This window comes from Pimephales promelas, chromosome 6 (assembly GCF_988280905.1).
Source record: "Pimephales promelas chromosome 6, fPimPro1.hap1.1, whole genome shotgun sequence".
Taxonomy (NCBI): domain Eukaryota; kingdom Metazoa; phylum Chordata; class Actinopteri; order Cypriniformes; family Leuciscidae; genus Pimephales; species Pimephales promelas.
This window is the reverse complement of record NC_142774.1, coordinates 38,191,297-38,263,385: the sequence shown is the minus strand read 5'-3', so window position 1 is coordinate 38,263,385 and position 72,089 is coordinate 38,191,297. Positions and strand designations below refer to the sequence as shown.

Genomic DNA, 72,089 nt, shown 5'->3' with positions numbered 1-72,089 from the left:
AAACGTAAGGGGTACCACTGTCGTTTTTTTTTCGGGCCGAAGTTTTGAGTTTCGATATCTCCGCTCTGGAAGGGGCTAGAGCCTCAATTTTTGCACTCAGGTCTAAGTCTCATGGCCCTCTATCAGAATCCAGAGTTTTGGGAAGATTGGAGAAACTTAATTTTTCGCCCAAAAAAAAAAAAACGTAAGGGGTACCACTGTCGTTTTTTTTTTCGGGCCGAATTTTTGAGTTTCGATATCTCAGCTCTGGAAGGGGCTAGAGCCTCCATTTTTGCACTCAGGTCTAAGTCTCATGGCCCTCCATCAGAATCCAGAGTTTTGGGAAGATTGGAGAAACTTAATTTTTCGCCCCAAAAAAAAACGTAAGGGGTACCACTGTCGTTTTTTTTTTTCGGGACGAATTTTTGAGTTTCGATATCTCAGCTCTGGAAGGGGCTAGAGCCTCCATTTTTGCACTCAGGTCTAAGTCTCATGGCCCTCTATCAGAATCCAGAGTTTTGGGAAGATTGGAGAAACTTAATTTTTCGCCCAAAAAAAACTGTAAGGGGTACCACTGTCGTTTTTTTTTTTCGGGCCGAATTTTTGAGTTTCGATATCTCAGCTCTGGAAGGGGCTAGAGCCTCCATTTTTGCACTCAGGTCTAAGTCTCATGGCCCTGTATCAGAATCCAGAGTTTTGGGAAGATTGGAGAAACTTAATTTTTCGCCCCAAAAAAAAAAACGTAAGGGGTACCACGGTTGTTGTTTTTTCGGGCCGAATTTTTGAGATTCGATATCTCAGCTCTGGAAGGGGCTAGAGCCTCCATTTTTGCACTCAGGTCTAAGTCTCATGGCCCTCTATCAGAATCCAGTGTTTTGGGTAGATTGGAGAAACTTAATTTTTCGCCCCAAAAAAAAAAAAAAACCGTAAGGGGTACCACTGTCGTTTTTTTTTCGGGCCGAATTTTTGAGTTTCGGTATCTCAGCTCTGGGAAGGTCTAGAGCCTCCATTTTTGCACTCAGGTCTAAGTCTCATGGCCCTCTATCAGAATGCAGAGTTTTGAGAAGATCGGAGAAACTTAATTTTTCGCCGGTAAAAAAAAACGAAAGGGGTACCACTGTCGTTTTTTTTTTCGGGTCGAAAGTTTGAGTTTCGATATCTCAGCTCTGGGAAGGTCTAGAGCCTCCATTTTTGCACTCAGGTCTAAGTATCATGGCCCTCTATCAGAATTCAGAGTTTTGAGAAGATTGGAGAAACGTAATTTTTCGCCCCCCCCTAAAAAAAACGAAAGGGGTACCATTGTCGGTTTTTTTTCAGGTCGAAAGTTTGAGTTTCGATATCTCAGCTCTGGGAGGGTCTAGAGCCTCCATTTTTGCACTCAGGTCTAAGTCTCATGGCCCTCTATCAGAATCCAGAGTTTTGGGAAGATTGGAGAAACTTAATTTTTCGCACCAAAAAAAAAACCGTAAGGGGTACCACTGTCGTTTTTTTTTCGGGCCGAATTTTTGAGTTTCGATATCTCAGCTCTGGAAGGGGCTAGAGCCTCCATTTTTGCACTCAGGTCTAAGTCTCATGGCCCTCTATCAGAATCCAGTGTTTTGGGTAGATTGGAGAAACTTAATTTTTCGCCCAAAAAAAAAAAACGTAAGGGGTACCACTGTCGTTTTTTTTCGGGTCGAATTTTTGAGTTTCGGTATCTCAGCTCTGGGAAGGTCTAGAGCCTCCATTTTTGCACTCAGGTCTAAGTCTCATGGCCCTCTATCAGAATGCAGAGTTTTGAGAAGATCGGAGAAACTTAATTTTTCGCCGGTAAAAAAAAAACGAAAGGGGTACCACTGTCGTTTTTTTTTTCGGGTCGAAAGTTTGAGTTTCGATATCTCAGCTCTGGGAAGGTCTAGAGCCTCCATTTTTGCACTCAGGTCTAAGTATCATGGCCCTCTATCAGAATTCAGGGTTTTGAGAAGATCGGAGAAACGTAATTTTTCGCCCCCCCAAAAAAAACGAAAGGGGTACCATTGTCGTTTTTTTTTTCAGGTCGAAAGTTTGAGTTTCGATATCTCAGCTCTGGGAGGGTCTAGAGCCTCCATTTTTGCACTCAGGTCTAAGTCTCATTGCCCTCTGTCAGAATGCAGAGTTTTGAGAAGATCGGAGAAACTTAATTTTTCGCCAAAAAAAAAACGAAAGGGGTACCACTGTCGTTTTTTTTTTTTGGGTCGAAAGTTTGAGTTTCGATATCTCAGCTCTGGGAAGGTCTAGAGCCTCCATTTTTGGACTCAGGTCTAAGTCTCATGGCCCTCTTTCAGAATTCAGAGTTTTGAGAAGATCGGAGAAACTTAATTTTTCGCCCGAAAAAAAAAATGTAAAGGGTACCACTGTCGTTTTTTTTTCGGGTCAAAAGTTTGAGTTTCGATATCTCAGCTCTGGGAAGGTCTAGAGCCTCCATTTTTGCACTCAGGTCTAAGTCTCATGGCCCTCTATCAGAATGCAGAGTTTTTGAGAAGATCGGAGAAACGTAATTTTTCGCCTCCCAAAAAAAACGAAAGGGGTACCAGTGTCGTTTTTTTTTCGGGTCGAAAGGTTGAGTTTCGATATCTCAGCTCTGGGAGGGTCTAAAGCCTCCATTTTTGCACTCAGGTCTAAGTCTCATGGCCCTCCATCAGAATCCAGAGTTTTGGGAAGATTGGAGAAACTTAATTTTTCGCCCCAAAAAAAAAAAAAACGTAAGGGGTACCACTATCGTTTTTTTTCGGGCCGAATTTTTGAGTTTCGGTATCTCAGCTCTGGGAAGGTCTAGAGCCTCCATTTTTGCACTCAGGTCTAAGTCTCATGGCCCTCTATCAGAATGCAGAGTTTTGAGAAGATCGGAGAAACTTAATTTTTCGCCCCAAAAAAAAAACGAAAGGGGTACCACTGTCGTTTTTTTTTCGGGTCGAAAGTTTGAGTTTCGATATCTCAGCTCTGGGAAGGTCTAGAGCCTCCATTTTTGCACTCAGGTCTAAGTATCATGGCCCTCTATCAGAATTCAGAGTTTTGAGAAGATTGGAGAAACGTAATTTTTCGCCCCCCCAAAAAAAACGAAAGGGGTACCATTGTCGTTTTTTTTTCAGGTCGAAAGTTTGAGTTTCGATATCTCAGCTCTGGGAGGGTCTAGAGCCTCCATTTTTGCACTCAGGTCTAAGTCTCATGGCCCTCTATCAGAATCCAGAGTTTTGGGAAGATTGGAGAAACTTAATTTTTCGCACCAAAAAAAAAAACGTAAGGGGTACCACTGTCGTTTTTTTTTCGGGCCGAATTTTTGAGTTTCGATATCTCAGCTCTGGAAGGGGCTAGAGCCTCCATTTTTGCACTCAGGTCTAAGTCTCATGGCCCTCTATCAGAATCCAGAATTTTGGGAAGATTGGAGAAACTTAAATTTTCGCCCCCCCAAAAAAATGTAAGGGGTACCACTGTCGTTTTTTTTTTCGGGCCGAATTTTTGAGTTTCGATATCTCAGCTCTGGAAGGGGCTAGAGCCTCCATTTTTGCACTCAGGTCTAAGTCTCATGGCCCTCCATCAGAATCCAGAGTTTTGGGAAGATTGGAGAAACTTAATTTTTCGCCCAAAAAAAAAAAACGTAAGGGGTACCACTGTCGTTTTTTTTTTCGGGCAGAATTTTTGAGTTTCGATATCTCAGCTCTGGAAGGGGCTAGAGCCTCCATTTTTGCACTCAGGTCTAAGTCTCATGGCCCTCTATCAGAATCCAGTGTTTTGGGTAGATTGGAGAAACTTAATTTTTCGCCCAAAAAAAAAAAAACGTAAGGGGTACCACTGTCGTTTTTTTTCGGGTCGAATTTTTGAGTTTCGTTATCTCAGCTCTGGGAAGGTCTAGAGCCTCCATTTTTGCACTCAGGTCTAAGTCTCATGGCCCTCTATCAGAATGCAGAGTTTTGAGAAGATCGGAGAAACTTAATTTTTCGCCGGTAAAAAAAAAACGAAAGGGGTACCACTGTCGTTTTTTTTTTCGGGTCGAAAGTTTGAGTTTCGATATCTCAGCTCTGGGAAGGTCTAGAGCCTCCATTTTTGCACTCAGGTCTAAGTATCATGGCCCTCTATTAGAATTCAGGGTTTTGAGAAGATCGGAGAAACGTAATTTTTCGCCCCCCCAAAAAAAACGAAAGGGGTACCATTGTCGTTTTTTTTTCAGGTCGAAAGTTTGAGTTTCGATATCTCAGCTCTGGGAGGGTCTAGAGCCTCCATTTTTGCACTCAGGTCTAAGTCTCATGGCCCTCTGTCAGAATGCAGAGTTTTGAGAAGATCGGAGAAACTTAATTTTTCGCCCAAAAAAAAAACGAAAGGGGTACCACTGTCGTTTATTTTTTGGGTCGAAAGTTTGAGTTTCGATATCTCAGCTCTGGGAAGGTCTAGAGCCTCCATTTTTGCACTCAGGTCTAAGTCTCATGGCCCTCTATCAGAATTCAGAGTTTTGATAAGATCGGAGAAACTTAATTTTTCGCCCGAAAAAAAAAATGTAAGGGGTACCACTGTCGTTTTTTTTTCGGGTCAAAAGTTTGAGTTTCGATATCTCAGCTCTGGGAACGTCTAGATCCTCCATTTTTGCACTCAGGTCTAAGTCTCATGGCCCTCTATCAGAATGCAGAGTTTTGAGAAGATCGGAGAAACTTAATTTTTCGCCGGTAAAAAAAAAACGAAATGGGTACCACTGTCGTTTTTTTTTTCGGGTCGAAAGTTTGAGTTTCGATATCTCAGCTCTGGGAAGGTCTAGAGCCTCCATTTTTGCACTCAGGTCTAAGTCTCATGGCCCTCTATCAGAATTCAGAGTTTTGAGAAGATCGGAGAAATTTAATTTTTCGCCCGAAAAAAAAAACCGAAAGGGGTACCACTGTCGTTTTTTTTTTCGGGTCGAAAGTTTGAGTTTCGATATCTCAGCTCTGGGAGGGTCTAGAGCCTCCATTTTTGCACTCAGGTCTCAGTCTCATGGCCCTCTATCAGAATGCAGAGTTTTGAGAAGATCGGAGAAACTTAATTTTTCGCCCAAAAAAAAAAAAACGAAAGGGGTACCACTGTCGTTTTTTTTTCGGGTCGAAAGTTTGAGTTTCGATATCTCAGCTCTGGGAAGGTCTAGAGCCTCCATTTTTGCACTCAGGTCTAAGTCTCATGGCCCTCTATCAGAATGCAGAGTTTTTGAGAAGATCGGAGAAACGTAATTTTTCGCCTCCCAAAAAAAACGAAAGGGGTACCAGTGTCGTTTTTTTTTCGGGTCGAAAGGTTGAGTTTCGATATCTCAGCTCTGGGAGGGTCTAGAGCCTCCATTTTTGCACTCAGGTCTAAGTCTCATGGCCCTCTATCAGAATGCAGAGTTTTGAGAAGATCGGAGAAACTTAATTTTCCGCCCCAAAAAAAAAATGTAAGGGGTACCACTGTCGTTTTTTTTTTCGGGCCGAATTTTTGAGTTTCGATATCTCAGCTCTGGAAGGGGCTAGAGCCTCCATTTTTGCACACAGGTCTAAGTCTCATGGCCCTCTATCAGAATCCAGAGTTTTGGGAAGATTGGAGAAACGTAATTTTTCGCCCAAAAAAAACGTAAGGGGTACCACTGTCGTTTTTTTTTTTCGGGCCGAATTTTTGAGTTTCGATATCTCAGCTCTGGAAGGGGCTAGAGCCTCCATTTTTGCACTCAGGTCTAAGTCTCATGGCCCTCTATCAGAATCCAGAGTTTTGGGAAGATTGGAGAAACTTAATTTTTCGCCCAAAAAAAAAAAAACGTAAGGGGTACCACTGTCGTTTTTTTTTTCGGGCCGAATTTTTGAGTTTTGATATCTCAGCTCTGGAAGGGGCTAGAACCTCCATTTTTGCACTCAGGGGTAAGTCTCATGGCCCTCTATCAGAATCCAGAGTTTTGGGAAGATGGGAGAAACTTAATTTTTCGCCCAAAAAAAAAAAAACGTAAGGGGTACCACTGTCGTTTTTTTTTCGGGCCGAATTTTTGAGTTTCGATATCTCAGCTCTGGAAGGGGCTAGAGCCTCCATTTTTGCACTCAGGTCTAAGTCTCATGGCCCTCTATCAGAATCCAGTGTTTTGGGTAGATTGGAGAAACTTAATTTTTCGCCCAAAAAAAAAACGTAAGGGGTACCACTGTCGTTTTTTTTTTCGGGCCGAATTTTTGAGTTTCGGTATCTCAGCTCTGGGAAGGTCTAGAGCCTCCATTTTTGCACTCAGGTCTAAGTCTCATGGCCCTCTATCAGAATGCAGAGTTTTGAGAAGATCGGAGAAACTTAATTTTTCGCCGGTAAAAAAAAAACGAAAGGGGTACCACTGTCGTTTTTTTTTTCGGGTCGAAAGTTTGAGTTTCGATATCTCAGCTCTGGGAAGGTCTAGAGCCTCCATTTTTGCACTCAGGTCTAAGTATCATGGCCCTCTATCAGAATTCAGAGTTTTGAGAAGATCGGAGAAACGTAATTTTTCGCCCCCCCAAAAAAAACGAAAGGGGTACCATTGTCGTTTTTTTTTCAGGTCGAAAGTTTGAGTTTCGATATCTCAGCTCTGGGAGGGTCTAGAGCCTCCATTTTTGCACTCAGGTCTAAGTCTCATGGTCCTCTATCAGAATGCAGAGTTTTGAGAAGATCGGAGAAACTTAATTTTTCGCCCGAAAAAAAAAAACGAAAGGGGTACCACTGTCGTTTTTTTTTTCGGGTCGAAAGTTTGAGTTTGGATATCTCAGCCCTGCAAGGGTCTAGAGCCTCCATTTTTGCACTCAGGTCTAAGTCTCATGGCCCTCTGTCAGAATGCAGAGTTTTGGGAAGATTGGAGAAACTTAATTTTTCGCCCAAAAAAAAAAAACGTAAGGGGTACCACTGTCGTTTTTTTTTTCGGGCAGAATTTTTGAGTTTCGATATCTCAGCTCTGGAAGGGGCTAGAGCCTCCATTTTTGCACTCAGGTCTAAGTCTCATGGCCCTCTATCAGAATCCAGTGTTTTGGGTAGATTGGAGAAACTTAATTTTTCGCCCAAAAAAAAAAAAACGTAAGGGGTACCACTGTCGTTTTTTTTCGGGTCGAATTTTTGAGTTTCGTTATCTCAGCTCTGGGAAGGTCTAGAGCCTCCATTTTTGCACTCAGGTCTAAGTCTCATGGCCCTCTATCAGAATGCAGAGTTTTGAGAAGATCGGAGAAACTTAATTTTTCGCCGGTAAAAAAAAAACGAAAGGGGTACCACTGTCGTTTTTTTTTTCGGGTCGAAAGTTTGAGTTTCGATATCTCAGCTCTGGGAAGGTCTAGAGCCTCCATTTTTGCACTCAGGTCTAAGTATCATGGCCCTCTATTAGAATTCAGGGTTTTGAGAAGATCGGAGAAACGTAATTTTTCGCCCCCCCAAAAAAAACGAAAGGGGTACCATTGTCGTTTTTTTTTCAGGTCGAAAGTTTGAGTTTCGATATCTCAGCTCTGGGAGGGTCTAGAGCCTCCATTTTTGCACTCAGGTCTAAGTCTCATGGCCCTCTGTCAGAATGCAGAGTTTTGAGAAGATCGGAGAAACTTAATTTTTCGCCCAAAAAAAAAACGAAAGGGGTACCACTGTCGTTTATTTTTTGGGTCGAAAGTTTGAGTTTCGATATCTCAGCTCTGGGAAGGTCTAGAGCCTCCATTTTTGCACTCAGGTCTAAGTCTCATGGCCCTCTATCAGAATTCAGAGTTTTGATAAGATCGGAGAAACTTAATTTTTCGCCCGAAAAAAAAAATGTAAGGGGTACCACTGTCGTTTTTTTTTCGGGTCAAAAGTTTGAGTTTCGATATCTCAGCTCTGGGAACGTCTAGATCCTCCATTTTTGCACTCAGGTCTAAGTCTCATGGCCCTCTATCAGAATGCAGAGTTTTGAGAAGATCGGAGAAACTTAATTTTTCGCCGGTAAAAAAAAAACGAAATGGGTACCACTGTCGTTTTTTTTTTCGGGTCGAAAGTTTGAGTTTCGATATCTCAGCTCTGGGAAGGTCTAGAGCCTCCATTTTTGCACTCAGGTCTAAGTCTCATGGCCCTCTATCAGAATTCAGAGTTTTGAGAAGATCGGAGAAATTTAATTTTTCGCCCGAAAAAAAAACCGAAAGGGGTACCACTGTCGTTTTTTTTTTCGGGTCGAAAGTTTGAGTTTCGATATCTCAGCTCTGGGAGGGTCTAGAGCCTCCATTTTTGCACTCAGGTCTCAGTCTCATGGCCCTCTATCAGAATGCAGAGTTTTGAGAAGATCGGAGAAACTTAATTTTTCGCCCAAAAAAAAAAAAAACGAAAGGGGTACCACTGTCGTTTTTTTTTCGGGTCGAAAGTTTGAGTTTCGATATCTCAGCTCTGGGAAGGTCTAGAGCCTCCATTTTTGCACTCAGGTCTAAGTCTCATGGCCCTCTATCAGAATGCAGAGTTTTTGAGAAGATCGGAGAAACGTAATTTTTCGCCTCCCAAAAAAAACGAAAGGGGTACCAGTGTCGTTTTTTTTTCGGGTCGAAAGGTTGAGTTTCGATATCTCAGCTCTGGGAGGGTCTAGAGCCTCCATTTTTGCACTCAGGTCTAAGTCTCATGGCCCTCTATCAGAATGCAGAGTTTTGAGAAGATCGGAGAAACTTAATTTTCCGCCCCAAAAAAAAAATGTAAGGGGTACCACTGTCGTTTTTTTTTTCGGGCCGAATTTTTGAGTTTCGATATCTCAGCTCTGGAAGGGGCTAGAGCCTCCATTTTTGCACACAGGTCTAAGTCTCATGGCCCTCTATCAGAATCCAGAGTTTTGGGAAGATTGGAGAAACGTAATTTTTCGCCCAAAAAAAACGTAAGGGGTACCACTGTCGTTTTTTTTTTTCGGGCCGAATTTTTGAGTTTCGATATCTCAGCTCTGGAAGGGGCTAGAGCCTCCATTTTTGCACTCAGGTCTAAGTCTCATGGCCCTCTATCAGAATCCAGAGTTTTGGGAAGATTGGAGAAACTTAATTTTTCGCCCAAAAAAAAAAAACGTAAGGGGTACCACTGTCGTTTTTTTTTTCGGGCCGAATTTTTGAGTTTTGATATCTCAGCTCTGGAAGGGGCTAGAACCTCCATTTTTGCACTCAGGGGTAAGTCTCATGGCCCTCTATCAGAATCCAGAGTTTTGGGAAGATTGGAGAAACTTAATTTTTCGCCCAAAAAAAAAAAACGTAAGGGGTACCACTGTCGTTTTTTTTTCGGGCCGAATTTTTGAGTTTCGATATCTCAGCTCTGGAAGGGGCTAGAGCCTCCATTTTTGCACTCAGGTCTAAGTCTCATGGCCCTCTATCAGAATCCAGTGTTTTGGGTAGATTGGAGAAACTTAATTTTTCGCCCAAAAAAAAAACGTAAGGGGTACCACTGTCGTTTTTTTTTTCGGGCCGAATTTTTGAGTTTCGGTATCTCAGCTCTGGGAAGGTCTAGAGCCTCCATTTTTGCACTCAGGTCTAAGTCTCATGGCCCTCTATCAGAATGCAGAGTTTTGAGAAGATCGGAGAAACTTAATTTTTCGCCGGTAAAAAAAAAACGAAAGGGGTACCACTGTCGTTTTTTTTTTCGGGTCGAAAGTTTGAGTTTCGATATCTCAGCTCTGGGAAGGTCTAGAGCCTCCATTTTTGCACTCAGGTCTAAGTATCATGGCCCTCTATCAGAATTCAGAGTTTTGAGAAGATCGGAGAAACGTAATTTTTCGCCCCCCCAAAAAAAACGAAAGGGGTACCATTGTCGTTTTTTTTTCAGGTCGAAAGTTTGAGTTTCGATATCTCAGCTCTGGGAGGGTCTAGAGCCTCCATTTTTGCACTCAGGTCTAAGTCTCATGGTCCTCTATCAGAATGCAGAGTTTTGAGAAGATCGGAGAAACTTAATTTTTCGCCCGAAAAAAAAAAACGAAAGGGGTACCACTGTCGTTTTTTTTTTCGGGTCGAAAGTTTGAGTTTGGATATCTCAGCCCTGCAAGGGTCTAGAGCCTCCATTTTTGCACTCAGGTCTAAGTCTCATGGCCCTCTGTCAGAATGCAGAGTTTTGAGAAGATCGGAGAAACTTAATTTTTCGCCCCCAAAAAAAAACGAAAGGGGTACCACTGTCGTTTTTTTTTTTCGGGTCGAAAGTTTGAGTTTCGATATCTCAGCTCTGGGAAGGTCTAGAGCCTCCATTTTTGCACTCAGGTTTAAGTCTCATGGCCCTCTATCAGAATTCAGAGTTTTGAGAAGATCGGAGAAACTTAATTTTTCGCCCGAAAAAAAAAATGTAAGGGGTACCACTGTCGTTTTTTTTTCGGGTCAAAAGTTTGAGTTTCGATATCTCAGCTCTGGGAAGGTCTAGATCCTCCATTTTTGCACTCAGGTCTAAGTCTCATGGCCCTCTATCAGAATGCAGAGTTTTGAGAAGATCGGAGAAACTTAATTTTTCGCCGGTAAAAAAAAAAAACGAAAGGGGTACCACTGTCGTTTTTTTTTTTCGGGTCGAAAGTTTGAGTTTCGATATCTCAGCTCTGGGAAGGTCTAGAGCCTCCATTTTTGCACTCAGGTCTAAGTCTCATGGCCCTCTATCAGAATGCAGAGTTTTGAGAAGATCGGAGAAATTTAATTTTTCGCCCGAAAAAAAACCCGAAAGGGGTACCACTGTCGTTTTTTTTTCGGGTCGAAAGTTTGAGTTTCTATATCTCAGCTCTGGGAGGGTCTAGAGCCTCCATTTTTGCACTCAGGTCTCAGTCTCATGGCCCTCTATCAGAATGCAGAGTTTTGAGAAGATCGGAGAAACTTAATTTTTCGCCCAAAAAAAAAAAACGAAAGGGGTACCACTGTCGTTTTTTTTTTCGGGTCGAAAGTTTGAGTTTCGATATCTCAGCTCTGGGAGGGTCTAGAGCCTCCATTTTTGCACTCAGGTCTAAGTCTCATGGCCCTCTATCAGAATGCAGAGTTTTGAGAAGATCGGAGAAACTTAATTTTTTGCCCAAAAAACAAAAACAAAAGGGGTACCACTGTCGGTTTTTTTTTCGGGTCGAAAGTTTGAGTTTCGATATCTCAGCTCTGGGAAGGTCTAGAGCCTCCATTTTTGCACTCAGGTCTAAGTCTCATGGCCCTCTATCAGAATGCAGAGTTTTTAAGAAAAACGGAGAAACGTAATTTTTCGCCTCCCAAAAAAAACGAAAGTGGTACCACTGTCGTTTTTTTTTTTCGGGTCGAAAGTTTGAGTTTCGATATCTCAGCTCTGGGAAGGTCTAGAGCCTCCATTTTTGCACTCAGGTCTAAGTCTCATGGCCCTCTATCAGAATTCAGAGTTTTGAGAAGATCGTAGAAACGTAATTTTTCGCCCGAAAAAAAAAACGAAAGGGGTACCACTGTCTTTTTTTTTTTGGGGTCGAAAGTTTGAGTTTCGATATCTCAGCTCTGGGAAGGTCTGGAGCCTCCATTTTTGCACTCAGGTCTTAGTCTCATGGCCCTCTATCAGAATGCAGAGTTTTAGGAAGATCGGAGAAACTTAATTTTTCGCCACTAAAAAAAAAACGAAAGGGGTACCACTGTCGTTTTTTTTTCGGGTCGAAAGTTTGAGTTTCGATATCTCAGCTCTGGGAGGATCTAGAACCTCCATTTTTGCACTCAGGTCTAAGTCTCATGGCCCTCTATCAGAATGCAGAGTTTTGAGAAGATCGGAGAAACTTAATTTTTCACCCGAAAAAAAAAAAACGAAAGGGGTACCACTGTCGTTTTTTTTTCGGGTCGAAAGTTTGAGTTTCGATATCTCAGCTCTGGGAAGGTCTAGAGCCTTCATTTTTGCACTCAGGTCTAAGTCTCATGGCCCTCTATCAGAATGCAGAGTTTTGAGAAGATCTAAGAAACTTAATTTTTCGCCCGAAAAAAACAAAACAAAAGGGGTACCACTGTCATTTTTTTTCGGGTCGAAAGTTTGAGTTTCGATAACTCAGCTCTGGGAAGGTCTAGAGCCTCCATTTTTGCACTCAGGTCTAAGTCTCATGGCCCTCTATCAGAATGCAGAGTTTTGAAAAGATCGGAGAAACTTCATTTTTCGCCCCAAAAAAAAAAAACGAAAGGGGTACCACTGTCGTTTTTTTTTTCCGGTCGAAAGTTTGAGTTTCGATATCTCAACTCTGGGAAGGTCTAGAGCCTCGATTTTGCACTCAGGTCTAAGTCTCATGGCCCTCTATCAGAATTCAGAGTTTTGAGAAGATCGGAGAAACCTAATTTTTCACCCGAAAAAAAAAAAAACGAAAGGGGTACCACTGTCGTTTTTTTTTTTTTTCGGGTCGAAAATTTGAGTTTCGATATCTCAGCTCTGGGAGGATCTAGAGCCTCCATTTTTGCACTCAGGTCTAAGTCTCATGGCCCTCTATCAGAATGCAGAGTTTTGAGAAGATCGAAGAAACTTAATTTTTCGCCCGAAAAAAAAAACGAAAGGGGTATCACTGTCGTTTTGTTTTCGGGTCGAAAGTTTGAGTTTCGATAACTCAGCTCTGGGAAGGTCTAGAGCCTCCATTTTTGCACTCAGGTCTAAGTCTCATGGCCCTCTATCGTAATTCAGAGTTTTGAGAAGATCTGAGAAACTTAGTTTTTCGCCCGAAAAAAAAACCCGAAAGGGGTACCACTGTCGTTTTTTTTTCGGTTCGAAAGTTTGAGTTTCGATATCTCAGCTCTGGGAGGGTCTAGAGCCTCCATTTTTGCACTCAGATCTAAGTCTCATGGCCCTCTATCAGAATGCAGAGTTTTGAGAAGATCGGAGAAACTTAATTTTTCGCCCGAAAAAAAAACAAAAAACGAAAGGGGTACCACTTTCGTTTTTTTTTTCGGGTCGAAAGTTTGAGTTTCGATATCTCAGCTCTGGGACGGTCTAGAGCCTCCATTTTTGCACTCAGGTCTAAGTCTCATGGCCCTCTATCAGAATGCAGAGTTTTGAGAAGATCGGAGAAACTTAATTTTTCACCCAAAAAACAAAAACAAAAGGGGTACCACTGTCGTTTTTTTTTCGGTTCGAAAGTTTGAGTTTCGATATCTCAGCTCTGGAAGGGTCTAGAGCCTCCATTTTTGCACTCAGGTCTAAGTCCCATGGCCCTCTATCAGAATCCAGAGTTTCAAATAGGTACCCAATAGGTAGTCTGTCCACTCAATAGTTTAAGTATTAGAATGGTTGTTTGTTGTTGCTGCTAAATAGTTTGGAGCATTCTTCATGCATTACTTTAATACTGATACACTAAAAAGATGATCCACTCCTGTTCATTTTATTATAATAATGTGTTTTCCTTGCATAATTTCTGCCATGCTGTCCTTATTTTTTCTGAAACATTTGCAATATGAACTTGCCTCCATACTCTTCCTGATGCATTCCATTGTGCTGCCTTTAATGTCTCATGAGCATTAAAAAATACTTAAAAAACAATCGAGTATAATAGTTTCTCAAAGATTCCATCCAAGAGTTTATTTGCATTTATTGACATGTTTCGTTTTTGCAAGGTTTATTTTAGAATCGCATTCCAAAAGATTTTGATTTGAAGTTTTATAAATACATTTTGTCTTGAGTTTTGTGAAATCAAAAAAAAAAGTGTATTTAACAGTAACGAATACTGTTGACAGTATAACATTGACAGTCAAATGCAACAAATAACATTCTATACAAGCAGACACTTCTAAGTGAAGGGATAGTAAAAAAAAAAATTAACATACAGTATCAATCTAAAAACAGTGCTGACTCTAAATAATCAATGAGCCATGTGGGGGGGAAAAAGATGAACAAATTTAGACTTGGTATTTGGTACCCCAGTGGTGCTCTAACATTCTTATAAAACAGTGCTTTTCTCCCCTACTACCGTATGTCTCACATTTGCCCATTTCAATTAATAAAGGTTGAAAATACTAGTAAGGTAGTTTTTTTTTTTTTTTTTTTTTTGTTGTAAATTGCCCTATCAATTCATAAAGGCTAAAATCCTTTAAAAATAATGTTTTAGTCTTTTGTCAATTTAATTGAATTAGAAATCTGTTCTTTCCCATTGCAGTTTTCGTATAAAGTAGACTGTATTAACCAACTACAAAGTGGAATTTGTATTAACTTGTATTATCCACACTAGCAAACACAAGTAAAAGCCAATCAATGAATGCATCACAACAGACATTGTGTAAAGCAGCAACTGAACAGATGTAAAATACAGGAGGCTTTAAAGGCAGTATGTGTTTAGTTCTCTTATGTCCTACGTGAAATATTGCGTAATGGGGGCAGGAAGTCATGGTGCAGTTCTGTCAGAAAGGTTTCACTCTTGGGTTTTGGGATTGGCCACAGCATCTGCAAGAAGCTCAGGTCGGAGACATTCGATTGGGCATTGAATGTTCTGGAAGAACAAAGGGGGAAATATGTTATACAATGAAAACCAGAACTATTTACATCTATAAATTGAACCTTGGCAATGCAGTGTTCATTGCACATTTAGCAAATACATAATGGGTACATTCCCAGCTTGAAAAACTAAAGATATTTTGTGTGGCCATTTGAAATGTTTGAATGAATTAAGGAAGATACCCACCATCCTGTGGCCGTTGTTTAAGCGGACAGGTTTCAGCAGCTCGGAGGTTATCTCAGCACCAGGCTTTCTGCAATTCTCACAGCGCCAACCCTAAGAGCAACATGTACACAATGCATTTAATCAGACTCAAGCGTATACATGTGAAACACCCTCTGTGAGCTCTCATTTCTCTTTGAAGGACCTTTTCTACTTGTTTTTAAAGGGGTGGTAAAATGCCATTTTCACAAGATGTAAAATAAATCTCTGATGTCCCCAGAGTGTGTTTGTGAAGTTTTAGCACAAAATACCCCACATGTATTTTTATATAGCATGTTGAATTTGTCACTTTTTTAGGGTTTGCAAAAGCGCACTGTTTTGTGTCTGGCCCTTTAAATGCAAATGAGCTGCTGCAGAGGGCGGGTTTCAAGAGCTCCTGTGTGTTAGCAGCTGCGATTACCTCACGCAGACACACTAAAATGTCAGAAACTGTTCTGCCTTTAATGTTAAAACAGAGTCAAAGATGGAGAGACACAATCCCGCCTGCAATCTATTGAATGGGGATTTGGGCCGTGTATTTTTTGGACATTTTAATTAAATCAGCTCAGCTCTGGAAGGGTCTAGAGCCTCCATTTTTGCACTCAGGTCCAAGTCCCATGGTCATCTATCAGAATCCAGAGTTTCAAGAGGATTGGAGAAACTTATTTTTTCGCACAAAAAAAACAAAACAAAAAACGAAAGGGGTCCCATTGTTGTTGTTGTTGTTGTTGTTTTTTCGGGTCGAAATTTTTAGTTGCTCTGATCTTCTTGAAACTTTGGATTCTGATATAGGGCCATGCGACTTAGATCTGAGTGCAAAAATGGAGGCTCTAGACCCTTCCAGATCTGAGATATTGGGATATTTATAATGGCATAAATGCTACGTGAGATCTCAATATCTCAGCGCTGGAAGGGTCTAGAGCCTCCATTTTTGCACTCAGGTCTAAGTCCCATGGCCCTCTATCAGAATCCAGAGTATCAAGAAGACCTGAGAAACTCATTTTTTCGCACAAAAAACGAAAGGGTGCTGTCGTTACTGTCGTTTTTTTTCGGGTCGAAATTTTGAGTTGCTCTGATCTTCTTGAAACTCTGGATTCTGATAGAGGGCCATGGGACTTAGATCTGAGTGCAAAAATGGAGGCTCTAGACCTTCCCAGAGCTGAGATATTGAGATCCCACGTAGCATTTATGCCATTATAAAAATAGTGGGTTCATGGACGGTGGAATTATGGGATGGCGCTTGGTGCTGTGGACTCAGGGACCCCAGCTGAGTGCAGTAAAATAGTTTTTATTATGAAAAACTTTGAGATTGAGACTTTGAGAAAAACTTTAATTAAAATGTCCAAAAAATACACTACCCAAATCCCCATTCAATAGATTGCAGGTAGGATTCTGTCCATTTGTAGCTTATTGCATGAAGGCCAGGGTTAGTACATTTCGAAAAATAGTGGGTTATTGGAAAAATAGTGGCCAGAGTGTGGGGGAGGGGGGTCTACGGCACTTTTGGTAAATATAGCGGGTTATTGGACAAATAGGAGTTCCGTGGGATAGGGGCGTGGCCCGGGAGTGTGGGCGTGGGTCTACGGCCCTTTTGGTAAATATAGTGGGTTATTGGACAAATAGTGGGTTTGTGGGACGGAGGCGTAGCCCGGGAGTGAGCGGGGTGGTCCTGTGACATTTGGTAAATAGAGTGGGTTATTGGACAAATAGTGGGTTCGTGGGACGGAGGCGTAGCCCGTGAGTGGGCGGGGGGGGTGGTCCTGTGACATTTGGTAAATATAGTGGGTTATTGGACAAATAGTGGGTTCATGGGACAGGGGCGTGGCCCGGGAGTGGCTGGGCGCTCTCTGGCGCCAACTAGAGGCATCCAAATAACCCCTATCCCATGCGAATCAAGTCCCGATCCGTTAAATCGAGGGTAGTCCTAAATGTCCCACTCCCCACCAAGTCTATAGGAGAGTGGGCATCCCACGAACTCCCACGATCCCTCGGGGCCATTATGCGACCAATGGCAGCTTATTAATATGGGCTTTTGTCTATGAACCCCTGGTTTGGACTAACTAAAGTTAGAAAAGTGAAATCATACTTTACCACCCCTTTAAATTTACTTTTTACAAGTTGTCCATGCATATGTGAATTAAATAGTTAATACCTGCTGTCCTCCATAGCATGTGCAAGTGCAGATTGCCCCCAAGTATTCCTTCTGCCATTGGTTTCCAACCTGGTACATCTTTCCGTCATCGTAACATATGGACTCATCTATAACGAAATTTAAGAATTTTTTATTCCACTGCTTGGAACTGAAGAAACTTGACTATGCAGTAGAAGAAGGACTTACGTGGTTCACACTTGAACTCTCCTTTACCATTGCCAAGGCAAGAGCAGCTCATCAAGTGACCGTTTTCTGCCCGTCGCTCCCACTTTTCACCAATGCGGTAGTTGTTTCCACTATCGTGACACCATTCTGTGTAAAAACAGGCATTCAGAGTGCTTTTGATGGACAGGATTCCCTTCAGGATAAAATTCACCATCGACCTTCAGGTTTGAAGTTACTCACTGGAAGAGTCACATCTGAAATGTCCACTTCCCAGGCCAAGACATCTGCACCAGAGTTTGAAGCCAGTCTCAGACATACGCTCCCATTCCTCTCCAACATCATGGTGAGTGGCGGTGAAGGTGTCATAACATGAGTCCTTGCTGGATGAAACATCTCCTGGTACTGTTGATTTGATAGGGAACACAATAAAGAAACATTTAAGGCATAAGCATCATAAGGCATAAACTTTCATCAATGTTCCTTCAAAGATCCTTTCTCGACCTGTGTTTCCAGCGGTGATGATTTCCTCCAAAATCTTGTGTTTGAGGGCTCCTTTCAAGGCCTCCACTATGACATTATAAGAGGCACCAGAGGTGAGACCAATCAGGGTGGCACTTGTGGACGTTTCCGGGAAACGCATCTGCAAAACAAGAAAAGGTCAATCTTAAGAGCAAATGTAAGGTGATGAAGAAATTTGGTAACTTATCCTGTTTTTACCTGGAACAACTTCTCATCTTGATGGGTAATGGGCTGACAAGACACCAGATAACCAGAACTCTGCTGGTAGGGCTGCCATGAGATGGTGGTCTGGGTCTGGGCCTCTTGCGGTCTTCCTGTCCTGTCCTCTGAAAAAACAAAAGGATGGCCATCGCCAGGCTTCTCATTAACCTGAATAATCTGAGGTACACGACTCCCATCGGGTCCCACCTTAGGGATGTATACTAGGGTCTCCCCAACTTGAGGCACATAAGGCTGGGGTCGGGGTTGGTTAGGTTGACGATGTTGAGGCTGGTAGCCTCTGTTGGGTTGACTGGGCTGATTATTGAATTCTGTGTACTCCACGTGCTGCCCGTGTGCATCAGGTGATTCATGCCCAGTGGGACCCACTACGTGAACTCTGTTGTCAGGCTCAGGCACATCCAGCTTGTCTGTGCCGCCATGGTGAGGCAGGCTAGGCAGATCAGAAGTCAGCTCTGGGCGGGAAAAAGGTGTTAAAAGCAAAGCAGCAGGTCAAGAGGCAGCCAGAGTTGCATCTACAGTCCAGTAAGGCATTGAAAGTCGAGCAATGACAGTACTTGCTGACATTTGACTTTAAAGGGGGAGTGGGTCCAAGTATTTTCTCAAACCAATGTTTTGCAATTAAACAGTGAGGAGGAAGTGCATATGATTATACCAACCAGTTGAGAGTCTAAATATCAAAACAAAGATACTTTGCATCAAGTTTGGTTTGGATATGGTGTAAGGCTAAGAAAATACAGTCCAAAGTATACACTTCTCCTCAGAGTGAAAATATTGGCCAAGTGAGATTAAATATTCAGTATGGACCAGCCCTTTAAACACAGATCAAGGTTTTTGATCATAGTAGTCCTCTGAGAGAACACTTTGCTTGAATCAACAAGGTAATAAGCTAGCAAGTGTGTCAAATAAGCAACATTAAATGCAATTTTTCCTTCATTTTGCATTTCAGTGCTAAATGCATTTCACCATTAAAAAGCTAAGCATTGCAACTAAGAAAAAATATGGCTTAGCCAAGTATCTTTTACTAGTAAAAGGCAAGCGAGTGCAATATCAAAGCTTTTATATATATAGCGTTGGCTATAGTTTAACAAAATGTGTTCTATTCGGCAACAAAGCATGATGGAGTACACCTTATGTATCAATTTGTGGATTGACAATTTACATTTATTCATTAAGCAGATGTTTTGATCCTTACAAATGAGGAAAATCAATGTTTTTATATGAGCAAACACTTACGAGTTGTGGCTGTGCCAACCAGTGGTGCACTTCTCTGGGTATTCATCAGGGCAATGATCTTAATGATGTATTCGGTGCCTGGTTTCAGACCTGTATTTAAAATGTCACAATATGGACACATTTTTAAGTTTTCTAACATCGATGTATACCACATGTGGGTGTAACGTGATGCATTCTGGGTCTTACCAGTGATGGTGGCATAGTTCTGGCCAGCGTTAAGACGTGGAAGCTCACGAAGCTGACCACCTGATTCTTCATAAGTGATGTAATATCCTGTAATTTGTGTTGGGGGGGCTTGCCAAGTAAATGTGATGGAATTGGGGGTCAGGGAGGTGAACTGAAGGTCGGTAGGAGGCTGAACAGCTGGCCGAGCTGTGATGATATAAAGTTGATAAAGATCATTCTGGGACTTCATGCATTAGCATTAATACGGTGTATTACTCTTCCCACATGGACAAATTTGCTTAGTTGTACCTGTGGTTACAGTCAATGTGAATGGAGGGGATCGACTATTTCCATTCAGAGTGTACATGTTGACCACATACAAGACACCTGGCTGCAAACCTGAAGTATGAATTCATATTATTTCGTTAAACAGCAATACTCCAAAACATGGTAAAAGAAGTTCTGAAATCATTCTTTATCTATTCTAAACCAACATTAAAATATTTACCATGTTAATGCTATAGATTTTGGACAATCCCATAATGGTAATATCATGGTATTCTTTGAAGTAACTTGCCAAAGAAGTTCATAATTCCAGGTTTAGTTTACTCATTGAGCTGACAGTGGTTAACCATCAATGTTGAAACTGATGGCCTATAAGGTGTAACTTGGATTATGTACATTAGCTTACCAGTGACAACGTAGGTTAGTGTGTTTTCAGGAACAGTTTGTCTGACGGTGGGGTATCCTCCATTTTTGGGTGTGGCTTCAATATAGAAACCTGTATTTGGCTCATTATTAACAATGCGCCATGTAAGAGTGAATGAGGTGTCTTTCACATCAGTGACACGGACTCTGCGAGGAGGGGTTATATCTGTGGAGCCAAAGAGATTATAGCTTCCATTTAATACAGGGTACCAATACTAAAAAAAAATCCCTCTATAATCCATATAATGGGAAACCCACTTACTGTCTGCAGTGGTGCATTCTCCAGTGAGAGGAGGACTACTGTCTGAACCCCTCAGTGCATAGACATGTACATCATAAGGGGTGGCCACCTGGAAGTAAACAGCAGATATTTAAGACTAAAGTGGATTAGTCATCATGATTGGTTAAACATGGCAAATGCTTTGACTCATTTTCTTATGACTTCTTATTTGTTACTGTAAAGCGTGAGAAGGTAGACATATTACCATAAGCCCGGGCACTAAGACTTGTGTAGAGTCAGGTGAAACATTCATTTCTTTGGGTGTGGGATACTGGTTCTTTGGGGTGACCACCACACGGTAGCCAGAAAGTCTGCCCCTGGGTGCCTGCCATGCCACAATAAAGGAAGATGGGCTGATATCGTGGAACTGGATATTGGTCGGAGCAGGAACAGCTGAGAAAGGTGTTAGGACAAAAATCAAGAAAGATCCCCTATAACACTCACTTACTAGCTTAAAAATCTAAGCTGGATTACAATATGCCATACCAGTGGGCTGAGTCTCCTCGTGGGTAGTGTGCTGAATACCCTCAAGGGTACGGACTGGGTAACGTCCTTTCATGGGAATGACTTTAACATTGTACTTGGTTCCTGGGCGCAGACCCTGAAGAACCACACTGTTATCACGACCACTTAGGGCTGGTTGGTACTCTCGTTCTCCCTCCTCTGGACTTGAGTACAGAACCCTATAGGAGGTCACTCCTGGAACCCGTGGAACATCCCATGTCACAAGCATGGAGGTGGAGTCCACATCAGAGAAGGTCAGGTCTCTTGGATGCTGCACATTGGCTAGAGATTGGAAAGGGAAGTGTTAAGAGTATAGGGTGGTTTAGCATAGTTGCCAGAGCTCAGCACTATTAACTAAAAGGATGCTGGTTCAAATCCCGCAAGAAACAAGTAATGAACCATTGACCCCTTGAGCAAGACACTTATCTTCAGGTTATTCCAGTAGACAAGTTATACCTGGACTGATTTCAAATGTTAAAAAGTTCAAGAAGATATAAAAAAAACCACAAACCTGTTGTAGCTTTCTGGACCACTGGGGTGCTCTCTCCTTCCCGGCTGATAGCAACCACATTAATTGTATACTCCACCGTGGGTACCAAGCCATTGATTGTCATTTCAGTACGCTCTAAAAAGGCAAAAACATAATAGTTATTACACCAAGTTCAAGTACTGAACTAATTCTTCTAAGTCAGCTTCAAGGTCATGAGAAGGAATAGGGTTAAAGAGCAAGTGAAGTCTCACCAGGGCCGACCACCTCAGAGAAAGTAGGACCTTGCCCACCCTTGGGCGTCCCTGTTACTCTATACCCTGTGATGGGACCTGTAGCTGGGCTCCATCGGACGGTCAAGGTATTGTCTTGAATATCAGAAACATCTAAATCTGATGGGGATGGAACACCTGAGAATGGAGAAAAGTAAAGACAATACAGTCACAAGAAAGTTGTGGTAAGCAAATAGTCAAAACCATACAAATAACTTGTATGGGAGCACTTACTTCCACCTGCAGTCCTGTGTGTGATGATGACTGGTGTGCTGGAGGCTGGGCTGTCACCTCGGCCTGTCACAGCATACAGCGTGATGGTGTAATCGGTGTCCGGCTTCAGGCCAGGGATGGTAGCAGTGGACTGTGTTCCTGGAACAGTGAACTCTCTGGGTGTATCTCTTTCCCCTGGGAATCAATGAGGAGGAATCAACTGCATTTAGTTCAAGTAACACAACCCCAAACACACTTTAAACCATTTGTCATACCTGTTTCTCCATGTGTGATCTTATAGTAGCGTACAGTGACTGCTGGGGCATCCCAGGAGATGGTGATGCTAGTGGGAGTGGAGGACGTCACAGCCAGGTCAGTGGGAGCGTCGGAGACTACAGGAAGAAACAAGAGTCACATCGATCTACCTCACAAAGATTATCAAAAACAAATATTCATTTCTAACTTCTCACCAGTTGCTTGCGTTCCAGTAAGTGGTAGACTCTCTGTATTGCCGCTGACAGCATAAATATAGACATTGTACTCTGTCTCAGGGGCTAGGTTCCCCAGAGTGAAGTAATTTCTTGTCGGGGAAAGTCTCTCATCTTTAGGGCGGCCATTCCTTGTTGGCTGATAGCGTAGGCGGTAACCTGTAATGACGGCACGTGGGGCCATCCAGTGCACGGTAAATGAGTTGGTGGAAACATCAGAGAAGTCCAGATTTGTCGGGGAATCCAGTTCTGTGAGAATGAGGAGAGAAGTGGTAGAACTGATGGACTTGATGTGGTAAGAAACCTAAATACCATTTCTTATTTCCAAATACATACTTGTTTTCTGAATACCAGTTACAGGCTCACTCTCTTTGTCATCATAGACGCACACTACTTTAACCAGATACTCTGTGTTTGGCAGCAAGTCTGAATCGAGAAAAAAACAGAATCAGTAGTTGAAACGTGTTTGGACTGTGAGACGCACAACATCCATCTTGTGATTTGTTTCCTAAAGGGTGAAATAAAGAAAGCATTGGTAAACTCTTACTCTGAAGGATGAAGCTATTGGTGCCACCTCCTACGTTGACTTCCTGAGTGTCATCGTCGTTGTTTGTGGGATGGTAGCGGATGACAAAACGACTAATTTCGGATGGCTGAACAGAAGGTGCGGTCCATGACACATGCATGAAGTCTGAGCTCACCTCAGGAAAGTACAGGTTTGTAGGGGCTAGAACAGCTAATCAAGAGGACATTGAGAAAGAATAAAGTCATAAACTAAGTCAAAAGTTTGTGAGCATGGATTGAAATATGTTTGCTAAAAAAAAACATATTATCTTTACTAAAAAAATGCTAACTTTTTCTTATTAACATGAAACAGTACAATAAAGACAAACAAAGATTCCCCACCTAGTGAATGCAAATGCAAAGATATTCCTATAACTTCATAAGTATATTATTGATTCAAAAAGGTACATTGAGTTTGCGAAATAGCAAATTGCTAACAATCTTGGTTAGCGAGGAAATTATGAAATTAAGTGGTCTGAGCGAATTATGGTCGGGGGAAGAGGGTCTCAGCCTCATATTCTCCATATTCTCCTTTCCTACTTCTTTTACTCCCACCCTCTGAAAAGTTATAAACCTATGTGGCATAATTCACCAGTCTGGGTTTGATGTGTGATCACTGAGGGCACGCTCTCCGCCTCATCTGTAATGGTGGACACACTGATTTCATAATTGATGCCTGGCTCCAGTCCATGAATAGTGTAATAGTTGACGGAGGAGTTCACCATGTCCTCTAAAATAGGAAAATTCTGTCCGGCTGTAACAACTGTTATATGGTATCCAGTAACCGCTGGGTAATTTAGTGGGGTCCATCTAATTCCGATCGTGGTATCCGTGAAATCAACAAAACTAAGATCACCCGCCTTGGGCACATCTTTAATCGGTTTATAAAGTTGCATTCATTGGGAAGGGAGAGAAAAGACAAGACACACAGAAGCAAGGACATTGAATAATTAATACAAGTAGCAAATTATTGTTCTCATGCCAACAATGCTAACAAATGCTAATAGCTAAATAATAATCAGAAGACATGCACACAATAATGATAAAATAAGCAGGCTTTTGATTTGAATTAGTCATACTTCAAAACATATGTCAAGCATACTACAAGAAAACCCTTTTCTAGCAACTATCAAATGCAATAGATATTTTCTAACATTTATAACCATACGTGAAACAGCCATGCTTGTTGAGAATTACACAATTATTTTCATGATGCACAAACAGATTAAACAATGCCAAGTAATTATTAGCTCTATATTAAAAGCAACAATCTTTGTGTATCTAAAAGGATCTGCAGCATTTAAAAAGAGAAGAAGGATTATATGGTGCAGTGGGCTGGAGACTGAACTTTTGGGTGAATACTGTCAGCAGGTTGGAGCCCTGTGAGGAGTAAGCCAAAACTTGAGCACTATAAATGGACCAATGCAGGTTTGGCTTCCACATATAACATGCCATCTGGTGAGATGTGCTTGTTGTTCCTATTCAGTGGTCATTGTTTGCATTAAAAGCAGCAAACGGCAAGCAAATACGCCAAACTGCTGTCAATGTGAACGTCTCTTTGCATCTCTTCTTGGCTGGGTGTCTTGAGTGGGTGAATTTATACATTTTCAGGTCCATGATAATCAGGTGATTCTCTGGATCAGTCATGGTGGTGTTGATCCAGCATAGCATGGCTTGAACTTACCTTTAATTATCTTATTAGTATACTGTTCCCAATAAATGAGGTCTTACCTTGCGTAATGGTGGTTGAGATAGGCTCACTCTCAAGGTGGTTTTTAACAGTGTAGACACTGACATTGTATTCAACTCCAGGACTCAGGTTGTCAAGAGTACATTCCGTTTCTTCCGCTTGAACAATCTCCTCTAGAGTAGTTCCACGCTGCCCATTGGTTGGTGCGCACGTCACTCTATAGCCAGTTATATCTGAGAGGATAAAGGGGATATTTCAAGTATTACAAATAGAAATGGACACTTACGAAATAGCATTGCGAAGGTACTACGATTGAGAGGCGGTAATACCATTTGGCATATTCATATACCATAGGGTTAGGTTAATTATGTACTGTATATTGGTTCTCTAAAGATGAAAGATAATTAAACAGACAAAGAATAGTGGGAGAAAGGATGATTCCCAAAGGAGAAGTATAATCATATAATTAAACCTAAATATTTGAAACCAGTCACATACACACACAGCCCACACAGATGGCCAAGGTCTAATAGCATGCTTCAAAGAAAGGGTGAACAAGGACAAGAAGTGGGTGTACAGTCAATATTTACCCGGACTGTTGGTTCTGCTCCATCTGACATTGAGGTTACCAGTGACAGGGTTAGACACCACATTCAGGTCAGTTGGTGGGGATAGGGCTATTGTGGCAGAGCAAAGAGGAATAAAGTTCAACATTAGAAAATCTACCTACTACTTTAAAGGGATAGTCCACTTTTTTTGGAAATAGGCTCATTTTACAACTCCCCCAGAAGAAAACAGTTGAGTTTTACCATTTTCGAATCAATTCAGCCGATTTTCTGATATTTAGAAGAATATCAGTAACCAGGCCGTTTCTGGTCTCATTGACTTCCATAGTAGGAAAAAATATATACTATGGTAGTCAATGAGACCAGAAACTGTCTGGTTTTTTGAATCCATTCAGCCGATTTTCTGATATTCAGAAGAATATCAGTAACCAGACAGTTTCTGGTCTCATTGACTACCATAGTATATATTTTTTCCTACTATGGAAGTCAATGAGACCAGAAACGGTCTGGTTACTGATATTCTTCTAAATATCAGAAAATCGGCTGAATTGATTCGAAAACGGTAAAACTCCACTGTTTAACTCTGAGGGAGTCTCTTGAATAGCATTTCATTTAATCCCTGTCAGAGGTCTAGTAATAAACCAACATGTACATTTTACTCTCTAACATTTAGAGCTTTCGGACAAAGTAGGATTGACTTGAGTTAGACTTATCAGTAACTTACATGTCACAACTGTATTTGTGATAGGGTTGCCACGCTTTCGGCCATTGAACAGGGGCTGCAAGCTGTAGGTATACTCCAATCCTGGAGTCAGACCGGAAAAGTAAATAGTTCCATCTCCTGAGGTCACATCTCTGGGAGCCTCGCCACCTTGGCTGGGCCTCACAGACATCTGAGAGAAGGACACATATTAAGACTATTTTAAGAAAGGAAGTCAAAGTTGAAGTTTTTTTTTCTCAACAAAATGCTAATGTGAAAACCAGCAAATTGTAAGTAAAGTGTTTATACCCTGTAGCTGAATCGTGCAACAGGGATCCAGGTAATGATGATGGCCGTGTCGGTGACGTCAGTGGTGAAACGAGGAGCATTGCCTGTTGGCTGAGCTGGAGAACAAAAAAAAGGAGGATGGTTAAAATGGACACTCCTTGGAGGGCACTTTTACTCTATTGTTTCACCTCAGAAGAAAAGGTTACGCACATGTTCTGAAGGCATCGGTGACTCCTTCGCTGAGTGTGCTCCCTTGCTCTGAGTGCAGAGTGACTCTGTACTCTGTGTCAGGCTGAAGGTTGGTGAGCTTGTATTGAGACTCGTGGCCAGGGATCTTCAGCTGTTTGGGGCTGGAGCTGCCGATGCTGATGAATAGACGATAACCTGTGACCTGAGCTTTGGGTACAGACCACATGACCAGAGCGCTGTCGTCAGTGATGTCATTGAAGCGCAGGTCGGCAGGGGCATCAGGCTCTGAGGGAGGAGAATGTTGAATTGATGTTTACATAAAAATCTTGGACCTATAGATGGTATGTATGACATATCCCCGTGATTTTGCCAAGTAAGACATGGTCCTGGATCAAAATATTTTGTAGATTCTGGATTAACATTCATGTCCCTAAATGTAGTCCTTACCCAATCCCTACCCCTAAACCTAACCAGAGGGTAATGAAAGGTGAATAACACTGATGTTTAAGTACTTCACCCTGGTTCAAAGCCCAAACTTGACCTCAAATCTTGTTGGATGTTGATCCAGGAACATGTGGCACTTGGTGAAACCACGTTCACCCACTTGAGATCATGACCAGCTCAAAAACAAATGTACAAATGTCACTTACTCGTAGATTTCTCCCCAATCAAAGGTTCACTCTCCACTCCTCCGACGACTGCATAAATATGGAAGCGGTAGATTGTGCCAGGGTGCAAGTGCGTGAGCTCGGCGCCCGCATTTTGGGTCACAGGAAGCTGAAGGGGTCTTTGGGCCCGGCCGTCTGTGCTTACAGGCGCAAAGGTCACGCGGTATCCCGAGACCTCATTAGGAGGACCAGTCCAGGTGATGGTGATCTTGACATCCGTAACTTCATTAAACTGCAGGTCTGTGGGAGCTTGGACCTCCTCTGTTAATGAGGTGGAAAGCAAAATTGCAATCTTTCAGTGCTATACTACAAGTAAAGGTATGAATGACCAGTAATGGAAACACAAGAGTAATTTGGGCAAGCTAGGATTACAGTACGAGTTTATATGTTTATAAATTGCTGGTCACCAACATGTTTTAATTGCTGGGACCAGCATGGGAAGGAGGAGTCATGGAGAACCAGCTATATCTGCTTAGTTTTGTTTGAGAACAGCATGACTATGCTGGTCCACCAGCTAGCATAACCAACCTGGACCAACATGGATTTTTGCTGGATTATTCAGCAAGGTAATCAACAGATTCTTGGAGTTTGAAAAAGTAAAAGAGTTCTCTATTGGCTTCAAAAGACTCATAAGGAAGTGTCTTTTGGGAAAACTGGCAAGACAAGTACAGAAAGACACTCAAAACTTCCCAGTCGATCCTTATAAAGTTGTTTTGGCTAAGCACTAAATCTCCCAGCTCAGGCATTTGCTATAGTCAGCTCTCAGCGTGAGGAGCCAGAGAACTGGCAGACATCTTTACACGTGAGTGAGAAACTTGAGCACTTTCACTAGCTTAGAGAAACTGAGTAAATAAAGTTGTTTGAATTAATAAAATACTAGGAGTGTGTGGGTGCCACAATCAGAGGTAAGAATACACGTGTTGAACTAACTGAAATTAAGAGGGGCAGCAGAAAGCTATAAAAACAAAAATAAACTGGGAGGTGCAGCCCACAACATGTCTAAACATGACCTCTGTCACTTTCTACTATATCTTAGGATCCCAAAAAAGGATATTCTCAACTCTTACCAGGCTGTTGCTCTCCTGTGGTGCTGACCTGTAGGACCAAAGGTTCACTCTCCAAGTTGTCTTCCACTGAGTAAATACTGATATTGTATGACAAGCCAGGTCGAAGGTCACCCAGTTTCACATTTGTTTGAGTCTTGGGGAGGATGAGCTCAGTACTGCTGCCCTCGATTGAGGGTCTGTACACCACACGATAGCCTGCGCACACAAATTACATGAAAACATGTTTGATGCCTATTCAATCCACAGACGTACTAAAAAGGCAAATTAAAGGTGTAGTTCACTTTAAAAAAAAAAAACTTTTGCTGATAATTTACTCGCCCCCATGTCATCCAAGATGTCCATGTCTTTCTTTCTTCAGTCGAAAAGAAATTAAGGTTTTTGATGAAAACATTCCAGGATTTTTCTCCATATAATGCACTTCAATGGGAATAAAACGGTTCAAGGTCCAAATGAGAGTTTCAGTGCAGCTTCAAAGGGCTTTAAACGACACCACACGATGAATAAGAGTCTTATCAAGCGAAACGATCGCTCATTTCAAAAATAAATAAAAAAGTTTAAGTTTTATAAGCACAAATGCTGAACCGTTTGGTGTCAATGAAGTCCATTATATGGAGAAAAATCCTGGAATGTTTTCATCAAAAACCTTAATTTCTTTTCGACTGAAGAAAGAAAGACGTCGACATCTTGGATCACATGGGGATGAATAAATAATCAGCAAAAGTTTTTTTTTTTTTTTTAAAGTAAACTACTCCTTTAAGAATACAATGAATATCTTAATATCTTAATTCACAAATGTTGGTGCACAAATTTACTCACCAGTTATAGGTGCTTGGGGTTTGGACCATCTTATCATGATGGATGTATCCTGGACATTTGAGACCTCATGGTTGGTTGGAGTGTCAGGTGCTGTTAATAGACAGTTAATTTTTTCACAATGAACTTCATGTGACAACCCATTCTTAGCATCAAAATTTTAGCAGAAAAATCAGAAAATAAACTTTGCTGTTTGCTCTGCAAATGCAATGTGAATAAAACCAAGGCTAAATAAAATATTTTTTTTTTTTAAATACCTGGTAAGAAATATTCATGGCTTTTAAAGTTAATTTTGAACCCTGTGCACAGTGATGATCATCTTACCAGTGGTCTGAGATGTTGACAGGATGCGATTTGTATCTCCTTCTGGACTGACTTCAAAAACTTGGACGTTGTACCTACGGCCAGGCAGAAGATCTTGGATGTTCACTGATGTAGTTGTTCTTGGGAGGTCTGTGTATTGGGGAAAAAAGAGTAATTCATTAACTAATTAAGTCAATTGAATTTTACAGTCACTAGAAAATCTGAGAATTATATTCATCAAGGGTGTAATCAGTTTGTTTAATTCCCAGTAATACACAGTTTTTCATCTAGTGGCATGTCTCCAACTATTACTCACCAATCACACGTGGCTGCGCTCCATCCTCTGACAGTTCATATTCCACTCTAAATCCAGACACTGTGTCGGATGCGGATACCCAGGAGATGACGAAGCTGCTGGAGGTGATTTCGGTCACGGACTCTGAGGTGTCCACCTCCGGCTGGGGCTGGGTGGTCTCACCCTCTGCTTTGGCCACTGCAAAAATGGGGAATGAAGTTTTCATGTTTTGTTTCAATAGGTTTTTGAAATTCCTATAAAGAAACAAAGAATTTAAGATGATAAAAAGTTAAAAATCTACATACGAGAGCCATACGTAGTGGTGAAGTCAAAGCGAGTGACCTCTCTAGGTCCATAGCGCAGAATGCTGATCAGCTGGCCCTCATAGGTCAAACCTGGTTTAAGGCCTGAAATGGTGTAGGAGTTGATGTTGCCAGGAATGGTTACCTCCTTCCAGGGTTTTTGTGTGTTTTTCTGCGAAAGAAAAATGTTACACGCTGAAAAAATCTAGAAATTAATATTTAGTTCAAATTTACACATTTACAAGGCTATACAAAAACAAGTTAAAACTGCGCAAAGGTGATTCTAATACACTGTAGTGGATTTTTTTTTTTTTTTTTGCATTTGAGCAAATAAAAGCGCAAAAAAAATAATTATTTGCTGTCGTCTACCGTTCACTGAAGTTCAAGTTGACCTTCTGAGAACCCCAGAAATGTGAAAAGGGTGCATTATTCTGCTTTATTTACAGGCCTTGAAACAGATCTGACAAATCTTGCAAAAAACAAAAAGAGCGGTGATTCACATTAGGAGAAAAATATAAATAATATATATTCCAAATATATATATATATATATATTTTGTAATGTACTGCAAAAAAAAAATAAAAAAAATTCCACTTTAGATAAATTGCTATTCAAATTCCCTTTCAAGAGCCTCTTTCTTTTAGTTAATAAGAATAAAGATGCACAATTTTGCAACTTTCCACTAAAGTCCATGATTCACTGTGTCCGAGTGAAGAGTAAATGTGTGTTTTTTTAGTTCAAGGACTGTGGCTTGTTTGTGTGCATGTGATGAAATCTCATCCTGTACTTTTAGTTTAAGCGTTCAAACATTCTCTGAAGGGACAGAATGTCTCTCGTTCCAGGAATCTGGACAAAAATCGATGCTGTTGGAATCTTCCTTACTGACATAAAACTATATCACCAGAAAAATCCAGATCTGAAAATCCTCAATGCGAAAGTACAAAACAAAAAGACTTACGACTCTCCACTTGAGGATGTATCGCGTAATGTGAGCAGATGAGGGAGCGTTCCATTGGATGGGATGGGAATTCGGCTGATTTCCAGTTTCTGTGATGATGACCCGGACAGGAGCTTTTGAGGAGGAGGATAAACAAATCATGATTGTTAAATGATTGATTAGTTTCATATTGTAATAGCCATTTACTCTGATGTTGTATTTAATTCACCGAGACGGAAAGGAAAGCTTTGAAAACAGTCTGTTTCACATTAGCAATTTGAAGAAGTTTGGATAAGACAGTCGAATCATTTGTCTGGCCAGATGTCTGAAAATGGAAGAAAATGACTCCAGTTTGTCAAGAGAGGGGTGTTAAAAATCACACCTGTCCATAACATTCTGCACCACTTTATCCTTTATTATCCCCAGGCCTTCACAGAATTTGGTTAACAGCCGCATGCAATTCAACGCAGTGAGGTCATTTTGAACAATTCTGATGTCCCCTTCACCTCTGGCAGAAAATACATCAGTCTTTGTGGCGTCAAAACCAAAATTGCGCCATCACGGGATAAGACACATGCCTTTGGTGTGAGCACCCCGGGTTCGAATCCACTGTGAGACACTAATGTGTCCCCGAGAAGACACTTAACCCCTAGTTGCTCCAGAGTCGTGCAACCTCTGACATATATAGCAATTGTAATTCGCTTTGGATAAAAGACTCAGCTAAATTAATAAATGTACAAAAAATAATGAAAAAAATGTACATTTATTCAGTATTTGAAGATGGTCAAATCGACCATTTGAAGATGATCCCCTAGATACAAAAGCACAACCTTAAAAAAGCAGAACACTTCAATCAGTGCTAAAGACAATCATTTACAGATGGTTAAGTACATAGTGCAGCTGTCCTTTTTTTGGTTCTGTGAAGGTCGTAAAAACGCAGCTCACACTTTCCTTGAAAAAACGCCAAATGCTAACAAACGGCACCCTGTCTTACATTACTTATCGCTAATCCTACAGGCCATTTGGTTGCAAAGAATCACAACTGAACATCAAACCATGGTATTGAAAGCTATAAATGCTGTTTGAGAATCACCTGTGGTATTTTGCACAAGTTTGTCATGACCATTGACTAAAATAAAACTCTAACAGTTGCCAAAACCAGATTAAAATAAAAATCTAACGTCGTTCAAAGCCATGATTTTCAATGAATAATGACTATAATGGAATTCCATTTCTAGCACAAAGCTGTCATTTGTCTTCAGAAGATGTGAAATATACACTAGTGCACAAATCATATAGACTATTTTTATGCTACTTTTGGGAGGTTGAAAGCCCTAGAAACTTAAATGTCTCTATCTATCTCTTTTCTTTTCCTTTTTTAATAGAAGCCCAGACATTCTGCTGAACATCTTTACAAATAAAAGCCATTTCTGTCCTATCTGCCTAACTTCAAATGGTTAATGTTTCCCCTGTAGAGAGGTTAGATGGAGGTTGATCTACATCTGCTGCATTTCAAAGAGGTTGTTGATTGGTAAATGATGGGTGACAACAATGGGTGACAGCTCTTTTAGTGGGACCATTTGAGGCTCTTAAAAGAAAAACAAACATGCATAATCAAGTGTTAGTCAAGTTAAAGGAGGGTAATTGCGGGAAAGCGACTGTTGCACAGGCGTAATTTCCAGGTGGGACGGGTGGGACATGCCCCAACTACTTTTTTGCAAAAGTTGATTTTGTCCCCACCACTTTTTGAAAGCCATTAAAAATGGCAGGCTTACAACAAAGAAAAGAAACAGCATCTCCAATCCATCTTTCTTTTCAATTTAATTCATGCATGTTACGCAAAATGCATTTGCGCCAACTACACAGGCCTGATTTATGAATCTTGTAACTCACATATCAGGATTTCTAAACAATAAACGGTGTTGGCATGTGCACAGCACCCACACACTCAACTCAACTTTATTTATATAGCACCACTAAAAACAACAGTAGTTGACCAATCGTTTGAAACGACCAATCGTTTGATCGTCTGGTGTCGTTTAAAGCCCTTTGAAGCTGCACTGAAACTCTCATTTGGACCTTGAACCATTTGGTTCCCATTGAAGTCCATTATATTGGAGGAAATCCTAGAATGTTTTCATTAAAAACCTTAATTTCTTTTCGACTGTAGAAAGAAAGACATGGACATCTTGGATGACATGGGGGTGAGTAAATTATCAGCAAACGTTTTTTTTTTGTTTTTTTTTATGTGAACTACTCATTTAAAGCAGCTCTATGCAGTTTTTTTTTTATGCGAGTTATTGCAATGGTTATATGACTATTTTCAGGTTGAATGTTGTCGTATACATGCGGTGTTCGAGGTGCATAGAATACAGACTGCCGACAGTTCAACAGGGTGCAGCTCTTAAAGGGGCCACACCTTATTTCCACTCGTTACAGCTTCCATCCTACCGAACAGGTACCAGTATACAGGGGGAGAGGATTAGGCCGTGTGTGCAGAGACATCTCTGCGTGAATGCTATTTACGACAGTACAAGTACTCCACATTGACTCTAGGTGTCACAGTTTGACAAAAACTGAAATCTTGCAAAGTGCTGCTTTAATGCCCAAATACAGAGAATTACAGTAGTCGAGCCTTGTTAAAATAAAGGCATGAATCACTCTTTCACACAGTTGTGATCTCTTACCAGTAGACTGCAGAGGCTCACAGGCCAGTTCTCCAATGCCGTTACCATAGCAGGAACATCTATACGGGATGCCGTGGATGGCCTTGTTCCAAGTCTGGCCAATCTGGTAGAACACCTTGGTCTCGGGTTCTTGGCACTGGTCTAAAGACCAAGAAAAAATGGTTTGTGTAAACGAAGTAAAAATAATCTTTCTTTCATCACAACTCTGACATGTTTACAAAAACTATTGTTTAAAACGAGTCTGTTCGATTTGAATTGAAGGAAACATGACCATTCATGTTGTAAGATACTTTGAACGTATGAAGGGAAGTTCTTACATTTTGAGAAAAAGGTTAGAAAAAGGAAAGAGAACAAAAGGCTGAACATAGCAACGAATGCCTGCTCACCGATGGCATCACATTTCCAGCGACCACGGCCTTGTCCAAAGCATGTGCAGTTCATCATGTAGCCCTGGTCATGACGCTTTTCGAAGGTCTCGTTCACGTCATATGTCTGTCCATTCACAACGCATTGGTCTGAAATGGGCAAGAACTTTATGATGACATAATTCATGATGTCTTTTGTCATGTCCGGAGCTACTTATTACCAGTTTATTTGTAAAATAAGTGTATTTCAGAACATCTAACGACCTTTGAGCTGAGTGAAGGAAATGCAGTTCCACTCCCCGCGTCCGTTGCCCTGGCACGTGCAGCGCATCATGTGACCAAGTGTGTCATGGCGCTTGTCCCACTCGTCACCCACACGGTACATGACATCATTAACAGTGCAGACTTCCTCGTGAGCTGGATTAAAATGAAGAAAGGGAATTTATGATTGCATTATACTTACAACAAGGATGTCTATTCTGAATGAATGTAGTCTTTGGTGTTCATTCTGATCTCATTCTCCCTGGAACCAAGCCAAGAACCATGTCTGGAGTGGAGCCAAGCTTAAAACCCTGACAGGGGCGGACCCCATAGATCCAGTCAGCGGAGCCACAAATCAGTACTGCATTACATGGTCTTAAAACCCCCAACTGCCTTAATAGCTCTTAAATACAGCTCGAGAACTCATTTGCAGGCCACTGAGTGTCATGGCCAAAGCACATAAATGACCAATTAAGGCCAATTGGTTATTAACAAAGCTATTACTGTCTATAAAACCTGACATCAGCTGAATGAATTAAAAAGAACCAGTAAATTTAAAGGGATAAAAACCCACAGTTATACTCCTAATGGCACACTGAGTACATGAAAAATGCAAAAATGTGATCTTTATGCTGCTCAAATCCTCCAGTATTTACAGTATACTTAAAGTTCAATAAAGTTTCAGTGTTAAATTTGATTTCTAAGCTATTAATATATTTCCACTATTAGGAACTATTTCCTCTGTTACCTATAGAGGCAATAACTTAATATCTTAGCGTACAAAGCCAAAACCGCTGTGGGGGAACTGCTTAACGACTTAACGACTAAATCAATCAAACATTCTCACCAGCCATGGGACAGAATCCGTATTTACGCTCTCCATCATAATCAGTAGTAGTCCCACACCACTTCATCCCATCACGACGGCCTTCAGATGTGCAGTCGGTGTAGTTGCGTCCATTATACTTGAAGGGGAACTGGCAGAGAGCGCCATTAGAGTTTCCACCACGGGTCGTCACAAGCTCTGAAAGACCAAAGAAAGGAACAATCAGACAAACCAAGAGGGAAATCTTGACCCATTACTTTACTAGTGAAAAGACTAGGCCACCATATTGTGTCTGTAACTCTTTGGTCAACCAGCTTTCCGAGAAAGACCATGAAATCTGGCCGGTCCAAACTAAGTATGGACAAGTATAGACATTTCTGCAGGTTGGTCAGCGCAGTCTCATCCCAAGACGTCATATAACTGACGATACGTCAAAATCCGCCTTTTTAGGGTACACTTAAAGTCGGTTAGATGACGTTTTTGGATCCTAACCCTACCCTAGACCTAAACCTACCCCTAAACCTACCCCGTCACCTGACTGACGTTAAAGGTAAAGCGTCAGTTGTATGACGGCCCAGGATCGTCAACTAACCGGCGTTTAAGGGTACCCTAAAAAGGCGGATGTTGACGTATGGTCAAAAGACGTCCCAGGACGTCAGTTAAATGACGACTTGGGATGAGACTGTGTTAGGTTGGTATATTCCAACGCGTTCACATCCTAAGGCGTCATATAGTGACGCTTTTGAAATTTCGTCTAAATCCAATGCATCCACACTTTAGCGTCAATATAACACGCACATAGCTTTGTTCGGTTATGGGTAGGTTTAGGTCTGGGGTAGGGTTAGGGTTAGACCACTTGGAGGCGCCTTCTGGCCCATATATATCTGCGTCTCATATTGATGCTAAAGGGTGCCATGTGCGTTGGATGTAGACGAAATGTCAAAAGCGTCAATGTATGACGCCTTGGGATGAGATCGGGCTGGATATTCTTATAAAGAGAACATAAAGAAAGAGGCTCTGAGATTCACTTACGGTTCTTTCCCGTACAGAATGAGTACAGGCCATCATTGTCGTAGTCAGAGGTGGTACCGCACCATAGCTGCCCATCACTTCGGCCCTCAGAAATGCAGGAGTAGTGGGTGTTCCCACTAAAAACAAAGGGGAACACACATGGCTGCCCACCAGAGTTGCCACCATAAACCTGGGACTGTCCATCTGCGTAAATCAAAGAGAGGACAGCATTATTAATAGCACCAGGGGCGTTTCAATTATGTCCTGCCAATATTTAAAAAAAATATATATTCATATCTCCCGACTTTTTGAGAGATAATCAGTAGGGGTAAAGAATGAGGGTCAATGGGCTGGCCAAAACAGTTTGTTTTAGGCCTTTTTCCAATAGCTAAAACAGTAGAACACAGTGCTAGCAATGCCACGGTCATTTTCAATTTCCAGGGAATGTACAAACTGCATGCCAAATACACGAAAGTAAATGTTTTTGCTATTTTATCCATAGAAATAGTAGAATGTGGACAAGAAATGACCTCAAAGTCTCAACAAGGTCGTAAAGTAAACATGCACGTAAAGATTTTAAGACCTGGATAATATAATGGATAGTGTACAAAATATCCCTGGATCTCTGGATTTAAACCTCACCTTGCTCTTTGCAGCTGATTCCTCCTCCAACACAAGTGCACAGCATTTCCTTGCTGCCTTGAGTTCTGATCCAGCTCATGCCACTGGAATAGGACACACCTGAATCGGTTTTACAGTTACCCTCCTCCTCAAGAAGTTCAGACAGGACGTTGACTTGGTTCATCACTTCTGAAACTCTATGAGCCACGGAAGACCCAGAACCTAGTCACAAAGACAACAGAGACAAGTTGTTGAAGCTTATGACCCCCAAAAATAAATAATAATGCCTTTTGGGAATTAAATTTTGGGAAGATCCAACAAAACTCCTACAGATCTTTTTGGTTCTTACTTCATTCTTAGAGTCCTACTGGATATTGTGTAAACCTCATCAGATCTCAGTTTGTATTGCATTGAAGTAATGTTCTGATGCTTGTATCCTATTCATGTAAATCACGCTAGGAACTTTAAAAGTTTAAACACCCTGAAAGATTTCCTTATCCTAATTTGTAGCCATAATGGCCTAATTTTGGGAATTTGAGAACTTTGTGCTTTAAGATCTACAGTAGTTCTGGTTTTATGCTATATGCTTCAATCCTTGGTATTCCCATTTGGTCCCAGATTTGTTACAACAGATATTCCAAGAAGTTGCTTTGATTTGTGTAATGAACAATTGGTTTGCTACACACTTATGCTACATATCACTTAATGACAGCTGAACAGCTAAACAAATGTTGCAACTTTAATCAGTAGCACCTCAATGCAGTACATGAGATCCATCGGGAGGAGTCGGATCAAGATCCAAGGGGTGGAGATGGGTAGGATTAGGGTTGGGTTTAGGGATCAGGGGGCGGAGTTTGGTAGGTTTAGGGGAGGAGTTGGATCGGGATCCAACTCCTCCCCATGGATTTCATGTTCTGCAGTGAGAACCATCTCACTTTTAATGTCATTATGTGAACATTAATTCACAAAATGAATCGGGGAGAATTGTAATGAAATAATGCAATTACACTTATAAGTATTTTCCATCCATGGTGTACTCTTACCAATGGCAGGTGTTGCATGGGAAGCAGAATGTCTGTCACACTTCCATTCTCCACGACCGTTGCCCGTGCAAAGACACTGTAGAGTGTTTCCATTGGAGTCAGTTTTGGTCCAGGTCTCACCAATACGGTATGAAGTTCTGGTGTCCTGGTCATTACAGCGGTCTGGACAAGACAATGAAACAATGCCAAACATGTAGTCAAGGTGATATGTGGCATATAACATGAAAAACTCTCACATCCATTCATCCCACCCCTTCTCTTCTGATGTTCATGGAACAAGCTTGCTTAGGAAACACTTCCACACCATCACACTTCAGTAGGTTGTCTTAATTAAAGTGTTTTCCGACTTTCCAAGCAGAACAGGTGAAGGAAGCCAAGAAGGAAGGCAAACCACTTTTCTTTCACAGCAAGACTTCAACTTCAACAGCCCTGCTAAGTGCATGCTGTAATTTTCCATGTGCATAAGCCCATCCAGCTACAGGAAGCTTGCAGAACTCATTGGTAATTATGTAAAAAGGGTGTGTCATGTAAATAACTTCAAAGTCATGAAAGGAGACATGGGAAAATTGTGTGCTTAGGAGGAAAAAAAAAACAGGACCTTGGAAACGAGTAGGCATCTGAGCAACAAACACGACAAAGAGGTGTTTTGTAGAAAGTCCGTCACAAATGTATTCTTTTTTTTTTCTTTTTTTTTTTACTGATGTTGAAGAGTACTTACTTCTGGAGGTGCAGGTTATGCGCCCGTTGCCCTCTCCCAAACAGGTACAGTCCATTATCATCCAGCCTTGATAGGGTTTTTGCCACGTCTGACCAACCACATATGAAGATCCTAGTGAGTCATCATTGCAACGCTCCGCTGTGAAGATACAGTAAATTTAGCATCTTGTTCTTACCACTCGGGTGTGGCATAGCATGTCAAATTTCCACACAAAAAAAAGTCACAAGCAGTTTCATCTGTATACTGTATACATAATCAACCAAGCAACAAGTAAACAAACCAACTAACAAACAAATAATAATTAAATCCACAGGTCATATACACAACCTTAAAGGAGTAGTTCACTTTAAAAAAAACTTTTGCTCACCCCCATATCATCCAAGATGTCCATGTCTTTCTTTCTTCAGGTTTTTGATGAAAACATTTCCAGGATAATTGACTTCATTGGGAACCAAACGGTTCAAGGTCCAAATGAGAGTTTCAGTGCAGCTTCAAAGGGCTTTAAACGACACCAGACGATGAATAAGGGTCTTATCTATCCTTCGAGCCATTACTCGAAAAAAGATTTGTTCATTTTGATGAACGAGTTCGAACAGGAGAGTCACGAACGGGCATCACAGAACAGAGCAAGGCGAGCATTTGTGCTTATAAAACTTAAACTTATATATTTCTTTTTTAAATGACCAATCGGTTTGCTAGATAAGATCCTTATTCATCATCTGGTGTCGTTTAAAGCCATTTGAAGCTGCACAGAAACTCTCATTTGGACCTTGAACCGTTTGGTTCCCATTGAAGTCCATTATATGGAGAAAATCCTGGAATGTTTTCATCAAAAACTGTTTTCATTTCTTTTCGACAGAAGAAAGAAAGACATGGACATCTTGGATGACATGGGGGTGAACTAATAAAATTAAAAAAATTAAAACTATTTTTTTATTAATAAAATTACATTTTAAAATGATTTTAAAAATAGTTATGCCTTAATCGCTTCTTTGCAAATAAATTGAATATTTATCCAAAATTACTGGAATCACTATTAGTTTGCAAACTGTTTAGAAAGACAAATTTTCTCACCGACTGGTTTACAGGTCCACTCTCCCTTTCCATTGCCAAGGCACACACATTCAAGCATGTAGTCTCCAGTTTCGTGGGGTCGTGTCCATGTGTCCCCGATTCTGTATGAATTACCTCCTTCATGGCAGCGATCTGCAGAAAAAAAAGAAAAAAAAACTCTTATCAGTTTAGCAACGAGAAAAAGACTTTATTTTTCAACTCCTTATCCTAAACTTAATCCATGAAGTTCTGCTACCTTGTAGGCTATATACCCTGTACTTTGGCAAACTGCAATGAACATACAGTAAAATAAAGTGCAACCAAAGAAACACTTTAATGTGCACATTTTTAATTTACAATTCATACTTACTTGCGATGGTGCAGCTAATTTTGCCTTTTCCGGACCCAATGCAAGTGCAGTCCCATATCATGCTATCCTTCGGTCGCTCATAGGTCTCTCCGACTCGGTAGGAGCGTGCATTGAATTTGTCATAGCAAATCTCCTCGGCTACAGTACAGGTGACAAAAATGAGCATATGAACAATATATCTCTTGATTTACATCATACTACAAATTTAGATTCATAGGCCAATTAAATATAACCAAACAACTCATTCAGAACTTATAAAGCATAGTGTGGGGAAAATAACCTTAATGTATCATAGCTGAAAATAAAAGAGGATAAATAATAAAAACAGCACCTGCTGGTTTGGATTTACACTTGACCCCTGCTGGCCCCTGACAAGTGCAGATGAGAGTACTGTCCATGTACGGGCGCTCCCACTCATCGTTCATCCTATAAAACCGACCGTTGTCGTTGCAGCCATCTAAAGTTAAAAAGACTAAATTAGCATATACACACACATATATATATATATATATATATATATATATATATATATATATATAGGCTAGTCAACTTTTATACTGTACAAATGGTCTACATTAAGATATACGCTCTGAAAAGTTAGTCTACATTTTTTAAGATATTTTATATTTTTTTCTCCATTCAAAATAAAAGAAATAAGCTGTCGAACTTACTTTCATGGATGGCTAAACTCCTGGCTTCCTCGTAGACCGAGTCCAGACGGATTTGTTGCTGCGTTTGTCTTTTACTTTTCCCTGCAGATTGTGGCATACAGTGGACAGATCCCCCGATGCACAGCAGGAGCAGAAGCTTCTTTACTGAGATACGGGTCATTTTCACCCGTTACGGAGAACAATTTTTGTGTGTGTGTGTGTGTGTCAATGTGCAGTTTTTTCTGTTGCGCACTGAAGAGGGAGGCGCGGAAAGGTTCGCGGAGGCTGAGTATCTTTACGCACGTTTGTTTCCAGCAGCCTTCCCCGACTGTGCTGAACCTCCGCCGTCCAGCTGATGTGGGACGAGCGCTCTTTTAAAGGGGGATTTTATCCAGCCCAGTGCGGAGAGAGAGAGAGAGAGAGAGAGAGAGAGAGAGAGAGAGAGAGAGAGAGAGAGAGAGAGAGAGAGAGAGAGAGAGAGAGAGAGAGAGAGAGAGAGAGAGAGAGAGAGAGAGAGAGAGAGAGAGAGAGAGTTTGGGGCTTGAGGGGAGGGATCTCTCACCCTCTACAGTCTGTGCGTGCGTCAATGTCGGGAAATCTGCGATGTCACCTGCAAAGTCATAAACCGGCAGGTAACTGTCTTCTAGAGTTCACTTATTCTGAGCTTTACAAGTTACATTAACATTATATATAGCCCTATTTGAGACTATGTATTACATCTTTTTAAATGTTAATATATAGACAGAAACAATGCCTATCTGTGACCCTGGACCACAAAAACAGTCACATGGGTACATTTGGTGAAATTGTGATTCATACATCATCTAAAAGCTAAATAAATGGGCTTTCCATTGGTGTATGGTTTGTTAGGATGTGACACTATTTGGCCGAGATATAACTAGGCCTAATTAAAAAAACTGGCATCTGAGGGTGTAAAAAAAAATCAAATCATTGAGAAAATCGTCTTTAAAGTTGTCCATTTATGTTTGCAATTGCTGCATTCACTCACAAAAATAAATGTTTATCTATCTATCACACATGTAAGAAGTGTGCTATCTTTTCACTTATGTTTTTTTTTTTTTTTTATTAGCTTAGCTTAAGATTTATCCTCCATGCTGAATAAAGAGGAAAGAGAGCAGAGCCATTCTGGGCACATTGCTTACCCATCATGCCTTGAGTTTTTTTTTTTTTTTTTTTTTCTGGGTGGAAAATATGTGATATTGCTGGTGCGTGTTTTCGTCTGGCTTAGGTGATTCTGCAAGTCACTGAGTAGAAAGGGAAATAGCTGCTGGCTAAAAAAATGATTTAGTAAACCTTCATTTACAGGAACTGATGTCCAGTGGTGTCCATGTCCAGGCATGCGACTCATTATAAAACTATCATTGCCTGCAATGGAGCGGTCTACTGATGCAAGTTTGTTCAGTTTTGTCATCTAACTCTTTCCTTTTCACATCTGTGAAACACATCAGAAGGAATTTTAGGAAATGTCATTATAATCAGCCCATGAAAGCTTGAGTGCTGCTGTCCTGAAAGGAGAAGAGAACAAACCAAGTACAAGACATTCGTAAACTCATATACGAAAACAGAAAAGAATGCAAAAGGAGTTCAGGAGATTGTCTTGTGTGATTGGTTGATTAGATAATTGCATTAATGTGAATTTTAACAGGTGTTCCTAATCCTTTAGGTGAGTCTATTGAAAGCATCTACAGGTGCACAATGCTGTGTCGAAAGTGAATTCAATTTCAACTTATGAAGTGGTGACATGAGTCTATATTTTTAATATCAACTCAAAAAATAACTCAATGTCGCACTTGTCAGTTCTCCAAAAAAGGGTGTAAATACCTTTTCAAAACTCTGTGTAAACATCTTTAAAGTTGTAAAAAAAAAAAAAAAGATTTTCGAAGTATGTTTAAAAAAATATTTTCCATTTCAAAACTTCATGTTTAATTAAATGTGTTACTTCTTTGTAAAATTTACTAGCAACTTCTGAGTGAAAACAGTTTCTGCACCATTTTTTTTTTTTTTTGTTCAGTGTATACACACTCACAAGGTCTTCTCTGTACAAAGCTGTCTCACACCCCATATCCAGTTACAGTAAAGCAGTGTTGTAAGGGGCAGTCTGAATCAGAAGCAAACAAGCACTCAAACAAACACCGCAGGCATGGAGCAAAGGCACGTTGATCATTTGACAAGTTCAAAAACATCATGATTCAGAAGTGAATTGACATAACAAGCAGTGACTCAACGACAGACAGGTGAGCTCATCAAGACAGAGATACGGCCTCTACAAGTTTTTGCCTTCAGCTGTTTTTTTCCACTGCATTTTTTTTATGTATATGCTAAAGAATTAACAGAGGATCCACTATTTAAACAAAATGTCCTTGAGAAAGCCTTGCTCAAGTATATTGCATAAGAGAGGGGATCTGTGTATAATTAGTTTAATATAAAGTCAGGGTGATTGGTGTGTGCAGTACATACTCTGTAGCACTTTGCTGAACTTTTCCCCTCAAAACTGATGCAAAACAGGACTTCGCTGACAGGGCCCCTCAACATTCTCCAAAGGTTTACAAGCCCTCTATTTTGTCAAGTCGATATTTTGTTCACCAAGCATTTTGCCTTCCATATATGTCACAATAGACAGAATTAATGTTCATACTCTAACCATGTCACAGTTGTGGATCTAAAACAAAAATATAAGATCGAAAATTGATAAAGCACTTTGAAAACTGGCAGTGTCAATATAGTTCAATCATGAATAAGGTCACTCTTATAGGGTCCAATTCTTAATATTAACTTACTATTAACTACAACTTTTGCCTCTATACACTCCCAATTTATGCTTATTTTATTAAGGTTTTTGATGAAAACATTGAAAATACTGTGGAAACAAAGACACCCATGGATGCCCTTGAGGTAAGCTAAAACATATCAAAAATTAATTTCAAAGTGAACTATCCCTTTAACCAGCGCAGTCTCATCCCAAGACGTCATATAACTGACGTCTTGGGACGTCTTTTGATCATACGTCAACATCCGCCTTTTTAGGGTACCCTTAAACGTCGGTTAGATGACGTTATCGGATCCTAACCCTACCCCAGACCTAAACCTACCCCGTCACCTAACCGACGTTAAAGGTAAAGCGTCAGTTGTATGACGGCCCGGGATCGTCAAGTAACCGACTTTTAAGGGTACCTGGTCAAAACTGGTCAAAAGACGTCAGTTATATGACTTCTTGGGATGAGACTTAAGAGTGATGTAAGTGCGCAGGCACAGATATATCCCAGACCACCTTGCTGATAAATGACCTGACATGCTCCAAAAACTCCCAGATGGACTACATGCTTCTCTTGCCCTCAAATTAGCCTACTCTTTCACATTCCCTGAGAGGAAATTCATGAATATGAATATGATTGCAGTTGTGCAGTTTTCTGCACTAAAGTGAATAAATCTGTCTTAGTCAAATGTGAGATGAACCATCCCTTGTTGACCATTTTTTGAAACTATCTTCTGCTATGACAGTTATTAACGGTTTGTTTAAATAATTTCTCAGTTAAAGCATTCCCAAATTATATACAAATGATATTACAGATAACAACAAGAATTTGTCAAGTCATCTGAAAATTGCTCATAACATTGCTGGGTATTCTGCAACTATGGCCACTTTTAAGTCCCAGTAGTGACATTTTAGATTTATGTTAAAATTTGTCATTTGATGCTTCGTAAATATAAACAGTGTCAATACACACCTTGAAGAAAATCTTGAACGTAACTATGTAAATGTATACATTTTATATAGAAATTTTTAAAAAAAGAAAAGTGTTTAAATTTAATGTTGCGGTAAAGATATTTAGTAAAAAGAAGAGATGAAAACCATTAAAAACTAACATGTTCCAGATTAAAATCTTATCAACTACATTCAATTTTGTGCACATATTTTTATGTATTCTGGACTGCATGTGATGATTCAAATTCCTAGGATTTTTTTTTTTTTTTTAATTTGGGAGAGTCAAAAGTGCCCGTATTTGCAGAAACACCCAGCTTCGGTCTCCACATTTTTCATATTCTGTTGGCAAAAAAAAAGTATGAGTACTTAAGTATGATGTACGTAATGGTCAATGAAATGCAACCCCAAGAACTCTCAGTTCCATGATGAAATATCTCCTCCCACACACCCAGAGTTACCCTTTTGTATCAGTGCTATCGCTCCTTTTGACAGCCTTGGGTTTACATATTTTAGCACATTCATTGAGTTATGGATATGATGGTATAATTTGCATAGGTCATAGTTGTAGGTTTTTTTGTCCATTTGCCCACCACTAAACAGTACACTGTAAAAAATAATCCTGTAAAAAAACGGTAAACTACTGGCAGCTGTGGTTGCCAGCATCATACTGTAAAAATACGGTGTGTTACTGTTTTTGAAATTAACAGCTAAACACCATATTGTCAGCTACACTATAAAACTTTAATTTAACAGCTATATGCAATACAAAAACAGTAACACACCGTATAGTTACGGTATGATGCTGGCAATCACAGCTGCCAGTAGTTTACCGTTTTTTTCAGGATTATTTTTTACATAAAACATAAAAAAAACAAAGTTCAGACTTTAGCTAGCAGTGAATACACAAAACGGCATGCATTTGTTTTATTGTAAAATTCACATTTATATATAATATTCACAATATTACTGATTAATAAATCTTACCAACCTCAAACTTTTGAACATTATGACAGATGACCTCTTCTTGTCCAAGATGCTGATTCAGAATAAGCTGTAACGTGGACTAGCCATTATAATGTGGACTTGGCTATAAGAAAGAAAGGCAAGAATGTATCACAAATACAATTTATTTGGAAATAGTTATTAGATATGAGAAGTTATGTGAAGCGCAGCAATAATAAGATACTAAGATCTTTATATTTTATATTTATATTTAAACAATATGAATGTAAGCCAGATGAGAACTGGCCCCCGACTGAGCCTGGGTTCTCCCAAGGTTTTTTCTCCATCCAATCTGATGGAGTTTGGTTCCTTGCCACTGTCGCCTTGCTTTTGGCTTGCTTTGAGCTTGCTCAGTTGGGGTTATTATGTTGTTGATCTGTGTTGTGCTACTTTCATGTTATCAGCGTGAAGCTGCTTTGATACAATCTGTATTGTGAAAAGCGCTATATAAATAAATGTGACTTGACTTGACTTGACGTAAGAAACAAATATTCTTCAAATTTCCACATAGAGGAATTATTTAATGTATCTAAGTAAGATAAGGGCAGGCCATGCTTTTCAATGAACATGCAGCAGAATCTCCAGGACTGAAGAGTTTGGCATGAGCTTCAAGCCAGACCTGGCATTGTGATGAGACTTTGGAATCTTGTCCGACGCCCACATATGTCTGAGGTGGAGTGATTTTCCATGTTCTTTCGGGAACGAAGGATCAGTTATCCATTCAGCTGGACAGTCAAGGGGCATTCACAAATCACTGGAGGAGTCTCTGTGCTGTTACTTTGTAGATTCTTTGTAGAAGGTGAAAATTCTGTCATTAATCACCGTAGGTAGGGTTAGGCCACTAGGAGGCGCCTTCTGGCCCATACATATCTGCGTCTCATATTGACGCTAAACTAAAGGGTGCCATGTGTGTTAGATGTATACACATTGTCAAAAGCGTCAGTATATTACGCCTTGAGATGAGAACAACACAGTCTCATCCCAAGACATCATATAACTGACGTTTTGGGACGTCTTTTGACCATACGTCAACATCCGCCTTTTCAGGGTACCCTTTAACATCAGTTACATGACGATCCTGGGACGTCATACAGCTGACGCTTTACCTTTAATGTCAGTTAGGTGACAGGGTAGGTTTAGGGGTAGGTTTAGGTCTGGGGTAGGGTTAGGATCCAATAACGTCATCCAACCGATGTCAAAGGGTACCCTGAAACGGCGGATGTTGACGTATGATCAAAAGACGTCCCAAGACGTCAGTTATATGACGTCTTGGGATGAGACTGCGCTGATGAGAACGGGCTATCGTATTTCCTTGATCTCAGTTTTCATTAAAAATATCTTCACTTGTGTTCCAAAGATTAATAAAAGCTTTATGGGTTTGGAACAATGTGAGAGTGGTAATTGGTGACAGAATTGGTGAAAGTACTTTTTGGGGACAAAATGATAATGAATGAACCCAAAGGGTTCCATAAAGAACATTTTCCCTGGTTACAAAGAACCCTAAGGGTTCTTGTTATTGAACCCTTAAAAAAGGGTTCTGTATTGAACCTTTTAGGAGTTCCAAATACGTAGCGTTGATAGAACCTTTTAAGGTTCTACAGTATATAGAACCTTTTCTTCTAAGGGTGTACCCTTGGGACCCTTTAGTTCCATAAAATGAAACGGTTATATGAAAGTCATATATCAACCCTTGGGACCCTTTAGTTCCATAAAATGAAACGGTTATATGAAAGTCATATATCAACCCTTGGGACCCTTTAGTTCCATAAAATGAAACGGTTATATGAAAGTCATATATCAACCCTTGGGACCCTTTAGTTCCATAAAATGAAACGGTTATATGAAAGTCATATATCAATGTTTCATGTCAGCGCTTCTCAGTTGTGGTACATTGTGGTTGAGATATTTTCATGTTCTGCCAGAACCAGGTGGGAGTACATTTACGGTCAGAGGAATAAAGCCTGAGAGACACTGTCAACCCTTTTAGGGAATGTTTTTTTACAAGATTTATTTTAAACAAAATAGATATGTTTCCATGGAGTCTCTAGACAAACACAGTCTTCAGCCTGAAACCATTGAGTCACATAGATTGGCCTAAATTACTGTTCAAATGCCAGATGTTACTGCAATTAGTATCTAAAGTCCCACAACAACTTCTTCCATATGCCTAAAATACACTATTTACCCAGGATAATCTGGTCTCATGATTTCCAGTCCTGACTTTGTCCAGTCAAAATCAAAGTGGACTGATAGACATTTTGTCAAACTTAATGATCTCACATTGAGTGATAGCAGGGATGAATGATCTTTTGCTTACAGTAATAAGATGCAGTCGAATAAGGTATGAATTTAATTTTGATATGAACCTAATTTAATGATAATAAAAAAAGAATAAACAAGAAATACCTGTATACAATTCAGGGAGGAAATAGGAAACACAAAACTACAAAATAAAACACTTCAAAATAAAAGACACATATACTATAGGCCTATCTATCACTTAATGTTGTTTAGATCATAAAGCACTGAAATTACACTACCATTGAAAAGTTTGGGGTCAGTAATTTTCTATTCTTTATTTTCTTTTATTCAACAAGGACTCATTAAATTGATCAAAAGTGGCAGTAAAGAGATTTAAAATGTTACGAAAGATTTATCATATCTTATAGCTAATGGATAATAAAAAATGTTTCTCGAGCAACAAATCAGGGTAATCAGGTACAGCTACATTCAGCTTTGTAATCACAGGAATAAGTGACATTTTAAAATATATTAGTGTAGAAAACAGTTATTTTAAATTGTGATAATATTTCACAATATTACTGTTTTTTTTTACATTAAAAAAATACAGCCTTAGTGAGCATATTTACTTTAGAATTACAGTGAATGGAAAGCTTCAGAGGTTTTTATTTATTTATTTTTACTTTATTTTCAGACAAAGTTTTGCTCTTGAAAACCAAAGTTTGTCTTGACTGCTTGTCTAGTCCTTCCCTTCTCCTTCCTGTCCGACACTTATTCCTTTTCTCTTTCTCACTCCTCTTTCACCTTCACGTGAAAATTGTTTTACATTCACTCACAAAATTCCAGTTTCTTCATACTAATCTCGCAGAACGTCACTTCACCTTATCCAGCTCATGTTGGGCTGACGGAGATTTGACAACGTGCTGGATTCCACATAAACACGATGCTCCACTGAACCAGTTCCTGTTTGCCGGGACACTCTATGGTGAACGGACCGCCAACCCTGGTGATGGCGAGACCATGTTATCCTCAGGGAACTCAGTGACTCAGCATGGCTGTCCAGGTAGACATGAGTGTGTGTTTGTTGACGGTGTGTGAATGGTGACGGTTGTTCGATCACTCAGCAGTGTCTGCAACCTGTTGACCCCCAGATCACTAATGTAGCCTTTCACAGGGTCCCTCAGGTCATCATAAACACCCAGTTCAATTAATCAACCATTATAATTAAAAGAGAGAAATAATGGTTTGATTTTCTATGAAACTCAATAAGGCTTATGCTACTTTAAGAGTATACACTGAAAATAAGCTAAATTATTATCATTTAACAAATGGTGTAGGCTAAATCAACATCTGTTAGTATAAATTGTGAAAATAAAAATAATAATAATAATTTTTAGTACCCAAATTTTTCCATTCGATACCATCATTATAGCATGGTACCATGCCTACACAACACAGTTTTCAACTAAAAATGTAATACTTTTTATGTTCATTTATTTGAAAACAGCATTTGAGAGCCTGAAAATGCAAACTTTTGAAGACGATACCATTCCCAGGTGAAAAAGACGTTGTATTAAATGTATTAAAAATATATTTGAAATACAAATAGTGTGTTTATAATACATTTGTATTTACAACATGCTTATTTAAAGTGTACTAAAAATGTATTTTATTGCATTTTAGTATATTTCTAAAAAGTATACTAGAAGTACATTGGTAATAAATATATATTTAATTACATTTTTAAGAAATATACTATAGAAAAGCATACTTTTAATGTATTTATAAAAAGTATATTAGTAATATTGGTAATAAGTGTATGCTTTATTATATTTTTAATAAATATGCTAATGATAATTATACTTTAAATGTATTTCTAAAAAGTATATTAGAAGTACATTGGTAATAAATATATGTTTAAATACACTTTTAAGAAATACACTATAGAAAAGCATACTTTTAATGTGTTTCTAAAAAAGTATATTATTAGTACATTGGTAATAAATGTATGCTTAATTATATTTTTAATAAATATGCTAATGACAATCATGCTTTAAATATGTTTCTAAAAAGTGTACTAGAAATACATTGGTATTTAATTACATTTTTAAGAAATATGCTAAATACAAACATATTTTAATTATATTTAAAAATGTTTTACTAGAAACGCAATGCTAATAAATATACACTTAATTACACTTTTAGAAATATGCTAAAAACAAACATAGTTTTAGTGAAGTTTTAGTGTATTTACAGAAAGCATACTTGTTGCTAAATTAAAGTATTTTTTGTGTTCACTTCAAGTTTAAAAATTCAAGTCCCTTTAATTCCCTTCCTAACATGAAGGCAATTAAACATGTATCGAAATTAATTGTATAATGGTAATTATAATTAATTTATATATATATAAATTAATGGTAATTACCATTCACAAAAACGTGAATGTGTGAAAAAAACAAAAACAAATGACATCAAATGAAAAACAGCGACGTCTTCACAAACGTTATGCACATTGTGTGTTCTGTTTCTTATAGTGATTCTATACAAAGTGACATCGCCAACTTCTGGCCTGGCATAAATAATACAGCGCTTTTAGTCATTTTCGCTGAACAAGGTTTTGACTTTGACAATGGTGTGGCCTGTTTTCGAAAAATGCAAAGGGAAATCTTTTCCATTATTAGTACATGGTTGTCATGTAAATGTATCCGAAAGTCATGATCACACTATCATCTTTACACACTGAAAATGCTGGGACCAGGGGTGAGGGTTCATGTAAATGATTGTCTATTTCCATTGTAAGGTGATTGCAAGACTTAAAATTTCAGCCAGCACACCTTGGTGAAATCTAAACAGTGTCTGGAAACTGGCAGGACAGGGTAGGATTTAAACATACACACACAGAGCAGGTAAAGGGTGAGAGAAGTAATGAAACAGCTGCCTCAACAAGACCCCAAGAGGTGCTGTTTGCTAAGGTGTCTGACGGGTTTCTATTTTCCCTCTCATGAGACCACTAAAACGTCTGAATGACACGGTGTGCACTAGTAGTACTACATAGTTTTGAGCTCTACTAAACCCGGTGCAGTGAAATACATTTGGATTTGCATAGAAATGCAAATATCTCTTAATCAGTCTCAAAAAAAGACTAGCAGAAATGCTGCTTATAAAAGGTGGGATGTAGACCAAAAATTGGGACCCATACAGCAGTGATTATCTAAATGCAAATTGTAAAATGCATATGAATAGGTAGAAAAATTAATAGGTTCATCTTTCAAAAGGGAGGAGAAAACATTTCCCTTATCTTTTTTTCGTTGACGTCAAACGCTGCACATGCATATAAAAGTTTATCATCTGTATTTAGATTCAACTGTCTCTAACATTAGGCACATGGAGCGGTTGCTTAACATCTGTGAAAAACAAGGTTTCTGTGTGTTTTATGAGATGAATTACTGGCTGAAGTAGCAAAATTCAAGAAACATTTAGAAAATGAACAATATTTTTGCTTGTTTGGCCTGGCTGTGCAGTTGATGGCAATATGAATGCATTTTATAATTGATCTTAAAGACAATTACTAAACCAGATTTGATCCACTGTCTGACAATACAATAAAAATACACAATACATATATATTTTCCAAAAGTATTTACAAAGCGTTTACAATTCTGAGTGAATATTTCTCCAGCCAAATTTTAGAAAGAAAAAAAACAAAACAAACAAAACAAAAAAAAAAAACACTGCTTGTTTTAATACAATTTTTGGTGTGTGATGTATTAAGAATGTTCACATGTCAATGATGTACTAAAAACGGAAACGTTTTTCCTTTGAATTTTTCTAGTACAGGCGACACAATTGTCAAAATGATCCGTATCCACGCAAACGCCTAAAAACGCTGTATTATTCATGCCAGGCCATAGTTGGTGAGGTCAAATGCATTAATATAGTTAATAAAGGGTATGGAGAACTGACTTCATTCTGTACATCCACTTTCACTATGTAAACTCTGGATTAAAAGTCATTCCAAAAATGGCTTAGAAAATTTGCTTTCAGTTGTACGTGTGGTTCATGTGTCTAAATACTTTTTAGGGCCACTGTATTGTTATATATAGACAGTCATTAACGATCTAAATATAATCATTTTCAGGGGCGTAATCATTTTACATTTTAGAAAAGTCTAAGTTTGTCCCCTCACATTTTAGATTCATGCATTTAAGTCCCCCCACACATTTTTTTTCAAATAGTTCATCACACGCCCTCATTTTAATTTGTATTATACAATTGAAATTTCATCATATCTTCTGGATGAAAAGTAAGTATCATAAACGGTGAAAAACTACTCGCCAGAAAAATCTTTGTTAGCTGACGTCGTCTACTCTTGCTATTCTTCCTGATGACGGTGGTCTCTTTATTTGGCCACATCCAGGTCATTTTGCCCAGACCAGGCCACATATTCATGCCTATGCGATGTTGATTTAGTGTGTGATGATAGTATGACCCGACCATCCACTGGTACTAATAGCATTCACTGTTCTCCAAATGCGCACACACACACACAGGTAGGGGTGAAAGAGACATGCCTAAAATGGGCAAGGCTGTCCGTTTTTTCTCTCCTAGCCAAAAGCAAAAATGTCCTGAGTCATCACATCCAACCAAAGGCAAGTTCATAAACACACTAATAATCTTTTCTGCTAATGTTTTTATTGTATTATTTACTCTATCTTCTAGTTGAAGCTGTATTAGTGCTTGTCATATACTGTTGTGTTGATTATTATGTTCAATCACAAAAACGTATTAAGCATACATGTTGCAAAATAAATCATATAAGGGCTGCCAAAAAATTTATTTAAATCCTTAAAGGTCACATTCAGAAATATTTTGATTACTCAGAAATCTTACCTCATTTACTTGAAATGAATTTGTCTATTAGATTCAGTGAGCCGAACCAAAAGAGCTGAGGAGATTGTTTACAGCTGAGAAAGCTCAGATTTTCATCATTTATCTTCAGGACAATTGGCTTCAGATGTCATTTCTGTAGGTGACGTAACCCAACAGCTGTACATTTGTGTTGTTGACGCCCCAGTATTTCGGCTTCCAGACTACACTCTTAGAAGAAAAGGTTCTATATAGAACCTTAAAAGGTTCTATCAGCGCTACTTATTTGGAACCCCTAAAAGGTTCTATACACTCTTAAAAAAAGGGTTCCTCTGGGTTCTATATAGAACCCTGGGGTTCCATACTTGGCCAATAGAAACTTTTAACAAAAAAAAAATGGTTCTACATAGAACCATTTTGGAGTTCCATATGAAGCGGGGCATGGAACCATTTCTTTAAGAGTGTATATCTACAGATGAGAGAACCAGGGCTGTGTTTCCCAAAAGTTAGCATAAGTTGATCATTCGTGGCAATTGCTTTGCGATCAACTTATAGGCTTACGATGCTTATGGGAAACGCAGCGCTGCTTGTTTAAAGCTTGATCCTAAAAAACGTCCGTGTGTTTATCTGGAGCATAATAAACATTGGACCAAACACAAGAGCACTGAAGACTTCGGTGCACATGAAACACTTCCTCCCTGAAGTTGACCTTGTTTACGGCACATTTTCTCTGATTAACAGCCAGTTTCATACACGCCTAATTTGATATATGCAAATATTAACTTACAGACCACACTAAATATTTGAAAGTATAAGGTTTAGACATCCGAATCTCTTCTAGCCAAAAACAAGAAACAATCTGTACTAAACACATGCTCGGCTGTGATTTATCTAACCGAGGATACAAGTACTTACAGCACACAGTCTCCCTGCATAAATCTGCTTTCTCAAAGGTTCAATGGCTCTCTCTGAAACTATTTAAAGTCACAGGTCACACACAGCTATAATCATTGTGTTAAAGTAGAGTAGTTTTGCTGATAATTTACTCACCCCCCTGTCATCCAAGATGTACATGTCATTCTTTCTTTAGTCGAAAAGAAATTAAGGTTTTTGATGAAAACATTCCAGGAATTTTCTCCATATAATGGACTTCACTGGAAACCAAACGGTTCAAGGTCCAAAAGACAGTTTCAGTGCAAACTGTTCAAAGGACTTTAAACGATTCCAGACGATGAATAAGGGTCTTATCAAGCAAAACGATCGCTCATTTAAAGTTTTATAAGCTCAAATGGTCATCATGCTCTGTTCTGTGATGCGCGTTTGTGACTCTCCCGTTCAAACTCGTTTATCACTCGTTTATTTGTCATTTGGTTCATTCAACAAACGAAATGAACAAGTTGACTCTTGAAAAGATTCGTTCAGTTTGCACTGAAACTGTCTTTTGGACTTCCCATTGAAGTATGCCATTGGAAAAACTGTGCTAATTAGCAAATCCAGGTGATTGGAACAAAATACTGAGGAGCACTTTTACTTTCTGAACCTGGACTTTACACCTCTAGTGTTTTAATTCGTCTCTTTGGTCCACTTTCAACCACTTCTGTCCTGATTTCTTCGAGGGGAGGGTCTATGAGCGGGTAAATCTATGGGCTTTTTCAGATCTTTCGATCTAATGGACCCGCACCGTTGATGATGGAAAACACACGGAGAGCAGCAGCTTTAGTTTCTGCTCTTTTTGCCTTCAAACCAAACTTCAATCTTCAGCCGACAAAGTTTAAATCCCATCTGGCTAGCGCGCTTCCCATGATGTTTACACAGTAGATCAGTAGGCGAGAGTAGACGTATTTTGGGGCTGTTCGAACACATGAACTTTTGCACTACTAAAGCAAAACTATTTGGATCCTGTTAACATTGTCCACTTGTGATCCAATCGACCAAATCGCATCTTTATACCAGGTGTAAACAGGGCCTTTGACGGTACTGAATGAGTAATATATACATGCATTTATGGTACTCCAGGTTATATGTCAAAAAAACGGGATGTTGCCATGGTACATGTCCAGAAATTGTATGACAATACAAACCATGGTGTAGTTTTTCTTACTAAACCTAGAGTCAAATACTCTTGCTCCCTGGTGCCAGGCTAGTTTTGGTAGAATGTCAAATGTTCATTCCAGTGCCATTTTCCCATTATCCTCTTAAAGGTCACATTGAGTCCAGTGAATGCCTTGGAATTGTGAAGTTAGTAGTCTTTTGTTGCAGAGCATATTTGTACTGAGCGATAACATCTTATGAGAGCCACCGGCATGTTGAAAACAAAGCTTGACACAAGACACAGTATTTAACATGGGCCTGTTTGTTGGGTTCAGGATCTCACTATAGATTCATAACAGTATTTTTGGGAATTGAAACGGCACACTCGCACATACACTTCCAAAACGAAGCCAGTCATTAACCACACCCTGGACTCTCCTTCTAACACAGGAACTCCAGAAGGACAAAAAAAGGGTAAATGCAAACAGCAGTCAGCATGCTGGCGTTTGTTGGACTCTAACGGCGGAGTGAAACTTTCTGACGATTGGAGCCGAGTCGTTTTTTGTTCTCCTCCACATGACTCAGAATGTCTGTCTGTCGGAGGCGTAGACCCGGTGCTAATTAAGGTATTTCCCAGCAACCAGCACTCCTGTTTTGGGAGGGAATTACTGCAGGGACTTGTTTGGCATTTTGCATGAATTTATTGCCAGAAATGTTCCATATGTGGGTTCTCAATGCTATTTTATAGGCAATATCTTCATAAAACGGTTCAAAATGTGTGCAGTGTTTTAGACAACTCACTCATGATAAATGTTATAGAAACAATAAGGTTGCATGTGTTCACATTGTAATATTTGTTCCAGACTTCTTCAGGCTTTTGTGCAAAATGTTAATATTTCTTGTGCACTCCAACTGTTTACCATCTTTTTGTTTAAATAATTTAATCTTTATGGAAGCCATTGGTGTAATGCAAGAAATGTGAGAGAAAATAAGAAATGTAATGTTTAAAACAGCTGTCACACAGTACAATATATTTATTTCAGTGACTCTTTTTGTAAATACCATTACATGGTGACAAGTGTCTGTCTCTATGTGCGTCATGAATCATTCATTCAATGATTTCTTTCAAAAACTATGGAAGCTTGTTTCCGCCACTGAATAAAAAAATATATAAATATTAATAATTGCGACTTTTTCATCTCACAATTGCCAGATATGAAGTCAGAATTCTGAGAAATAAAGTCACAATTGCGAGATATAAAGTCGCAATTCTGAGAAATAAAGTCACAAATGAGAGATATAAAGTCGCAATTCTGAGAAATAAAGTCGCAATTGCGACATATAAAGTCATGATTCTGAGAAATAAAGTCGAAATTGCGAGATATGAAGTCACGATTCTGAGAAATAGTCGCAATTGTGAGATATAAAGTCGCAATTCTGAAAAATAAAGTCGAAATTGCGAGATATAAAGTCGCTATTCTGAAAAATAGTCGCAATTGTGAGATATAAAGTCGCAATTCTGAAAAATAAAGTCGCAATTAGATATAAAGTCACGATTCTGAGAAATAAAGTCGAAATTGCGAGATATAAAGTCGCTATTCTGAAAAATAGTCGCAATTGTGAGATATAAAGTCGCAATTCTGAAAAATAAAGTCGCAATTAGATATAAAGTCACGATTCTGAGAAATAGTCGCAATTGTGAGATATAAAGTCGCTATTCTGAAAAATAGTCGCAATTGTGAGATATAAAGTCGCAATTCTGAAAAATAAAGTCGCAATTAGATATAAAGTCACGATTCTGAGAAATAAAGTCGAAATTGCGAGATATGAAGTCACGATTCTGAGAAATAGTCGCAATTGTGAGATATAAAGTCACAATTCTGAGAAATAGTCACAACTGCGAGATATAAAGTCGCGATTCTGAGAAATAAAGTCACAATTGTAAGAAAAAAGAAAGAATTGAGACTTTATCTCACAATTCTGACTTTTTTTCTCACAATTACGAGTTTACATCTCGCAATTCTGACTTTATAACACATATTTGCGAGATATATATTGAAATTCTGACATCTTTTCTCAGAACTGTGAGATATAAACCCGCAATTGCGAGTTATCAGGCCAATTCTAAGGGGAAAAAAAGACTAACTTTTCCCACTAGTTTATATTTCACAATTCTGACTTCACAACACACAATTTCGACTTTATATCTCGCAATTATGACTTTACAACACAAAATTTCGACTTTGTCTCGCAATTCTGACTTTCATATCTCACAATTCTAATTGTGAGATGTAAAGTTATAATTGCGTGATATAAGGTCGCAATTACCTTTTTGATTTTCATTAAGTGGCAGAAAAAAGTTTCCATAAAATAAAAATAAAAAACAGATTTGTTTAGGAAATAAACATTAGGAGCAAGTCATTGAATCATTTGTTCAACCAATCCATTTAAAACTAATTTAACACTAATTAATTCATAAAACAAAACAACCGTCTTCATGAGAGACTCGCTGATCAATTAACCGATTTGTTCAAAAACGACTGATTTATTTGAAAAAAAAAGTTTTGATTTGTTTGGAACTATTTTCATTGGAGAAGCAAACGTACACAAAATAACGAACAATACTGTGTCTATAATATAAGTTAATCAGTATCAACCTCTTGCTATTAAACTCTGTATAAAACTAATATCACATTCACAATCGCTCAGTCAGAATGGCTGAAATTGTCTGCGAAATGTGGTGAAAGGTAATTGTTTATGATCACTCATAATATAGAGCCCACAGGTGCTGTGATGTGTGTATCACTCCCGCTCTCTAAGGGATAGTAAGTCTTACATAACCTAATAAGCAGACTAAGTGCAAACAAGTCTGGTTTTGTTAGACGAGAGCCAAGAGAGAAAATAAATACTTTCCGTCTCTCTGTGGTTTTTTTAAAGCATACAGTATGTGTGCGTCCAGTGAGTGATGGTCAAACTTCAGACTGTGACAACATTGGGTAATACTGTAAACTGGAAGGACAAGGCCTACCAAATAAGCCTGCAGTTTAATGTGGTTACGTGAGGTAAAGTTTGTTTCCCCGGCCAAACAAAGAGCCGGAGAGGAGACACGGCCCATGAGCCACAAGCGGGAAGTGCCACGAGACTTCCAGAAGGTCTGACATCATCGCGGTTCTGTGCAGTAAAATTACCCAGCAGAACATTTAACCATTAAACGTACAATCCTCCTCTAAAACGTCTGAGACAAAGTCAATGCAAAGTTCCACTTGTTCATTCGGACAATTGTTTTTAAGCGAATGCCATTTGCATGGTGGTACATTACAAAAATGAGCATGATGTGAGTCTTTGTATACCAAAACAGAGTCTGCAGACTAAACATCACATGAAGTCATGTTCATGTAATGCATTGATTCAACAGCTTGCCACCAATATTTTTCCGTTAACAAGAGACTGTTACTTGGTAGTACTTTTTCTGGAAAGTAATGTGTAACGTAACGGTTGTGTTACTTTTTGCAAAAAATACAAATAAAAATAAAAAAAGGTTCTATGTTTGGCCACTAAAAGTGAAATGAATAACCCTCATGCTGAAGGAAATGCAACGTCACACCTGTACAGTAGAGGGCGCAGCTCAAACAAACCTTTCAGCTGTGCTGCTGTTCTGGGGTGCGTTTCCCGAAAGCATCGTTAGCCAACTATGGTCGCAAGTTCCGTCATTATCAGCATAGTTCAAGTTGTGTGCTTTGAACGACAGCTCTTGACCTATGGTTAGAGGCATAGTTTCTACACTGTTAAAAAAATATTGATGGTTTAATTTAAAAAAGTAAGTAACCTGGGTTGCCTTAAAATTTTAAGTTGATTGAACTGGAAAAAGTGAGTTAATACAATGAAGGAGATTAATTTAATCATCAGAAACTCAAAATAATAAGTTCTCTCAACTAAATAAATTATTATAAAGTTGATTTGACAAAAGAAAATATGTTGTGATAACAAATCTTGAAAATATTTTTTTACAGTGTGCATGACATTTGGACGCAATAAACTTGGACGTAATAAAACCACGAAACCAACATGGTTGAACGATATTGCGACAATGGGTTTCGGGAAACAGTCGTGACGAGCTAGTTGATTTGAGCCCGTTGTCATCCCAAGGCGCCATATTTAAAAGTAGTGTTACAAAAAGGTAATCCGATTATAACATTAAGCCTACTTGCAATGCTTTACCCCCGACACCGACCATGGTGATTGGATGTCAAAGGTAAAGTTTGACTTTTTGATTACTTAAAAGGACATAAATTAGGCATATTTTAGAGAACATTTCTCCATTCCCAATCATTAAATGTTTTCCATATTTTAGATTTAAAAGTCAGCGATCTCAAACATCTTTACTGAATGCCAACAATTTGTATATTTCAGACAAAAACATCTGAAACATAGATCAACCACACGACTGATAACTCCATACAAAATCTGCTGAGCTATGAAAGATAAAGCTCTGAGCTATACAGGTTTCCTTTGGATCCTCATGCCTGACAATCAGCAGCTGTATTCTTCCAGTCCAGCCATGTTGAAGGACCATCTGCTCAGAGAACAGCCTGTTCCTCAGGGCTTGAGATCGCTGTGGAGATTTATGACTCAAAATGCTGATAAGGAATACAAAAACCTTTTTAAAAAGGACACTGAGGTCTTCTACTCATTTTTCTGTTACATTAAAAGGTTTGGTTTGAAATTATCTCTCTAACTTTATTCAAAAATTGTCTCAATTGTGTCTATTTATATTCCTCCTAAGGAATTTTACAAGAAACCTCTGAGACAAATTTGATGCTTAAATGTTACAACTAAAAAACCTAAAGTTGAAACTCTCCCCTGGTATTAGTCTATATAGAAGAATTGGTCTATTCCTTATAGTACATAAAGATTTAGATTCAGAGAAATTAGAATGATATCCAGAAATCCTGCACTATTGCTTTCATATAGTTTTTCAGTATGAGAAATATAGTAACCATAATTCCAAAAGATCCCTTATCTCCCTCCAAGGGTGACGCTCACTCTTGGGTTTCACCAGATTTGTGCCAGACTGTTTTGGTGACTGCAAAAACGTCTAGTCTCAACAGTCTGAAAATGACCTGACTGATAAGAGTTCCTTCTCTGGCAGCAAAAATAAGCCTGTATTTCTGATTTAAGATTTAAGTTGCTAACATTGATATCCATAAATACAGTTTAACAACAACATGACATGCAGTTAAAGTTGTTTCCCATGTATTTCTAAAAGAGCTCCTCTAGTCATGCAGGAAACATACTGAGGGAAAGATATTGGAGTTTGGATTTAGAACCGTCTGTCTGTCATTAGCTTTTACAATCATCAACATACTAAATGTAATGCGACATTCTAGTAAAAACAAGACAAAACACCAGAATTAAGCTCACTATAGAGAAAGGAATAAACAATATTAATCATTGTGTTTGTTAGAGATCCCAGATGGCTAATAGCATCCATAGGTCATAAATTCTCTGTTATTTACAGTTAAGCTCTTTTCACAAATGGCTCAACTTGTGTTGTTATTCTCTCTCGCGGTCCACTAGTTTGTTTTGCTGCTTTTTGTTTGGGTGAGTACTTTAAATGTTTCTAGTAAAACAACTTTCTTAATAAAATATATGAAATGGAACAATTCTGCACTGTAAAATGTTCCTTTACTGATTTATGAATATTAATTAATAATGACTACATGTAACTGATAAATATACATAAGTGAATGTTTTAACATAATTGAAAGTGCATGTTTCAATCAGGACATGCCAAGTGATATTTACCAGGGTCATTTGTCATATTGATAAACATATTCTATCTTTGAAAATCCAGTAGCGAATATACACAGTTCCCACATTCATACATTTAGGTTATTTTAAGTAATTTCATTCATTTCAACATGTCATGTTTCTTTTATCAAACAGTGCCCTGCAAAGTTAACTCATGTTAATTCACCCTGCAAAAAATATTATTGGCTATATTACGGACATCCCTGTAGTTATGCATACAATATAATAATAAAAAAAATATTGTTTGTTGATTGGCTCCAAACTGAAGCACAGTAGCTATACCATGATCATAAGAATAACCATGGCAATCTTTATGGCAATACCATATTTTTGACTTTATTTTCACAACAACAGGATAAGAAAACTATGTAAACAATGCACAAAAATATGTAAACAATCTATACTCATTAGAAAAGCTTGTTAACAGAAACATCTCTCTCACAAACAGTAAAACAGCAGGGGTTGCTCAGTTTCTAGTCTGAGAGCAATCTTTTCCCCAACATACCAGACACATTACGATGACCAGGCATGATAGAACGTCCATTCACAGCTTGTGAAAGAGCATTTGCTGCATAACAAAGAAAGAAAGAAAAAAAAAAGACAAACTGAACAGTATTGCATTACAAATTAATATATTAAACTAGTTTGAATCTGCAACAGAGGTCTGACTAACATGTAATTTAATCTCTTTTTATTATTCCATATAAAGAATTTTCTTTCATTTCAATGATATAATAAAATATAGCCTAACATTTGCAATCCAAATTCAGTGAAAGAGAAATGGGCAGAAAAGTAGGCCTATATGTGGTCTCTAAGCACTTATAATAATAACTATTATCAGCAGTAAACAAACTGGCATGAACAGCTTGTGCCAAGACATTTCCTGTAATGTACCAAAGAGTCATTTTCTCCTCGGGATTTAACAAAATAATAACTGTTTTGACAATGCACGCCAAGACATCCACCAAAACACACTGCTTCCAGCCTTTATCTTGCTCTACACAATCGATGCTAAAAAGTTTGTGGTTTCCCGTCTAAATTAATGTTCATAAACAGTGGTCTATTACTCATCCTACCCAACAGCATCGTGTTGAAACTGCAGCACGGGGCCTGAAACGTGTGACGGGACAACATCACCCGAAGGGAGAAGGATTTTATGAGAGTTTCTGTGCAAAGTTGCACCGTAATTTAGCTACAATGCAAACTAATGGATGCTAACGGCAGTAGGCTACACGTGACTTTGCTCTTTAATTAGGCCTATACTGTCTGTTTGTTTGTTTGTTTGTTTTTTAACTTTATTTAATTTAATTCTCAAGATTTTAAGATGATTCTGTTTAATGAATACAAAGATGGGCATGTAAAAAAAAAAAAAGAAGAAGAAATCTATAAGTGCTTTAAGTAAACCCCTGTCTCCATCTAGTGGTTGTATTCCACAGAGAGACGTACTACAATAGATTACCAATGGCCTCGGTTTCATTTACCTTTAACCAATTATTTACAATATACAATGAATTTAAAATATTGAAATTATTGTTATTATTAGTACCACCATTGTTATTTTTTTTTTAAATAAATTGTATAATTTAACATTATATTGACCTCCTGATTTAGCACCAAGCACCAATCAAAAAAAGTAGAGAGAAAGAAAACTATGATTAAGATGATGATAATAATAATAATAATAATAATACTAATTATATTAATAATATTAACAACTTATGCTATTATTATTATTCCCCATCCATACATTATCTTATATCTATATATATATATATATATATATATATATATATATATATATAAGCACTGCATCCACAAGAATGAAAAGTCAGAAATGCAACACTCATGACCTTTTGCCCATTGGACTGCTTCTGTCTAGTATGTCATATAAAATGTCATATGACAATAAATGATGTTACATATGCACAGATACAGTATAATAGCCGATGACGTGAGCTGATGGCTTGTGGTTATAGTCAACGCATTCTCACCCCAAGGCGTCACCTTTGACCATGCTTCAATATTTGACGTTTTAGGCGCCCTTTAGCGTCACTTACATGACGCGATCCTACGGCGTCATCTAACTGACGCTAAAGGAAAGCGTCAGTTAGAGGACGCGGTTAGGTTTAGGTGTGGGGTGGGGGTAGGGTACACGCGATCCTAGGGCGTCATCTAACTGACGCTAAAGGGAGCCTAAAGCGTCAGATATTGAAGCATGTCCAAATGCTTCCCAAGGCGTCAGTTAGGTGACGCCTTGGGAGTGAGAATGGGCTGTTATAGTGCACAGTTCGAACTCGACACACAAAACATAACTTCCGAAATATCCAAGCAGATAAAGTATATGAGCTGATTATCACAATGTCCTGATTTATAACAGCTCATTAGACCAGATAAGTGCAATGCTTGAAACGCTGTACCTTTGGATGGGGATAAATGTCTTGGGTTTAAATATTAAAACAGTTATCTCTTTCCATTGAGGTGTTGTCTGGGACTGTGGATTGCTTTATAAGTCACTGTCAGTCTTCACTAGGTTCACACCGTCAGGTTCAACAAGCTTGGATAACAACCAGAACCATGCAGAGCTCAATGATTTCTGTTTGGGTGGTCTTGGCTCTAGTGGCCCAGGACAGGTAAGATTTTCGGGGTTTTACTTTAATGGTTTCCAGAGGTTAAATTAAGACAGAACAAAACATTAAGTATTGTTTTAAAAAGTTGAGATCATTCTAGCCTCCTAAATAAACTATTTTGTAAAATAGAAAATCTGACATTGAGACATGGAACACCCTCTGAATGGAAAGAGATTGAGATAGCCTATAAGATCAGTCTTTTGTAAGCATTACATCTGATGCATAAAGACAGCTGCTCTTCCTCATTTGAGTCAGTAAAGAATTTTAATTCATTACAGATTGGCTGGTGGACTGGAAGACAAATCGTATGACTACACAAAGTACCACACCATGGATGAGGTGAGATTATCCTGTACTTGCTGCTGTTGATTCATTGATTGATACATTTATTGACCTAAGAAATCTCTCTATTCAGATTTCAGCCTGGATGAATCAGATGGAAAGGGAAAACCCAGACGTTGTGTCCAACATGATGTATGGACAAACTTACGAGAAGAGGAATATTACATTATTAAAGGTACTATCTGTATTGTGGAATAGTCCATTTGCTCTCAACTAAAAAACAAACAGAGGCTGTGTACAAAATCACATACTATTACATAGTCGTAAAAACAGTAGTATGTCTGAATTCACAGTACACAAAAAAAAAAAAAAAAAAAAAAAAAACAGTAGGCAAAAAAATTGCCCAGATGAGTTACTACTTCCGGTGAGATTCTGAAGTTTTCATTCGATGGACACTTTACTCTCAATCTGCTCAGTGTACACGCATGCAGAACAGGACTGTAAAATAAAAGTACTACCATGATAATATTACAAGGTAGCCTACTCAAAATAATGCAATGGTATTACTATAGTACTTTTGTGTTCATTTGTTTGTATCTAATATGCAGATCGGCTTCAACAGCACCACACCAAAGAAAGCCGTTTGGATGGACTGTGGGATTCATGCCAGGGAATGGATCGCTCCAGCTTTCTGCCAGCATTTTGTTAAAGAGGTGAGACTTTATACAGGAAAGTTATTATTATGTACTTGGTCAGGATATACACCAGTAGTGTTATTCCCAGAAATATTCCCAGCCAATTGTGTATAATATACTGCATCTGTCTGAATGCAATGCCACTGCTTATAAAAATGCTATGGATTTGGATGCTTATGTTATTTTCCTGTACATGAACTACAAAAAGATTAATATAGAACTGACAAATATTGATATTTCCACTGTATGGATGCCAAGTTCTGTAGTTTGGTCCCCATAATAATGATAGAGGAAGAAAGTACACAGCACACTCAGAGCATTCACATGCTAAAATTAAACAATCAGGTAATGGATGTGCAAATTAAATAGTGAAAAGTAATGTTGGCAAAAAGGCAAAGTAATGTTGTTGTTGTTTTATCATGATGGTTATGTGGATATAAAAGTTCATTTTTTGTTGATACTCTCCTCCGATAATGCTTTATATGTATATTTAATATAATAATAAATAAAAATTAATTGAACCATTTTTATGTTGAAAAAGATCCTGGGCTCCTACAAATCAGATTCGAAGGTAAACACATTGCTGAAAAATCTGGACTTTTACATCACCCCAGTGTTGAACATGGACGGATACATTTATTCCTGGAAGGATAACACAGTGAGTTTTATCCGTTTAAGTACTTCAGTATGACATTTAATGATTATCCTTTTAGCAAACATAATGTGATGTGTTTTAAAGACTCGACTATGGAGAAAGTCCAGATCACCAGGCACTGGAAACTGCACATGCATCGGAACTGATCTCAACCGCAACTTTTACGCTAACTGGGGGAGTAAGTAACAATTTTCTTTTCAATATATACACATATACACACATACGAATATATACATAAATATTTTTTATATTTTTTGTATTTTTTTTTTGTTGCTTTTATTAATTTTTGTATTTCAGTTATATTTTTTAGTAGTGCTGTCAAACGTTTAATCACATTAATCGCATCCAAAATAATAGTTTGTGTTTACATAAAATATGTGGGTGGACTGTGTATAATTATTTTGTATATATATATATATATATATATATATATATATAAATACACACATGCATGTATATCTAAGAAAAACATTATTTATATATAAAATATATTTATATTTATATGTAATATAAATTATATATATACAGTATATACATGAAAATATTTCTTAAATATATACAAGCGTGTGTGTATTTATATATATAAAATAATTATACACAGTGCACCCACATATATTATGTAAACACAAACTTTTATTTTGGATGCGATTAATCGCGATTAATCGTTTGATAGCCCTAATTTGTAGTTAAGTCAAGTGTGGGAAGCCATGATGTTTGAAGTACACTTGACATTAGTACATCAAGTTAAACAAGCGAAAAGTTGAACTAAAGCTGAAATATTCACAAGCTATTTTTTTGTGCCAAAATCCAAAATAAATTTACAGCACTGATTTTTATTTTTTTTTATTTTTTCGATAACTGAATAAACTCTTTGGCATCTGAAAAATGTAAATATCAGCAATACGGGAGATAGGGGTTGTAAACATGACTTAACAGCACTCAATGCTGTTATCTATCTTTCCTATTCCCTACCTCTACATGTCATAAATTGCAGGTGTGCTAGGTGGTAAGATAAGCTTAATGTTGAAATAGTAAACAAATAAAAAGTTACAAGGATAACCCCTCCTTCTCATTTGCTGTGTAAAGTAGCAGTCAAGCATGAATCATTATCAAGAGCAAAACATGCAACCAATGCTATTTTCTTTTACACCTACCCTGATAAGTACAGTACTGTCAAAAGCATCAGATCTTGATCTAGTCCATCTGTCTTCGTTCATATAGTGGTCGGGATCTCCAGGGACTGCTGTTCAGAGATCTATAACGGTCCGACTGCTCTGTCTGAGCCTGAGGCCAAAGCAGTCACTGACTTTTTGGGAGCAAATCAAAACCAAATGCTCTGTTATCTCACCATCCACTCGTACGGTCAGCTGATCCTCGTCCCCTACGGACACCCAAACATCTCCGCACCCAATTATGATGAACTGGTAAGTAGATGTGCAAATTAGTTTGGGATAAGTTGAGCCTATAGGCTACCATACACTGTTTCGAATGAAATGTACACGTCAATGTGTTTGCAGATGGAAGTAGGTCTCGCTGCGGCTAATGCCATCAAAGCAGTTCATGGGAAGAGCTACAAAGTGGGCACGTCCCCTGATGTGCTGTGTGAGTATGTTTAAAAGGGGTTCCAATCACACAACATGAAGACAGTTATCCAACAACCAGAAACTGTTCATTGCACATTATCGTGATCCCCGCTCATGGTGGCTGCCATGTTGAAATCATCTTAAGAGAATCGTAACGCTTTAGATTACAATTAGACCCCGTTTACACCTGGTATTAAAATGCGATCTGTATCCAGATAAGTTATCCGGATAATAAAAAACGCATGTTAATGCAAGGTGTAAACGCGTTGTGATCGGATCGTGATCGGATCTGCCTGACCACATCTGGAGGTAGTCTGGCTCGCATTGTGTCCGGATCTTTACTAGGTGTAAACGCAATCTGGTTGTTGAAACCACATATGTATATTTTACTCCTCCCAAAAATGCTAAAAAATAAACGAGTGAGAGCGTGTTATATAGGCTGTCATGTTATAGCCTAGTCAGATGCGACACGCGACACGCATCACCGCATATGAGCAGCTGAGCGTCTATTCAACGTGCAAACATCGCAAATATTTAAGTGAAAGTAAGTCACAGACGCAGTTAACACATCTTCAAGTAAAGAAACGAAATTATCTTACCAGGCCTGTTGCCACTCTCTCTTATTGATGTCTCTGATTTGGAAATTAGCTGATGATCAATAAAATGCCGCTCAGATCTGTTGCTTTTGGTGGCGTGCAATCCAATAAATCTGCATATAACGCAGGAGGTGAAGATCGAATTTATATCCGTTTTGCAAAAACACATTTGTGGCCAGGTGTAAATGGAATCAGTACTTATTATCCGGATAACTTATCTGGATACAGATCGCATTTTAATACCAGGTGTAAACGGGGTCTTACTGCCCAGACAGCAAACTGACATTGAATCAACGTGGAAACGACGTCTCTCATGACATTGAAACAACGTCAAAGCTTCAAACTTCAAAGCTAAATGAAAATCAAAAATTGGTTTGCTTTCATAACATTGAAACAACACGTTGATTTTAAGTTGATTTTCCGTTAGTTTTGAAAGAATGACGCGTCTGACGTTGGTTCAACGTTAATTCGATGAGCAAAACTATGTCAGATCAACGTTGTTTCGATGTCATATTTCCACGTTGATTCAATGTCAGTTTGCTATCTGGGTGCGTAATAGAGGGTTTTCACCGACGTCACATTCTGGGCGGTAACCCAGATGAGCGGCCATTATGGGGACCATTTCACAAGATGTAAACAACACTGGTCCAGAAGCACTTCCTGTTTCAGTTTTTTTAACACTACATAAAAGCTGGGATAAAATACAACCAACAGAACATTTAAAACTGAATCAAAAAGTTAAACAAACATCTTTAAAATGTTTTCTTTACATGTGAAATAAAGAAAACAGTTACAAACTGAAACAGGAAGTGTTTCTGGACCAGTGTTGTTTACATCTTGTGAAATGGTCTATAAACAACAGCAAGGATTGCACTGTTTGTACTACTGAACACATTGTTACACTAAAGAAACACAGAAAAACCCCGTGGTAGGTGTGAAATCATATAGAGAAGGACTTACCAAGCAGGAGAGAGCGCAATATTTTGACAAACTAAAGTTAATATGTGGTAATGGTCCGAATGAGTACGTTAGCTTCTCTAGCCCGTACTGCAATTCTTCCTTCTATTTCTTATTCCGACATAGGCTACGCTCAGATTGTCAGTCCAAAAAGCACATGAAATCCGTTTCAAGCTACATCCATATGTGGTTTGAAATCCTATTCAAATACCAAGACATATGCCTCAGTCTGAACGATCGGATTTCGGATGGTGGTATGCGACTTTCACGCCACAAGCGATTTTACGGTGTAACCTTCGGTAATTATAGTGTACCAATAATAACGTTTGCAATAAGTAAAACGGAACAATATTTTACGTTTGAGGAATAAAGGGGGAACAACCTGGAGAATTACAAAAAAATATTTATAGTAGGCTACAAATATAAGCCATTCTGTACTGTAATGTCCATGTGACATGGAAAGAATAGGGATTAATTCAAACTATAGTCGCACATAGTCAATAGTATCAAAGATACTTTATTTACTACAGTGTGTGTAAACAGTGTGTTTTTAATGACCTTATCAGTAGACATGATGCCGGTGGATTGCAGAGCCGGTGCAAATCTCAAAATGAATATCCATTATTAAACTGTACATTATGATACTGTGATGGTTAAATTTACTTGTAGCTTTGATGTGTGTTTTTAGTGTTTTTTTTTTTATAAAATTGTGAAAATAATGGCCTGTTGCATCGCCCAGACAGCAAACTGACATTGAATCAACGTGGAGACGTCTCTCATGACATTGAAACAACGTTGATTTTGCTCATCGAATTAATGTTGAACCAACGTCAGACGCGGCATTCTTCAAAGCTAAATGAAAATCGAAAATTGGTTTACTTTCATAACGTTGAAACAACGCGTTGATTTCAAGTTGATTTTCCGTTAGTTTTGAAAGAATGACGCGTCTGACGTTGGTTCAACGTTAATTCGATGAGCAAAACAATGTCAGATCAACGTTGTTTCGATGTCATATTTCCACGTTGATTCAATGTCAGTTTGCTATCTGGGCGCCCAGGAAAACATAAAGAAAGAAAAAAAAGTATTTGCCAGCTAATCACTTGTGACGATGCTTTAATATTCTTCACAGATCCGAATTCTGGCTCTTCACGTGATTTTGCCAGACTCATAGGGATCCCATACTCTTTCACCTTTGAGTTACGGGACGAAGGGCAGACCGGCTTCCTTCTACCCGAGGATCAAATCCAGCCCACATGTCAAGAAGCTTACAAGGGTGCAATGTCCATCATCAACTACGTCCACGATAAGACTTTCAGAAGTGCAGCAATTACAGCCACAGCCACATTGTGGACAACACTGATGGCCTTATGGATATCAAGCACGAGTGTGCTTTAGACCACTATTTCTAAATAGATTTGTTGTCACATCATGCATTTTTATTTCTCCAAGCTGCTTGTTTTAGGATTTCTTTGATGCTTAAAAAAATTATTTAAATATTTTTAAATAATAAATCCAGATATTAACATGGTGACTCGTGTTCAAAAACTCTTATAGATTGAAATTGTAACCAGTTGTATTACAAAAAGTGGTAAAACGGGTTAAAATAATGAAAACCGAAACATGCCAAATATATTACATTTCATTTTTGTGCAAATAATTACTATATTCGTGAGAAATTGTTTGTGTTTCATGATTTTGTTTTTTTAATATTGATCGCAGAGCTTCATTTGTCCTGCTGATGGCAGTATATACACAGAAATCACTGAAGACGGTCGCAATCTTGTATAAACTGCTGTCAACATCAGCAATGAGATAAAACAATACAGGTATAAAACTAAAGAAAAAGGGACACGGATCAGTGCTTCTGGGAAAGATCAGATCAGACATTTCTTCCTTAACCGCACAGAAGTTAAACATCAGACACATGAGGGATCTGATTGTGAAGGCTGTCCTACTGAACACACTGAGGCCGGTTGTAGACTCGCTGAACCACTCCTCGATTTATCACTGACTGACTAGAATGAAGAGAACAGGTTTGTGATATTAACAATTCGCAGAGAGATCAAGATGGAAGGTAGAAACTATACCTCACTTCATTTCAACCCAATGATTCCACCAAAGGTCACGGTGGGGTCATTCTTTTGCAATGTTCGCCCAGTGAATTCAAACTGAATGCCAATTAGGATGTCGGCTATGACTGGAATGGGATATTAGTGTGCATACTGTATACTGTTGATGAGTGGATCAGTATGCACAATCTAAAAAATGCTGGGTTGTTTCCAAGCCAATTTTGGGTTTAAATATGGACCAACCCAGCCATTTGGTTACATTTTTAAATTACATTTTTAACCCAATGCTTGAGTTTGTCCATATTTGACCCAAAATTGCAGTTTGTCTGGTAGTTTTTAGAATAAAAATGTTAAACTTTTTTTTATATAAAAATGTAACATTTTGTGAGTGTTGTCCAGTTATGTGCAAATAAATTATTTAAATCCAAATGTGTAAAAAAAAAAAAAAAAAAGCATAATAAATATTTTAAGATTTAGATCACTTCTATTACTGAATGTTATCTGAATGTGAAGAGCGCTTCAACTAGTAACTATAAAAGTATGTATAAAACAAATTGCATACCCTACCTTTAATTAAATATAATATATACACTCTAAAAAAATGCTGGGTTGTAATTTGGGTCAAATATGGACAAACCCAAATGTTGGGTTAAAAAAAATGCAACAAAAAAAAAAATACAGTTGAAAGTGAAAGTTGAAGTTGGGTTAAAGTTACATTTTGAGTTTGTCCATATTTTACCCAAATTTGGGTTTGAACAACCCAGCATTGTTTAGAGTGTATATATATAAAATATTTTCACATTTAGAATATATAATTTGGTTGGTTTGAATATGTATACTGTACATATCAAATTATAACTTATTATATAATTATATACCCCCAAAAATGTTACTACAATTTTTTTTTTTTTTTTTTTTTTTTGTCACTATACGCTCTTAAAAAAAAATGGACAAACCCCGTTGGGTTACATTTTTAAATTGCATTTTTAATCCAACGTTTGGGTTTGTCCATATTTGACCCAAAGTTGAGTTAAAACAACCCAGCATTTTTTAGTACAGAAAGATTAGTATATTAGTTGCAGTCTCAAGGGTATTCTCCAAGTAAATGATCTACATCACAAGAGCTCTGCTGACCCCTGATCTCACGAAGCAGACGTTCAACCTTTACCCACAACTATTGAACCATGCCACCCCTATACCCTCATGAACTACTAGACCTCCCAAAACAAGTCCGTCATGAGAAACAGTCCGTCTCAGAGACCTCTCAATCTCCCCTCCTGCTCAGCGCTGCATGGCCTCACATGAGAAAGACAATCTCTGTGTGGAGGAGCGGTGCTGGTGAATAATGTGCATGAGCGTTACAGTACCAACAACAGCCATCCATCATAGCAGTGTGCTGTGACATGAAGGTAATGTGATCGTCCACTGGGCTCCAGCCAGATCTGTGAAGAGACGTTTGGAGTGGTGAAAATAGAAGTCAGACTTGACGTCTCATGATGGACGCACAGCCTTGCTTGAGGGTTTTTGTTTTACTGATCGTTCGAGGGATTTTGATCATGGCTGTGGCGTTCATTTGCCATTGGTTGGGTTTTTGTTGTACGTTAATGTGCAACATTAAGGCACATTCATTAGTCAATGTCAAAAGATTCAGGACATGCCATTTGGCATGATATACATCTACGGATCACAAGTACGTGATTTTTGGATCGTAAACTCATAACTAAAACATAAATCGTAACTTAACCGCTTTATTACCTCATACGAGATTTTTTCTCAGAAGTTGCTCTTTTATATCTCAGGAGACTTAGTTTTGTATTTACAGTATAGACTCGGATTGTCATATGATTGATTATTTACAACTCTGTTCAAATGTTTGGGGTCAGTAAGATCTTGTTTTTAAAAGAACTTTTTTCATACTCAGCCGAGGCAGCATTTATTTGATACAGCAGTAATTTTGTAAAATATTATAACAATTTAGAATAAATGTTTTATTTTGAATATATGTTAAAATATAATTGAATCCTGTAACGCAGAGATGAATCTTCAGAATCATTACTCTAGTCTTCAGTCACATGATCCTTCCGAAATATGATTATTTGCTGCTCAAGAAACATTTATTATTATTAGATCTTGAAAATTAGTTGTGCTGCTTAATATTTTACTGAAAACCAGAATGCATTTTTTAAGAACTCTTTAATAAATAGAAAATTGATTTGTTTTGTAACTGTTTAAATGTCGTCACTGTTGATTCATTTAATACATCCTTGCTGAATAAAACTATTACATTGTTAAAAAAAAAAAAAGCTTCCTGACCATAAACATTTCACTGGTAGTGTATATTATTATATTATTCTGAAATGAATGTAGATAGCATAGCTGAGATCATTTGTGAGAACTTAATGAGAAACATGAAATGACTTATAAGGTTGTTTGTGTATGTATATGTATGTACATATACATGTATGTGTGTGCGTGCGTGTACATGTATATGTATGTATATATATAGATTTTATTGTTGATAACTCTGAGATTGCTTGGGCTTCTCCTGTTCTAAGCTGTTCTTATCTTTGCTGTACTGTTCTATGATGTGCTGCTATGTATGGTGTTAATGTCTTTTAATCTTTTTGGTTCTGTAAAGCACTTTGGTCAGTCATTGGCTGCTATAAAATGTGCTATATAAATAAAATGAACTTGAACTTGAACTTATTATACATGTTGGTGTCTTGGCGAATCTGAGCACAATTTTAGATAGGAGGTACACGTGAGATTACTTGGCTCATACTCAAAAGCATGAAATGTCAAAAGTCTGTCTTTGCTCTCCATTTAATCTCATTGTTGTAGTTTTTCTCCATCGTTTTTTCTGCTTTTGTCTTTCTGTTGCCCCTCCCACCTTTCAGTTTTTCCAGCCTCCTACATTACAATTTTTTTTATTTCATTTCAAATCCCTTTCCGAATAACATCCCTCTTATGCATTTTTTCCCCCTCATCTGTGTATCAAACAACAAAGACATTTTGATGTTGAACTTCTAGGTCTTGAACG

General features: G+C 38.7%; 2 protein-coding genes across 5 annotated transcripts; one reads left to right on the top strand and one right to left on the bottom strand.

Annotated features, from left to right (window-relative positions):
• Positions 1-13,375: 13,375 nt before the first annotated feature.
• fn1b (fibronectin 1b) lies at positions 13,376-40,269 on the bottom strand. Of its 4 annotated transcripts, none has more exons than XM_039648265.2 (46): positions 39,932-40,269; positions 39,592-39,717; positions 39,261-39,398; positions 38,912-39,043; positions 37,838-37,975; positions 37,120-37,281; positions 36,098-36,298; positions 35,477-35,659; positions 34,466-34,642; positions 33,622-33,774; positions 33,379-33,507; positions 32,993-33,133; positions 30,327-30,439; positions 29,372-29,540; positions 29,088-29,264; positions 28,793-28,921; positions 28,472-28,561; positions 27,656-27,850; positions 26,571-26,849; positions 25,942-26,205; positions 25,753-25,847; positions 25,468-25,636; positions 24,768-24,854; positions 24,219-24,410; positions 23,080-23,358; positions 22,471-22,659; positions 22,260-22,349; positions 21,906-22,172; positions 21,711-21,827; positions 21,457-21,630; positions 21,205-21,360; positions 20,975-21,088; positions 20,446-20,745; positions 20,165-20,352; positions 19,942-20,029; positions 19,663-19,845; positions 19,281-19,370; positions 18,993-19,178; positions 18,807-18,896; positions 17,550-18,025; positions 17,334-17,472; positions 17,073-17,234; positions 16,854-16,979; positions 16,668-16,774; positions 14,501-14,590; positions 13,376-14,308 (listed from the first exon to the last, which is right to left on the bottom strand). In XM_039648265.2, exons 1-46 carry the CDS (start codon positions 40,089-40,091, stop codon positions 14,231-14,233), a joined length of 7,488 nt encoding a protein of 2,495 aa, XP_039504199.2. In that variant the 5' UTR covers positions 40,092-40,269; the 3' UTR covers positions 13,376-14,230. The 4 variants fall into 4 exon arrangements, with proteins under 4 accessions (XP_039504199.2, XP_088988668.1, XP_039504197.2 ...); XM_089132542.1 differs by having other exon boundaries at positions 17,550-17,677; XM_039648263.2 differs by lacking the exon at positions 23,080-23,358.
• A 21,814-nt stretch (positions 40,270-62,083) lies between these two features.
• On the top strand, positions 62,084-68,609 carry cpo (carboxypeptidase O). Its single transcript, XM_039648245.2, has 9 exons — positions 62,084-62,215; positions 62,491-62,551; positions 62,628-62,729; positions 63,103-63,207; positions 63,731-63,847; positions 63,929-64,022; positions 65,066-65,268; positions 65,362-65,446; positions 68,110-68,609. The coding sequence occupies exons 1-9, from the start codon at positions 62,160-62,162 to the stop codon at positions 68,373-68,375; spliced, it is 1,089 nt and encodes a 362-aa protein (XP_039504179.1). The 5' UTR covers positions 62,084-62,159; the 3' UTR covers positions 68,376-68,609.
• The last annotated feature ends 3,480 nt before the right edge of the window (positions 68,610-72,089 follow it).

Bases quoted from the DNA above. Each gene is read 5' to 3' on its own strand.
- cpo (XM_039648245.2), top strand. From the start codon at position 62,160: ATGCAGAGCTCAATGATTTCTGTTTGGGTGGTCTTGGCTCTAGTGGCC. The intron at 62,216-62,490 runs GTAAGATTTTCG...AATTCATTACAG, and splicing joins GCTCTAGTGGCCCAGGACAG to ATTGGCTGGTGGACTGGAAG. The intron at 65,447-68,109 runs GTGAGTATGTTT...TATTCTTCACAG, and splicing joins CACGTCCCCTGATGTGCTGT to ATCCGAATTCTGGCTCTTCA.
- fn1b (XM_039648265.2), bottom strand. From the start codon at position 40,091: ATGACCCGTATCTCAGTAAAGAAGCTTCTGCTCCTGCTGTGCATCGGG. The intron at 26,850-27,655 runs GTAAGAGTTGAG...CCTCATTAACAG, and splicing joins CACAGGAGAGCAACAGCCTG to AGGAGGTCCAAGCTCCCACA. The intron at 17,235-17,333 runs GTCGAGAAAGGA...TCAAATCAACAG, and splicing joins CATCACCGCTGGAAACACAG to TACCAGGAGATGTTTCATCC.